We start from the raw sequence: 72,089 nt of genomic DNA, 5'->3' as shown, positions 1-72,089 counted from the left end.
AAAAACATCAGATGTAAGACAGTTCTAAGAAATTATGAAAAAAGATAATGTCATCAGAAGAGTTATTATCAGATAAAATATTGACTAAATATAACTTCAGCTTCGTTCTCACGAGCATATTTTCATATCTAAATAAACTATAAGTTAAGTCAATATCCTGAACCTAGGTTTCAAAAGGACTGCAAAATCCACTGGAGCCAGTACAAAACAAAACAAGGCCATTTAAAAAGTTGGGTTTGTTTATTTGTCAGCTTCAGAAACATACCAGTGAAGGATTTTCCCTGAGTAGTTAGTTAGACAAGGGGAAAGTCCTGGGTTTCAAAGGTTTGGAAGAGGATTTCATGGTGGGCTTTCCGATTAAGGATTGAAAGCAGATGGGGGGAATGCGTCCATAGGTCTGTTCATGATTAGTTAAAACAAATCGCATTGCTCCTTTGTCAGGGAAGAGTCTCCAGTCAGGTCCAATGCCAGGCTAGCGTATGTGGGTCACTCAAAGTTGATGATTCTTTAACAATGCCAGCTGGTTAGAATTTTAGTGAAACAGTTTTCATTTTGATATCTCCTAGGCAAGTGCTGCCGTAAGGGGAAAACTCTTCCTTTTACACAATTATAATTAAAGAAAGCTTTCTAGTAGATTGGTCTTGGAGAAGTAATGGGATATAATATTGTCAAAAATGTTTATTCCCAGCTAAATTACATTGGAGAAAGCCTATTTCAAAAGCCATTCAATCCATGAGTTACATAAACAATGACTAAAAATGACTAAAGGGGATAATCTCAAAGCAGAGTTAACAGCCCTTGCTCAATCTGAATCAGAAATCAGCCATCACAAATTGATCTTTACCAATTATATAGATAGAGACACCATATGTGTACACATGCATATATTTGTATACATTTGCAAAATATATATTATAGGTATATATAAATAAGGTTAATGTATTTGAAGTATAAGAGTAATAAAAGAAAAACCTAGGTACCTCTTATTCAGTTCAAGAAATCACACAGTCCACTCTTTCCATTTGACCCCCCGTTTAATCATTAACTTGCTTTACTTCATAATTTTACATACATGCGTAGATATATAAATTACTTTTAGTTTTATGACCTAAAAATCAGGTTTGATTCTGCAAGCTATATTTAGTTTATAAATTTTATAACATCTCAGAAAAAAATAAAGTATCATACTATTGATAAGGTTTTAGAATCTAGGAAATAGGGTCAACTAGGCATTTTTATGAACTCAAAGAATCAAATATTTAGCATTCTAAGTGGGTAGGGGGAAAAAGAATGTAATATTTATAAAATATTATAGGGGAGGAAGAAGTGTAATATTTATAACAGCAAGCTTTATTCTTGTAGGGGAAGGAACAAAACCTTTCTCCCGCACCCTCCTAAGTTCTCTGGCTGGGGCCCTGCAAAGAGAGAACCACAAGAGAAAAACAGAAGTTTAGTAACATGTGTGTCTCCCATATACAAGGGAGCACTCGGTGAGGAGTAACTCAAAGGGGGTGGTTAGAACTTGGGCTTACTTGGCATCTTAACAAAGAACAATACATTTTTAGAGAAGTGATAAGACAAAGCAAAGGACTTTGAGTTTCCTCAAAGTGGTGGCAAATTGTGGGAACGTAAGTACGTGGGGAAATAATGGAAGATAAGGGAGATTAGTCACCTCTGTTGTAAAGATTCCTCGCCTGCCGTCTCTGGGCTCATCAGGGTCTAGAGTTTAGAGTTGTCCCAGGCGACTAACTTCGGTCCTTCCCGGTAGAGAGGAGACAGGACACCTTTACAAATTTAGGTCCTGCTTTTCGGCAACTGGGGGAACGCAGAGAGCTTTTCTTGTAGCTGCTGCTTCTCAGTTGCCATCAGCTCAAATTAATCCTTATGCCAGAGTGCCCTTTTCAGGTGGTATATTCTGCTACTCTTCAGTATTCGATAAGAATTATAATAAAAACCAGGAGGACGTAGGATACGAAAAATAGGGTATGGACTCTGAAAACTAGAGTAATAATTCACTGTTATTATGCACATTGTTGATCTTTGACACGTGATTAAATAGCCATCACGTACGTTTCCATGAATCTGCGTCGTAGATCGGTTTCATTTCCTTTTTTGTCAGGAGCTGCTGTTCGTTAGTAGACTCTTCAGACCCGAATAGTAAAGGATAATAATAAAGGCTCCAGGAGAAGCAGGAACCTGTGGGAGTAGATTAAAATAACTTTACCTTTACATAGGACTTTAGAAGTTGAAAAAGCAGGGCCCTGGGTAGAAAACCAAAATTACCTTCAGTCCTCTGAAGAGAGAGAAGAATTGCCAGTATCTAGAAAGGAGCAATTTGCATTTTAAGGTGTATCCAATGATCTGAGAGACAGCAACAACACATCAGGTGAATAACAGGCTTGCCGCAGGTGGAGTTTTCTTAACATCTCTATTTAGTGCTTGGATGCATCTTTCTATTTTATTCTCCTGTCTCCTGCTCTCCCCAAGTACTGAGAACTACACAGTATCTCAACTTATCATTTCTAAGGCTAACTACATCTAATTCTTATCATGGGTTGTAGGTGTGTAGACTAACTCTAAGAAAAGCTGTATCTCCACATCGCATTTTTTTTTTTGCTGTATCACAATGAAGATGTAAATTGCAAATCTCTTCACTTCTCAGATTGTGTGCTGGGTCCCCTGCCGTGACAGAAATAATACTCTTATCTCAGAAGGTCAGAGTCTTCTTACCTATCCGGCCACGGAAAGCACAGTTCTTGCTTCCCAAATTGGCTCTTTTCCTTAAAAAGTGGTATCTTCTTTACCTCAGGGCACTCTTCTGATATTCATATATTCTAAAGCCAGCTTCATGACCCAGAAGAGAAAAATGATGAGGGTTTATGCTTCTTTGAAACTATAAAAATTCACAAGAACCTAGTTTATGTCAAGTTATCTGAATTTCCCCCATTAGGTAACTGATTTATTCAATAAAAGTAGTAGAGGAATGTTTCTCAGAAACACTTAGTTTTCAGAAAAACGCTTTCGGAATCCCCATAGAGCCCTTTAGAGCGTTTCTCTGGAGACCAGGCTCACTGCCTGTGAGGATCAATTTCATGTGTCAACTTGGCTCCGTCACGGTACCCAGATATTTGGTTAAATGTCAGTCTAGATGCTGCCATGAAGATAGTTTTTGGATGAGGTGAACCTTTAAATTCAGTGGAATTTGAGTAAAGGAGACCATCCTCCAGGGTGTGAGTGGGCCTCACCCACTCAGTTAAAAGCCTTAAGAAGAAAAGACTGAGGTCCCCCTGAAGAAGAGAGGCTTCTGCCAGCAGACAGCCTTCAGCCCCAAGGTCAACATCAACTCTTCCCTGGGTCTCCAGCCTGCCCTGCAAATTTCAGATTTGCCAGCCCGAACAGCCTCATGAACCAATTAGTGTAAGTCAATCAATCTCCCTGAACGCACATGCGCACGCTCACCCCCCCCCATCAAGTCTACTTTTTCTGTACAATTCTCACTGATGTACACCCGCTCTGTACGACTGCTTTAGTGCTTTTTAAGAAACTTAGATATATAGACCAAGAGGGCCTTAATGTTACCCTCAGCTTCTCCAAACTCTGCACAGGATTCTAGGCACCAGACCTCCCTTTTCTAGAACATGTATGTTAGAAAACTGGTACACTTTTTTTTTCCCTGCCCCTTTGAGATATAAATCTCTTTAAAAGCCTCTTGGCAGTTTTACAGCCCAGCTCTTAGAATGTAAAGGGAGATAGCATCCCTACACTCCCCAGTTCCTGTGAGATTGTAAGAGCCCAGTTTTGATATGTGCTTTGTTTTTAGTTAGAAAACAACCTCCTGTCCCAAAGATAAGAGAGAGTATACTTTTCCTCCGGGGTAACTCCATCCAACAAACACACATCGCCTGTGCTCTCCCTCTCACCCAGCCCTGATCAACCCTCCTGCCCTTGGCTTCAGTGGACTTGAGCTCAGACTGAGTTCTAGTCACCGCTTGCAGCGACTTGACATGCACGAGAACTACAAAGGAGACCGTTTAAACATTCACCCTCTGTAGATCTGAATTGAGGTTCAGAACGTCCTAATTTTCAAGAGCGTATAAAGAATTTTACATGGCTGATGAGTGTGTAAATTGGCACAATCCCTTGAGAAAGATATGTCAATATCCGCTAAACCTGAACACTGGAATACCCCTGATCCAGCAAATCCGCTTCTAGGTAAACACCTGATAAAAGTGGCCACTGTCAGGAAAAACTGTGAGACATTTTGAAATGCACACCCGCCTGCACAAATGATTACTGGGTTTCTGTCTAGCTTCCCCTTCCAGGTTTTCTAATTCAGTATTTTTGAGCTACTTATAACTCTGTAGGTAGTAGGAAATATATAGTACCATAAATTATTCTTCTAGAGAAATGCTAATGAATTTAATCTCGAGGAATGCAATTGATTATTGTGCCATAAATGTTGATTAGTTTAGCATTTACTTGTAAATTCATTTCAGCATTCCTGATTGCCTTTATGTGGGTGTTCGAATTCTCCTTTGAACCAATGGAACATTTTGCTGACTTGCTAATTAATTTGTGAGTTATATAAACATCGGTGGCCTGTGTTCTTTTCATATTTGTATAAAAATTATGATTTTGCCTTTTTTAAAAAATGTATTATTTACCGCCACCCGAAACAAGGGCTAGATAATTCATGGAAGAATTATTTGTTAGTATGCCTGGGTAAGAAAGGGTTAACAGTGGGTCTGTAACTGTTTACTCCTGGTCTGGGGGGACAACTCAGGCAGTTTTGTCCTCCTTTAAACATACTGATGGAATTTACTGGCTGGAAGATAAATGAGGGTCTTCTGGGACTGCCGTACACCGATTTCTTACCTAGGAAATCCTTTCAGTATGCTGCACGTGCTGTGTCTGGATTGTACATTGTAAATAAACCTCTGGTAAGATGTGCAGGGGATGAGGGCTATCACGGCATCCCTCTGAACCCAAAAGGCATCTCGGTATAGAAAACACGGTGAGCTACGGGGCTGCATCTAGAAAGAGACAAAGTGCTGATTACTGTTTTACAATGTCAGAGCATTTTATAAAAATTCTGCTGGACTCTCACCTGAAACGCTTGGAGGTGTAACTTTGTGATCACAGTATATTTGATTAACAACCCACAACCAATAAATGTGCAAGCAGTTTACAGCTCAATAAGGTTAGAGGGAAACCACAAAATACTGATAATGTAATTTATTGGCCTTTAGACAGCAAGTCTTATACATAATTTAGCAATCCTGTTTAGACATTTCTTTCGTGACTAACAAAACAATCTCCCTGTTTCTCAATTGCTTTTTTTTAAACATAATATTTGTCTGTTTATTCAAGGTTTCTTTTCCCGTATTTCATCAAAGTTAAGAAAGTAACATTGTACAATTATTTTACTTACCACTAAAAAAGAAAATATTGTCAAACAATAAGACGTATTTTGATTTCAGAGATATTAAAGTACATTTATAATAAGTGAAATATGGTATATCGCTCAATTTTTTCAAAGTTTTATCCGTATCATTACTATATATATTACATTTTATTCCTATAATGGGATCTTTATATGACGGTAATTTCTTTTTTTTAATTGTACTATAGTTGATGTATATATAATATTAGTTTCAGGTGTACAACAGTGATTCAAAATTTTTATAGATTACACTCCATTTAAAGTTACTATAAAATATCTATATTCCCTGTGCTGTGCAATGTATCCTTGTAAGTTATTTATTTTATACATAGTAGTTTGTACCTCTTAAGCCCCTAATCCTATCTTGGCCCTTCTCTACTACTCTCTCCCCCCTGGAAACCACTAGTTTGTTCCCTGTATCTGTAAGTCTGTTTCTATTTTGTTATTTTCAGATTCCACATATAAGCGATAACATAAGTATTTGTCTTGCTCTGTCTGACTTATTTCACTAAGCATAATACACTCCTGGTCCAGCCATGTTATTGCAAATGGTAGAATTTTATTCTTTTTCTAGGCTAAGTGATATGCACACACACACAGACACACACACACAAACACCACCTCTTCTTTATCCATTCATCTGTGAATGGACACTTAGCTTGCTTCCATATCTTGGTAATTGTAAATAAAACTTCTGCACACATTGGGATGCATGTATCTTTTCAAATTACTGTTTTTTTTTTTTTTTCTGGATATATACCCAGGAGTGGAATTGCTGGATCATAGGGTAGTTCTATTTGTAGTTTTTTGAGGAGCCTTCATATTGTTTTCCATATCGGCTACACCAACTTACATTCCCCCCAACAGTGTACAAGGGTTCCCTTTCCCCACACCCTCTCTTTTATTATTTGTAGACTTTTTGATGATAGCCATCCTGACAGGTGAGAGGTGATACCTCGTGGTTTTCGTGGTTTTGAGTTACATTTCTCTAATAATTAGCAATTTGTGCATCTTTTCATGTGCCTGTTAGCCAACTGTATGTCTTCTTTGGAAAAATGTCTACCCAGGTCTTCTGCCCATTTTTTTTTAACTGAGTCCAAAAAAAGATGGCCACGATTTATGTGTTCTGTCTATATTTTCCTCTATATTTATGTCATAGTGTTCTGTCTATATTTATAGTATCTGCTCTTACATTTAGGTCTTTAATCCATTTTGAGTTTATTTTTATATATCGTATTGGAGAACGTTCTAATTTCATTCTTTTACATGTAGCTGTCCAGTTTTCCCAGCACCACTTATTAAAGAGATTGTCTTTTCTCCACTGTATATTCTTGCCTCCTTTGTCATAGATTAATTGACCATAGGTGTGTGGGTTTATTTCTGGGCTTTCTATCCTGTTCCATTGATGTATGTGTCTGTTTTTGTGCCAGTACCGTACAGCTGTGATTACTCTAGTTTTGTAGTATAGTCTGAAGTCAAGGAAACTGATTCTTCCAGCTCCGTTCTTCTTTCTCACAATTGCTTTGGCTATTTGGGGTCTTTTGTGTCTCCATACAAATTTTTAAGATTTCTTGTTCTAGTTCTGTGAAAAATTGCCATTGGTAGTTTGATAGAGATTGCACTGAATCTGTAGATTGCTTTGGGTAGTATAGTCATTTTCACAATGTTGATTCTTCCAATCCAAGAACAAGGTGTATGTCTCCATCTGTTTGTGTCATCTTTGATTTCTTTCATCAGTGTCTTATAGTTTTCTGAGTACAGGTCTTTTGCCTCCTTATGTAGGTTTATTCCTAGGTATTTTATTCTTTTTGATGTGATGGTAAATGGGATTGTTTCCTTAATTTCTCTTTCTGATCTTTCATTGTTAGTATGTAGAAATGCAACAGACTTTTGTGCATTAATTTTGTATCCTGCTACTTTACCAAATTCATTGATGAGCTCTAGTAGTTTTCTGGTAGCATCTTTAGGATTCTCTATGTATAGTATCATGTCATCTGCAAACAGTGACAGTTTTACTTCTTCTTTTCCAATTTGGGTTCCTTTTATTCTTTCTTCTTCTCTGATTGCTGTAGCTAGGACTTCCAAAACTATGTTGAATAAAAGTGGCAAGAGTGAGCATCCTTGTCTTGTTCCTGATCTTAGAGGGAATGCTTTGAACTTTTCACCACTGACCGTGATTTTAACTGTAGGTTTGTAATATATGGCCTTTATTATGTTGAGGTGTGTTCCCTCGATGTCCACTTTCTAGAGAGTTTTTATCAAAAATGGATGTTGAATTTTGTCAAAAGCTTTTTCTGCATCTACTGAGATGATCGTATGGTTTTTACTCTTCAGTTTGTTAATGTGGTGTATCACGTTGATTGGTTTGTGGATACTGAAAAATCCTTGCATCCCTGGGATAAATCCCATTTGATCATACTGTTGGATTCAGTTTGCTAGTATTTTGTTGAGGATTTTTGCCTCTATGTTCATCAGTGATACTGGCCTGTAATTTTCTTTTTTGTGGTATCTTTGGTGTTGGTAGCAGGGTCCTGGTGGCCTCACTGAATGAGTTCGAAAGTGTTCCTTCCTCTGAAATTTTTGGGAAGAATTTCAGAAGGATAGGTGTTAACTTTTCTCTAAATGTTTGTTAGAATTCACCTGTGAAGCTGCCTGGTCCTGGACTTCTGTTTGTTGGGAGTTTTTAAACTACTGATCCAATTTCAGTACCAGCAATTGGTCTATTCATATTTTCTATTTCTTCCTGGTTCAGTCTTGGGAGGTTGTACCTTTCTAAGAATTTGTCCATTTCTTCTGGGTTGTCCATTTTATCGCCATATAGTTGCTCAAAAACTTTTATTCTAAATTGATCTAAGGAAATAAAAATTTGTTCAAAATAATGATAGCAACAACATACTTGATTATGTATTCTTATATACATATATGCTTATGTATATGAATGAAATGAACGCCAGCAATAACACAAAGGAAAGGGAGAAAGAATTAGGATTATTTTGTCATTATAAGGTACTCGCACTACTCATGAAGTTCATAGTGTTATTTGAACGTGGAATTGGATTTTTGTAAATGTATATTGGAAACTCTAGGGCAACCTCTAAAAAAATAAAAAGTAGTATAACTGAGAAAATGGAATTATATAAAATGCTCAGTTGAAACCATATAAAAAGGAAAAAGGATGGAAGCCAAAAATAGGAACACAGTACAGGACAACAAATAGAAAACAATAACAAATATGGTAGAGGTTATCCAACTATATCATAATCACTTTAAATGTCAACGGTCTAAATACACTCAAGAGACACATTGTCAAAGTGGATCAAAAAACAAGACTCAACTATATGTTGTCTGTAACCTGTTTTAAATATACATTAGATTAGATATAGATTAAAAGTAAATGAATGGAGAAAGATATATCATAAGAATCAAAAGAAAGCAGGAATAATTATATTAATTTCAGAGTAGACTTTAAAGCAAGGAAAGTGATCAGGGATGAAGAGTGGCATTCCATGATAAAGAAGACATAACAATCCTTAATGTTTATGTGCCCACAACAGAAAATCAAACTACGTGAGGCAAAAACTGATAGAACTACGAGGAGCAATAGATGAATCCACTGTTAGAGGTGGAGACTTCCGTATCCCTGTAGCAGAAATGGACAGATCCAGCAGGCAGAAAATTAATAAGGACATACTAAACTCAACACACCATCAATCAAATGGATATAATGTAGCCTACAGACAGCTTCATCCATCAACAGTGGACATCACATTCTTCTCGAGCTCACAGCAGCATTCACAAGACAGACCACATTCTGGGCCATAACACTCCTTAACAACTTTGAAAGAAGCCATACAATGTCTGCTCTCTGACTACGATGGAATTAAACTAGGAATCAGTAACAGATAGACAGCTGAAAAAATCTCCAAACACTTGGAGATTAAAAAAGATACTTCTCGGGCTTCCCTGCTGGCACAGTGTTTAAGAATCTGCCTGCCAATGCAGGGGACACAGGTTCGAGCCCTGGTCAGGGAAGATCCCACATGCTGCGGAGCAACTAAGCCCGTGCACAACTACTGACCCTGCATGCCACAACTACTGAAGCCCGCGCCTGGAGCCTGTGCTCCGCAACGAGAAGCCATTGCAATGAGAAGCCCGTGCCCCGCAAGGAAGAGTAGCCCCTGCTCTCTGCAACTAGAGAAAGCCCACGCCCAGCAACGAAGACCCAGTGCAGCCAAAAATAAAATTTAAAAATTTATTAAAAAAAAAGATACTTCTCAACACATGGGTCAAAGTAGAAATCACAAGAGAAATTAAAATTGAACTAAATGAAAAAGAAAATACAACTTATAAAAATGTGTGGGATGCAGTGATAGCAGTGCTTAGAGGGAATTTGGGTCTTTCTATTCATAGGGCAGCAGCCATACCTGCAGTTGTTCTTCTGCCAGATCCTCTTTCACTTCCTCTGATTTGGGGGCTCGAAGCCTGTTTAGCTCAGAGGGCACCAGCTTCTCCTGAGAGACACCCGCATCATCAAGGCTGAAGACAATGCAAACATACGCAGGTTCCAATCTAGTCTCATAGGTTCCAGCTCATGTTTGTGGGTTCCATTTTGTCCATCATCACCCCATCTTACGTTCAGCTTCCCTCTTTAACTCCCTGCCCTGCTGACTTAACATCTAGCATCAGATACAAAGACAACAGCCTTTTAAAGACACTGCTTGACCAGCTCCCACAACTGCATAAGGTCAAATTCCTATGACTGATGGATAGATAACCTAGAGATTAAGTTCATGCTTAATGATGAATGACTGGCTATTTCCTTCTAACTTCAGGAACAATACAAGATGTTCATTCTTATCATTTCTATTCAGTGTTATTCTGGAGCTTCTAGCCAAGGAACTAACGGCTAGATAAAGAAATAAAATGCATACTGTTAAAAATGAAGAAATAAAATTGTCTTTACACACGGTATGATCATCTATGTAGAACTTTCTAAAGAATTTTCATAAAAAGCTACTGAAAAAAAGTGAGTTTAGCAAGTATACAGGATGTAAACCCAACAGGAAAGAGTACATTAAGTATACATGACTACTCTTTTGAACTCTAGAAAAGAGAGATCTAATATGTCCTGACAGCAGATTAGTGGTATTTGGAAAGGGTCTCAAGGGAACCTCTTGAGGTGACGAAATGTTCTGTATCTTGAGATGTTGGTACTTATATTAGTGTATACATCTTTTAATTCATGAAAATCTGTACTTGAAAGGGATGTATTTGCTTATGTAAATTATACCCCAATGCATTTCAGAAAAATTTTAAAAATCATCAACACATATCTAAATCCAATTTTAAGACTTTTGATAATCCCCAACCACGATAACCACATTCAAGAATATCCACTCACACTTACACAGAGATTCCTTTTAAGTTTAGTGATTTAATTGACATGAGCTTAACTAAGTCATTTGATGTCTCTGGACAAAGAGCTACATGTGAAAAAGGAGAATTTTAACTCTTTGATATCCATATATCTTGGGATCTCATCTAGGAATAATAGAATCTACAGGCCTGTTGAATAGAACTTTCTGTGATGATCTAAATGTTCTTGTATCTATCCTGTCCAATGTAACAGCCACAGGCTACATGTGGCTATTGCACATCGAAAGATGGCTACTGAACTAAGAAACTGAATATTTAGCATTATTTAGTTTTAATGAATAGATACTTAAATAGATATGCGTTGCGAGAGGCCCCTATATTGACAGCCTAAAATAAAGGCCTTTTCCCCTGAATCTACTATTCAATGAGTCAAGCAATAAAAAAAGTCATCTCTTTTTTTTTTTTTTTTGGTACGCGGGCCTCTCACTGTTGTGGCGTCTCCCGTTGCGGAGCACAGGCTCCGGACGCGCAGGCTCAGCGGCCATGGCTCACGGGCGCAGCTGCTCCGCGGCACGTGGGATCTTCCCGGACCGGGGCACGAACCCGCGTCCCCTGCATCGGCAGGCGGACTCTCAACCACTGCGCCACCAGGGAAGCCCAAAAGTCATCTCTTAAAATAAGTAACCCCAAAGTTTTATTATAGGAAGCTGGAGTTAAAAGTCTGATACATTGTAAATTACAGAAGACACAACGCAACTGCAGAGAGAGACTGCAAATATATTCACTATAAATAAGCTTTTTAATTGGTATACAACCTGCTGGTTGGATCAATTTCACCAAGGGTAGCCTGTGAAAGAAGAACTGCTTGGATACATCTGAAATGGTGATCACTGCAAGTAAACAAGAATGATGGTATGAAAATATTCTCAAAGAAACAAAATATAAAATGACTTGAACTGGGAGGACACCATGCATCGAGCTTAGTGGCAGATTTCTGACAGTTCTGCTGAACCTGCTCATTCCTAGAAGTTGGCTCATTAAGATATTTCCCCCCATAAATTTGCTCCTTTCATGAAACGTTTTAAGCTGTGCCTAGTATTCTTAAAAGTAATTGCTTTCTCTGATTTGTTTTACTTAGTATGATAATCTCTAGGTCCATCCATGTTGCTGCAAATGGCATTATTTCATTCTTTTTTATGCCTGAGTAATATTACATTCTGTGTGTGTGTGTGTGTGTATGTATCACATCTTCTTTATCCATTCATTTTGAGACTGCTTCCGCAGCTACGAATATTGGGGTGAATATATCTTTTTGAATTAGACTTCCTGTCTTTTCCAGATATATGCCCAGGAGTAGCACTGCTGGATCATATGGTAGCTTGTATTTTTAGATTTTTAAGGAACCTCCGTACTGTTTTGCATAGTGGCTGCACCAGTTTACATTCTCACCAACAGTGTAGGAGGGTTCCCTTTTCTCCACACTCTCTCCAGCATTTTATTATTCATAGACTTTTTGATGATAGCCAATCTGATCTGGGTGAACTGATACCTCATTGTGGTTTTTGATTTGCATTTCTCTAACAGCGATGTTGAGCATCTTTTCACGTACCTGTTGGCCATCTGTATATCTTCTTTGAAGAAATGTCTATTTAGGTTTACTGCCCATTATTTGATTGGGTTGTTTGTTTTTTCGTTATTGTATATTTTGGAAATTAACCCCTTGTTGGTTGCATCATTTGCACATATTTTTCTCCCATTCCATAGGTTGTCTTTTCGTTTTGTTGATGGTTTCCTTTGCTGTGCAGACGCTTCTGATTAGGTCCCATCTGTTTATCTTTGTTTTTATTCCTTTTATGTGGAATCTAAAAAATAATACAAATGAGTTTATTTACAAAACAGAAAGAGACTCACAGACATAAAAAACAAACTTATGGTTGCCGAAGGGGAAAGGGGGGTGGGGGGAGGGGGGTAAATTGGGAGTTTCGGATTAACATATACACACTACTATATATAAAATAGATAAGTAGCAAGGATTTACTCTTAACACACGGAATATTGAATTTCTTGTAATAACCTATAATGGAAAATCTGAAAAAATATATATAACTGAATCACTTTGCTGTACACCTGAAACTAACACAATATTGTAAATCAACTATACTTCAATTTCAAAGAAAAGGAACTGCTAATTTTCAAATAGACATTCCTATCAGAAACAATCCTGGAAAATAGTATTCTGCTTTTTCTTAAAGTGTGAAATCAAGACCTCAAAATACAAATAATCACTTGACCTACCTTTAATACACCTATAAGTCTTCACTTTGTAGAGAAAACAGTGATAATAAAGGAGTCTCTGGAATAACCTGCAATGTTTTACTCTCATTTATGATCTAAGACATGTCTGCCATGTACACAGAGGGCAAGTTGCAGTTAAATTTTTATCACTTACCTAAGTCTGGATTCAAAGGATTTGTTACTATAGAGGAAAACAAAGGTTCTCTCAAGAAACTATACTTAGCTATATATGTTAATATGGTCCAAGGAACACAATTTCATTGTGGATTACAGTATTCATCTTAGTACTCATTCAAATGTGATTGCTCTAATTTACGTTGCTGACCCTGTTTTCCTAAGTTTCTAGCAGCCCTTACATGTTTCTTCATATATTTAGGCAAAATGGACTCCAATATAATAATCTTGTAAGTATTTTGTCCTTGAAAATTGTATCTTATTCTTTGTACTCATATGAGTTATGTAGTATTTGTGACTTTATAGATGAAAGGATTCTATGCATAGTTAATTGGCTGAAGTTTCCTATTGAGTGAAACGTACAACAGAAGAGACACTGAACAAAAGATCCCGGGCCACAGGGATTTCTCCTAATTTCTGATGGATTGACTACATGCTTGGTCGAGTCAGTTGATCTTTCTCTCATTTTAATATGCAAAAGCGGGAAAAAAGACATTAAATTATTTATATCATCCCATTAAAAAAACCCAGGTGATTTCTATAAATACATATTCTTATATGTATACATATATATTCTTATGAGAATATATCTCTCTTATATATGAGATAAAAAATATAAATGGTTAAAGGGAACATATTAGTACAAAGATAAAAACTAAAGGCAAGGCTGGGTCAGTTAACCCTTAAAAAGGTTTTTAGTTCCAATATTCTACGATTCTATATTTGCAAATGAGTGTATAATTTATTTTACTTGAGTTTTGTAGGCTCTCTGTTTCCATGCTTTTCCATGCTTTTTGCGTTTAGCAACCAGATAAATATGTTGTAAAAATGCGTGTTTCGAAGACATTGTATTCTGAATTTATTTAAATCAAAATATATTTTACAAGAATTGCTTTCGGAACTTGAAATGAAAGTGCAATATTTAGGAATTTACTTTGTATCTTTGACTATTACGTTCATTCTGCACTGGTTATAAATTTATAGGCACATTTCAGTTCTGTATTTGATTAATATGCATTTTACTGAGGCTCTGTTGCTTCAAATTATCCTCTATTGTGGTAAAAATTATTCTTTTAAATCAGATTTTAAAAATCAGCTCACTATCCCCCTTATTTTCCGGTCTTCTTCCTTTGTTATATTGACTATTCATTTTAGGTATATTTTTCTAAATATGTTTTAGTAAACAACAACAAAAAAGTTCATATAACTACTACTTGTTGGTTTTATGCTTTATTGTTTTTATTTGGAGGAAATAGATTCATTAACATTCTCTATGTTTTTATGAGCCCCTCTTATAACATTACATTAGAATGGGGGTGATAAAAATAGGACTCATCCCTTATGCGTTTCTTGTTATGATGGTGGCTGCCTCAACTGTGTGCTGCCAATAAGATCATTCTGCATATCTGAAAAGAGGGACATTATCAATTTTGCCGTGTCTGCTCTGGACGCTGGGCAGGTAAGCTTTAGCTTTTATATTACTCTGTATTTTCTCCCTCTGCTTCAGTGGTCCAGTAAGACCGTGCTATCCGCTCCATGGTGTTTTTTGTATTGATATTATTTTGTTTGTTTAGGTTATATATTCCATGATTAAACAATGAGATCAATTATGCACTTTCATGAATTTTTAAAATTTTTATTAAAAAATATAGGAAGTAGAAATACCTAAACCGTTCCAAGTTATCCTCTTTCAATAATGATAAAATGTATAATGTATGTATGTATATGTATGTGTGTGTATATATATATATATAAAAAATCCAATTTGGCACTGGATGGTAAGGTTTTACTTTCTTGGGCTGACACAGCATACAATTCAATGCTAGCGACCAACTGCAGTCTCCTCCATGCTAGGCATCGTACCAAGTGATTAACATGTAAAACCTATAACATTTAACTCTCAAAGAAGCATTTTAGAGATTCTGCAAAAAAAGAGATAGCTACACAGAGATTAATTACCTTGCCCAAACCATAGCTGCAGAAAGGCAAGGAGCACACGAATACATACACACACACACACACCCCCCACCCAGCCCAAAGATCCAGCTACTTGTACTCTTGGTAATTATCCTATGACTTTCCCTTACCATCTCTACGGTAGCACAACTAAGAGTAATTATAAAATAAATTTAGAAACTTAGCCTTGGGAGTTTTGAACCAGTAGATTGCCATGACTGGGAGAAATCAATCTTGTTTGGGAAAGTAGAGTAGATTGCAAAATAGCCGTTAGAAAACAGAAACCAGAGTTTCCAAAAGCGGTATAAGTTTTTACAGTGATGAAAATGTGCTGCAGTTATAAAATGATTTTGACAATACAAATATCAGATTAAAAGCAGTTAAGTCTACCGAAATGCAGAGAATCTATGGACTTTTCCATCTTTTTTTCTCTTAGCTAAGTGAAGAGTAAATTAGAACTTGGTTTAGGTAATTTTAGGTAAGTTCTACAGATATTTTATGTCTTGTTCACAAAACAGGAGGTTCTATAGGATCCTCTCAGAGATGTTGATGTACGGATTATTCAGTGAGTTTCAGTGTTTTGTCTCAGGATCAAACCTTCTATTAGGTAAAAGACAAAACAAAATATGACTTTTGTCTGTAAACCATGAGCTAAATAAAGCAGGGCAAGCTTCCTTTATCTCCAGCCTAACCTCCATTCCAGGGCCGCCCCACAGAATCTCAGGGCTCCTAACATGCTTTGAAAACCACCAGCCCCTCTCCTGGCCCTCTTGATTGATAAGAAAGTAGTCATCCAAAGAGGTTAATGACATATCGGGGTTTGTAAAACTAGGACGTGGCTGCCGAGCCAGGGCTAGAACTTATGCAGTGTCCCCACTGGGGATGGCCCTGGGGTACACAGACGGGAAATTGTAGAAATTCCACAGATTACTAAAGAAAAAAGGCAGCAACTGACTTTCCTGAAAACCTGCTCCGTTATAGGAATAACAGTCAGGAGAACTTCCCCCACAGTACTGGAAAAGCGATGAAGAAGGTGAACGCTTATGAGGCCAGAAGTTGTAGGTGACTGTATGCCTGAAGCGCTGCAGCATGTTGCAGCAGAATGTTTCCAAAAGGAAGGAATTGGGTAGGTAATGACCATTAACAGAAACAAAAAGAGGAAGAAGAATTAAAATACGGTAAGAATAAGTCTCAAAAAAAGCCCGGTTCTTGTATAGGAAGCCTTAGAATTCTACTAAGATAACTAAGGTACACAGATAAAAGAGATTCTGATAGAGTGGAAAGATATCTCTTTTTCCTGCAAAGGTATATCAAACTATGTCATCTCAAACCAGACCATGCTGCAGAGCAGTACATACTTTCATACTGATTGTTTAATAGGTACATGGCACGCATAAAAACACCTGGAAAGATGCATACCACATATTAATGGCAATTATAGTTAAGAATTAAAACTGGAATCAGGGATATTGTGGAAGATTTGTGAACTAATGCACTCCATGCCCTGCTTGATTTTTTAAAACTATAACATAGAATTGTAAGGTAAGAACAGTATACAGTTAAAGCAAAACCAGAAGATGGGTAAGCTCAAATATAACCAATAGTACCTTTATCCTCTTGTTTTCTCTTTTTCTTCCTGTTTAGATTGACTTCATTGATGACCTGGAAGCTGATTTTGTTTTTCTGATAAGAATGATGGACAGTTAAAAAACAAAAAAAGGACATGAGACTTGCAAATTAATGCTGATAGAATGTGAACAAAATCTCTGCAGAGCAAAGATGAAATCATTCCTCTATGTCCCCCATTTATTTTGCAATCACATGATCAGCTGCTTTCAACACACTCTGTGTGTTTCTCTCAAAAAGAAACAGGCAGGCATTTTGGCAATGCTAACCTACTGGAGACAATTTAGGCAACTCATCTTGGAAAGACTTGCCGAGTAGAATTTCATCCCTGTGTGTTCAAGTGTGTGGGAGTGGGGAGGTATTTTTTCTCTTTGTGTCATTGTATGTTAAATAGTTTCAATCCTTAGCGTTGCATTTCTTTCTTCCTCCCCCATTTTGTTCCTTGGCCTTCAGTGTGGTAAGCGGAATGAAGACCTCCCAAAGCCACCTTAAACTCCCTTTTGACTTGAAAGGTAACACGTTCACAGGATCTGGGAGTTAAATCGCACGTGGCATCAAGATGGCGAGCCAGCTGATTTTATAATGTAGAGATTATTCTGGATTATCCTGGTGGACACAATGTAAATAACAAGGGGTGTCCTTAAATTGCAAGATGGAGCCTGAAAGCAGGTAAAAAGGAAAGCAGTGTGATGTGACGAGGACTCTACCTACCGTTGCTGGCTTTGGAGGTGAGGGGAAGGGGCCATGAACCAAGGAATGTGGGTGGTTTCTAACCTGGAAAACAGAAGGAAATGGACTCTCCCCTCGAGCCTCCGGAAGGAAGGAACCCAACCCTGCCAACGTGGTGATTTCATCTCCATGGAGACCCATGTCAGGTTTCTGACCTCCACAAACCAGACAATACATTTATACTGTTGTAAGCCACCCGTTTGGGGGTAATTTGTTATGACAGATGGAAAACAGCCTGCCCGTCTCCTCATTTAATCTTCCCCGCACATCCCAGCCGACCAGGCTGGTTTGGGTGCCTCCTTTGAGGTCTCACACCCCCACCACCCTGGCTTGGTTTCTCCCAGGGCAGTGGTCAAAGAGGAGTCTGAGGATAAATCCTCGCTTGTCAGAGCCTCCATCCTCTAATCTCCTGAATCTTACTGCACCCCTAGTTCAGGGTTGCTGTAAAAATGCACTGAATGTGACTACTGGTTACTATGTGCAAACAGTCATTCTTACTAATATAATTTTACTACAAGGCACAGATATAGGGTATCTACTGAGAGTACTCTAGGAGCTAAGATGTGTCTACCATATGCTAGATTTTGCCGTGTTATCTTACATAGATTAACTTCATCTATTTGAAACAACCCTGTGCAGTAGGTACTATTATTAGTACTATCATCATCACCCCTAATCTATTTATTAGGAAATCAAACTAAAGCACAGAGAACTTGCTGACAGACTCCGAGGTAGGATGCTTTACCATCTCGTTTGCTACCTTGGCAGTTTGCCTCTTGAGCCCGAGTACTTAATCAACATAATCCGACAGCTCTTCAATATGTCCATATAAAGTCTACCCCCATAAATCACCTGTGATGCCACAAGAAGAGACTTTAGCTAAGAACGTTAAGGTTATCGTACCTAGACTGACGGGTCCAGGCAGGGGAGTGGATGAAAGCTGAAATCATGTCGCTGCAAGGTATGTATACGTCAGCATGGCCTCCAGCCCAGGATTTTATTGGATAGTTTCCTCCTGCAAGAGATGCACAGGATTGAGGACGAATCATCCTACTGTATACGCTCGTTTTCATTTAGTAGGAATCCAAATTCATGGTGTAGGATCTTAGGAGGAGACGAAGATGCCTTGGAGGGATGTTGACGTGCTCTTGGTTTTAATGGCTCCAGAGTCACAGAAATGCCAGGACTCACACCGGGGTCGTGCTGGATCCTGGGTACTGGCTTCACCAGACACTGGCTTTGAGGCTCAGGGGCCCAGACCTCAGCTGTTGCGAATACTGTTTGTGGGCGGCTTACAGCACATGCTTCTATGGAGACTGTCTCCATCTTACTTTCTGTTTTGCTGAACTAGAGCTATTTTGCTCCAGTAAAAGCATGTCATTGACTGTTAGCTCTTTTTCTGGATCACTTTTCACCGTTATATACATGATTATCAAGTGACAAGAAAGAGGGAGGAAAACATTTCTCCAAGCATAATCAAAGTTCTTACTTTCTTGACCCTAGACTTCACAATACTTTCTACCAGTTGCAAACGCTCAGATTTACAATTTCTAGATTCAGATGTTTAACAAAAATAACATTATTTTTATTCAGTGATTGGAAAGAGAACCTTCTAATAGTTTCTAGATGCAATAGCTGAACTATTTGGAAGGCAAAGGGTTACATAACCTAAGTGGCAATGATATTCCAAATAGGCTGTTAAATCAGGGAAGATAATTATGACGTATGTCATATGCCCAAATAAAACTTTCCTGGTGACAAAAATAGTAGCACTATCCACTCTGATTGTGAAATCTATTTAACTTTTCTTTGAAAAGCGAACATATGAAAAATTTTGCCTGGTACCTACTTGAATATTAAAACAAAACCCAACGTAACCATAAAGATTATAAACTTGCCAGATTGGTTTCTTCAGAGAGACATTCAAACAAACATTGAATATGCATTCTCATAAGACAAACTCACAGAAGGAGACTCCAAATGCTGGAGTGAAGGTTGTCTCAGTTCACTGCATGTGAACAGAAAAGAACTGTTATAATATTCATAAGCCAACGTTACACAGAAAAGGAGATTTTTTTTCCCAAAAAAGCAGAGCACAGCATTTTATAATGCATCAAAGTATTCATATAGAATGTATTCATATTCAATAAGCCTAGTTGTATTTTATGATTAAGATAATATAAGACTTTGTATGAATGACATTCTTGAGTTATTTGAAGAAAATAAACGTTTAATGGCATGAAGGCATACAATATAAGGACACATTTTTTAAAAACAGCTTTTTCTTGGAGATTTCAAATTTAATGTTATAAAAAAAAATCTATGCTGGTTACAAATTCCAAATTTTACCTTAAATTTGGCGATTTAATGTCAGTTGTCTGTCTGCTTTCATCTCCCCACTTCTTTCAAGAGGGAAAAGGAAACACTGTATCTGTAATTGCATCATCATCATTATTAAAACATCCTGAAGGGAATGGACGAGGATGTTCTGAGTCCTTCTACAGTCTAGATATTTTCAGCCCCTACAGAGACGAATTATAGGAATAACTATCACAAAGAAGGCAACTTTCAAAGTTTACGTAACAGCTATAGAAACCAGAACAGTTTCAGCTAAAAAAAAAAAAAAAAAGACCCCAACATTCCACTGAACTATGTCTACCCTCCTGAAGGTGTACACGAATGCCTAGCCGTATCCGCATCCATGGCTGTGGCTATTTCCGTCTATATCTACGAAATTTAGTTTTTTGCCTTATAAAGGGAAACTGATTCCTACCTGATTGTTCATATTTAATTTGAAATTTGGGCCTCTTCATGGAAATAAAGTATTTATTAAAATAGTGAAAATATTAAGCAAAAGGTGTAGAAAATGCCTTTAAATTTACTGACACTGATAGTGTCTCTGAACATGCAGAATTTATTAATAATTTATGTAAAAAGAAAACACCAGAAAGTCTAAACAGTAGGGACGTGAGTAAATATGTAGGATGTAGTAAGATTCCATGTTAACTCAGATTTAAAAGGTCTTCCACTCTTTCAGAAGAGCATAAAATATGGCTTCTTACTATTGCTGATAATTGAAAATATAGACTAACAGACAAGTAATTCCTGATGCTCACTTAGCCAGTGGCTTACTTACTGTCTCAGAAACTTTCACAGAGGTGAAGCCAAAGCACAAAAGGGTCTGAGGTAACTTCTACCTGCTTTATTCCTCGTCATTCTTTGATTTGAAACCCAAAGTTCAGCGTGACGGTTTATAGGAAAAGTGTGGCTAATCAAATGCTCTGCACAATAGCAATGCAGAAACATCAGTCTCCGGAAAACCCAAAGGCGGTGTGATATTTTCCACAATTATTATAGAACGCGTTGTCAGAAAGACACAACCCACTGAAAGCTTTTCTTAGTTACAAGCTGATTGATAACATTTAGAACTTGAGGCAACACGTAAGCAGTGATTTGTAAACCGCCACCCGTGGACAGAGACGTCGTAAGTCATCATTTGGGGTGCTGTTCATGGTAAGCCATGAAACTGCACTGGAGACACTTCAAAAAGCCAACACATTTCTTCTCATCCAAAGGTGACAGCAGGTCCTGACGGTATATAGCAGTTTATACTTTGGATCTCAATGAAGGTACTCCCAGGGCACTGTTTCCCAGAGCCAATGTTTAAACAACACCATCAACGTCTTAAGTGTAGGCGTTTAAGCAAGGCACATCACGTAAGCTCAAGCACGGTGGTATTTATGCAATATTACTAAGGTCTTACAGGTCTTAGTAAGTAATGAATACAAAGGTAGCTATGTTCCAAGAAGTTTACAGATAGTTCCTCTCAGAGATAGTACAATTTTGTGCTTGGCAAATGGAAATCAATAATACTGATTCAATTCTTTTTGCTCCTACTGTTAACACTGGCTAGCAAAGGTTTATTGCCCGCCCCTTGGGTGGGTGATATTTCTAGATGAACTGAAATGCCTGATAATTTCTTTTAATATATTTGCAAAGCTGAATTCAGCCCTATGATTCATTGTTAACTGCTTCAGAACACCACGTGAGAATTTTTTAAATGAATAAAAAGTCAGTAGAAAGGAAAATTCAGAGCACGCCATTTGTTAGAATCAATTTTTTTGTGTGCAAGCACAGCACTTCAATCTCAATAGTGTCCCAAAGCCTCCAAGGCTTATAATGATGGTGATACACGTATTTTTCACTAAAAAAAACAGGCCAAGGGATAATGAAACCATAATTTCAAAACACTGCAACAGATACAAAGTAGCCGCATGCGTACTTTCTGTAGAAGAATCATATATTAAACTTGAGTAAGGAAAAAGAATTTTTAAAAAGTGAAGGAGAAGCAAAGAAATACTAAATATTACAGAATAACACTATTGAAATCAGCGTTTCATTAATCCAACTTGAATAAACTTAATTCCTTTCTACAACTTAATCAAGAAAGCCTTGAAATGACACAAATGTAGAGATAGAGTTTGTAAGTCAGTGAATCTAGCAAAGCCAATCTGTTCCTTTATGTAAATAATTACATCAGGATCAAAGGACTTTTCTGACTATCACACAGGTGTGTGATTTAGAACATTTTTAATAGTCGTTAGATGTTTACGGAAACAATTTACACATGCATAAGCCCATTTCACGGTATATTTACTTGCAGTTGGCTTCTATTGGGTGGAAACAGGAAATCTAACACTCTGAAGTTCGTTTTTATTTTTCGGCTCTTAGAGTTAATCTGAGGTTCTAGTGATAGGTAAGGTTGAATACAAAGCTTCATTTTGGCTTCACAGACCCTTTCAGTGTTTTTCTAAACTCTAGAGCGTCTTCCAAACATCGCTTGGAACCAGTGAGATAGTCCTACCTTCCTGTTTTACTAGTGGGAAAGCTAAGGACCAGAGAGACTGTGACTTACTATGTAACTAGTAGATGAGCTTCTGAGGTCCAGCATCACGATCCTTCCACTTTGCCACTGAAAAACGTATTTTGACCCTTATTCTTATTGCACTTCCCTATGACTATGTGCCCTTTCTTAGGATATTTATCTATGTTGTTAAGATTTGTATTTAATTCCAATAGACTTTAATTGCCATAGACTAATGTAAAACAAGAAATGAGAATTTGTACATTTAAAAAATTAATACCTTCGTGGAGCTGGGGCTTTGTTTTGTCTCCTCTTAGTATCTAGAATCATTTCAGAGTGGGACGTTTCAATCTGTAAAACAACAAAAAACTTTACATTACATATTTAGTTTATAAATTTAGACTTGTTCAAAAGGACACAATCTTAGAGAATGTATTAAAAGCCATACTCAGAAGAAAATCAATAAACTTATACAAGATATTTTAAAAACCCAAATTCATGTGTACTTTGTTTTCTATACAGATATATTAAATGACAAACTAAATAATAAATGATAAACCAGGGGAAATTTTGCAACACACAACACAGAAGATTTATTGCCTTGATTTGCAAAGAGCTTAAACAAAACAATAAGAAAAATAAAATTATATAAATGCAGGAAAATAAACGCTAATGGCAATATTATAATGAAAAGATGTGGTAACAGATTCTCTAATTTGAGTGGGTCTGTATACGGCTGAAACAATAATTTGATACCACCTGGTATCAAAGTGTCCATAATATCTATACTACATAATGAATATAAAAACATACATCAGTTGCCTAGTAAATCAAGGTTGGAAATGATCCAGCAGTTTCAACTGAGAGATAGCTACTAGCAGGTTGGAAAATACTAGATGTATGATATACAAAGACTTCACATAAAAATGACTTTTCATAGATATGTAAAGATATGCAATGGCTTTTCCTAGAAACTGCTCTAAAAGGTTTAAGCCATTAAGAAGGAAAACTGAGATGTCTAAAGATCACATGTATTTAGAGAAACAAGTTTAGTAATTCTAAAAATAGAGTGCTTTTACCTGCTAGTGTGTGGATTGCTCTTTCCCAGAATGCATCACCTTTGCAATAAGTCCTACTATGTCCAAAATATTTAGAATTTTAATACAAGTTCATCCCCTACTCTATATTTCCTAAACGCTAATTCTGATTTACTATTCTCATTATTCACAAATTTATCAATGTCTAATATCCCATAAATTGATTGGCTATTTTATCATCTGTCTTGCTCTTTAATACATATTATCATGGTGTAAGGAATCACTAATATATCCTAAACACCTAAACAGTGACACGTATATGATATGTACTCAATAGATACTTGAATAAATGAATCTAAATGAATCTGAGTGACTTTATCTTACTTAATATTTGTAGGAAATTCTACTAGTAACAACATGCTAGATTTCATCATGATAAAACTCAGTAAAGCCAAATCACTTGGAGTGTTAGAAAAATCTTTCTCAACTGAACTTTGATAGAGTAATTATTAAAATACCAACTACCATATTAAGGGCATCTTATAGCTTAAGATCGCTCACACGATGATCAGTCCTTTTCATACTCTGCACGGACTTATACTCCAGTAAAAGATGGAAAGGCTCACCAAATAGAAACATTGATAGTATTATGAAGTTCTCACAAAGACATGGACATGGCCACAGGACAATTTTTAGAGCTTTGGATCAAACTTTAAATTAATATTGAAATTTGTTTATTTAACATTTCCAGAATAGCTGTTAGTTTGTAAAATAACAAATGTGGTTCTTTCAGGCAGGGATTAGATGTTACAGAAAGGTACAAAATGATAATCCTAGGAATCTTCCTAAATTGGCGAGGAATAAAATGAGTGCGCTTAGAAAAGAAATGGTTAGTTTTTTATACACTGTTTCTGCCATGACCAGCAGATTTTCCCTGATGTGTTTGAAAACCATAAACACTGCAATGTTAAGACACAGTTACTAAGGACGGTAACTGAAAAACTAATTCTTAGGTATAATTATACTATAATTTTTTGGTAAATATTTCTGAACCAAATTGATATTAATGAGTATAAATACCATAATTGTAGGATTAATAGACTGAGTATTTTGATACACCTGAGTTAAAATACTTTTAATAGACAAGTATTTGATATTTATTTAAATCAGTCATATATCAGCTGTATTATATGTAATTATATAACATATTAGAGACAAGTCTAATCCCTACATAAAATAATTGTAGATAAAAGTGCAATCATTATTCTACTTGCAGTTCTAAAGATCAGTTAAATTTAGGGGAAAAAGAGATGTCATTCTGAATTGGTTTTGGGTACATTGCCATTTACCTGGGACTAGATATTCATTGCTCATGAGAGAAAAGTTAAAGTATTTACTGTTCATATGGCATGTATGGAATGACAATAGCCTTTGTGATCAAGTCTTTTTCTTTAGAATGTTAGAAAAGTAAAGCACTACATTTCTTTCTAACACTATAGGAATAGTTCCATTTAGTAGAAGTAATCAGTTCTATTGAGAACAGAATTCCCAAAGATAAAACTTTGTATTGAAATTTTCAACATTAAAAACTGGCCTATTTCTAGAGAAGTTATCAAAAACATGATGGAGAACAGTATGGAGGTTCCTTAAAAAACTAAAACTAGAGTTACCATATGATCCTGCAATCCCACTCCTGGGCGTACATCCAGACAGAAGTCTAATTCAAAAAGATGCGTGCACCCCAGTGCTCACAGCAGCACTGTTTACAGCAGCCAAGACATGGAAGCAACCTAAATGTCCACTGGTAGATGAATGAATAAAGAAGATGTGGTATGTATATATATATATATATATATATATATATATATACATACAATGGAATAGTACTCAACCATTAAAAAAGAATGAAATAATGCCATTTGCAGCAACATGGATGGACCTAGAGATTATCACACTAAATGAAGTAAGTCTGACAGAGAGACAAATATCATATGATATCACTTATTTGTGGAATCTACAAAAATGGTACAAATGAACTTACATACAAAACAGACTCACAGACATAGAAAACAAGCTTCTGGTTACCAAAGGGGGAAGGGGGGGAGGGATAAATTAGAAGTTTGGGATTAGCAGATACACACTATTATATACAAAATAGGTAAACAACAAGGACCTACTGTATAGCACAGGGAACTGTACTCAATATTTTGTAATAACCTATAATGGAAAAGAATCTGAAAAAGTATATATATATATATGTATGTATAACTGAACACTGCTGTACACTTGAAACTAATACAACATTGTAAATTAACTATACATACTTCAACTAAAAAAAATTAATAAAAAAGATGGGGTAACACAAAGTAGACAAGTTGCCTAATGGAGATCTGACTACAGTCCTAGGTGTTATCTCTTTATTCTGTGTTTCATTTTGGTTAGTTCCTGCTTTTGTGGGAATTTAAAAGGCATTTAAAAGTAGCCATTAATAGAATCTAGAAGGACATGGGATAGCACTGCTGAATCTATTGGTAGAAAATAAATGAAAGTTTTGATTTTTTTTTTTTTTTTTTTTTGCCTCCAAGAATAAACTCAGCATGTTTGGAATGGGGTGGGAGGAACAAAGCTAAACAATATTCCAGGCATTTTTCTCAAATGAATACATGGTCTTGAGTCTTTTTAGGGAAGTTCTGGTAGCAATGCTGTTATAAAGTAATGGCTCAGGATTGCCTTCTGTAAATAAGGTGTGGCTTTCTGAAGTGGATTTCTGAACTCCACTCAATAGTAATACAGTTGCTAAAATAAGCTTAATTTCAGCCTTGGGACATAGTATTTGTGCAAATTATTTATTCTCCTCCTAAAACTTATTTGGAAAAAAAAAAACAAACTGCTATGCCTTATTCTCTTCCCCAAAACCTCTGATCCAATGTTGTTCCTATATTCATGACTGAAATTATATGAATATTTACTGTAATGCCTCGTTTATCTGCAATTACTAAGGAAGAGTTTCCAATGTAGATGATTCCCTCAGAATCAATTCATCTCAAGGAAGGGGCATGAGGAATAAGGGGAAGGTAGATAAATTGATTCCATTACTCTTGCCATTTGTTTATTGCAGGCTCTGCTGCAGCTGTTCTTTTTCCTCAGATGTAAAGATTAATTTTAATGGACTAGAACATCAACCTATTAATTATATAATTTATTAATGTATGTATATCTTTTCTGTGTCTCTGTGGTTTTGTTGTGACTGTGAATTTTTAAAAATTTCAATGTAATATTTCTCCTATATACCACAACTTCACATTTCTGTCCTTTCCAGTTTGCATTTATTTTATAGCCTCCCTAATTATATGTAATGATAATAGCAAGTATCAACAAGGAATCTTCCCTCACAACATCTATTTTAATCCTCAAATCATCCATTTTAATTAAGCACTATATATATATGTGTGTGTGTGTGTATATATATATATATATATATATATATATATTTTTTTTTTTTTTTTTTCGGTACGCGGGCCTCTCACTGTTGTGGCCTCTCCCGTTGCGGAGCACAGGCTCCGGACGCGCAGGCTCAGCGGCCATGGCTCACGGGCCCAGCCGCTCCGCGGCATGTGGGATCTTCCCGGACCGGGGCATGAACCCGCGTCCCCTGCATCGGCAGGCGGACTCTCAACCACTGCACCACCAGGGAAGCCCTTAAGCACTATGTTTTGATTTGAATATTGAAGGTCACATAAGTTATTTGCCCCAAATCATGCAGGTGATAGTGACAGGTCTGGAATCTAAACTCAGGTTATTTGAATACCGAGTTAGTGATATAGTCAGAAGGGAGAATTAATAGTATTGAGTGGGAGATGAGAGAACCTTCATAAGGAACTATGAGCGCAGGAAGTGTGACTGCAGCAGAGGAGATTTTGGCATTACCGTCCAGGGAAGGATCAGTTGAGCTCATCCGTTTCAAGGTAAACTAACACTCTAAGAGTAAGTCTTTGGACGGGCGAACATGAGTGGTCACAGGGAGTTCAGAGATGGCTTTATTTCTTGTCAAAGGGAACTTTCAGAGCAGATGAGATCGTATTAGGAAGTCATGGTCCTACTGAAATGCTCTCTGGAGAAAAGTTTTCTTTTTAAACATTTCTTTCCCTCTTGTGATAAATGCAGAGAACAGTTGTCTAGGGAAATCCTGCTAACAGTCTTCTAGTAGGGACCTGCTTACAGGGAATACATGCTGAATTAGGTCAGGACAAGGTGCAGGTCGAATTCGTAAAATTTGACGGAAAATTAACTCAGTGTTTCCCCAATAATGGGCCAGTTCTAACTTTGGAGACCGGATCAATTACTCTTCTACAATGTGAAACTTAATAAAGGGAAACCGCACTAAAATGGGGTTGGGAGGCTAGAAAGGGGAGCTCCCACGTGGTGCCACGTGACATCAATTCTAGGAAGAGTCGTCAATTACAGGGCCCAATAAGAAAAGATGTACATTTTGTCTCCTATAAGAAATCCACTACCCCAGCAACTCAGCCAATAAGAAACCATCATCACCCTGACTCTCTTTTCCCCAGTGGACTTTCATTCAAAACAACCCTTCTGGGCTTCCCTGGTGGCGCCGTGGTTGAGAGTCCGCCTGCCGATGCAGGGGACACGGGTTCGTGCCCCGGTCTGCGAAGATCCCACATGCCGTGGAGCGGCTGGGCCCCTGAGCCATGGCCGCTGGGCCTGCACGTCCGGAGCCTGTGCTCCGCAACGGGAGAGGCCGCAACGGTGAGAGGCCCGCGTACCGCAAAAAAAAAACCCCTTCCTAACTTCCTCTTTTTTCTCTATAAAATGTCTTCTCCTTTGTTTGTTGGACTTGCCTATAGTTTTCACTATAGCATGCTTGTCCCCAATTGCAGTTCTCTGCTATTCCCCCCAAAAAACATTTTTTACTGGTAAAATAACTGTTATTTTTAAGGTTGACACCAGTTTAGATAAACTTTATTACCCCTCATGGAGAATGGTGATAAAAACTACATTCGTCTGTGTTAGGTCGTATTTACTTTGTACTCACAGAACTTCCTTAAAGCCTAAATTGTTATATATTTTCCATGCGCTTGTCAGGAAAGTAATTTAGATATAGGGATAATAAAAGTAAACTAAAACATACACTTCAAGTTTCTCCTTAGAAATGTATTTTTTAAAAATCCAACAGCTATGCTCAATGGCGCTTAGAAAATCATGTGTGCACGATGTACCTTAAAATTCAATGAAACTTCAAAGATAAGATGGATCAAAATAGGAAAAATCAGAAGCAAACAAAATACAATCCCATTTTATGGTCAATGTTGGAAAGTATTCATGATCATATTTTAAATATTTAGCATTAATGAGTTTTGGTAGAGACTCTTTCTTTAGTAAGAGCTATATCAGGTTAACTTTACCATTCAATTAATGACATTGACACACAATCATTAGATTTTGCTGCCTGTATCGATTCAGTTTTTGAAACAGTGTGCCTCTAGATATAAAAGAAGTTCAGTGTAAAAACATGATGTCAGAAAGCAAACACAATGGATCCCACTGGATAAGTGGATAAAAAATCTGATCATTTTTGGAAACCATAAAATTTAACAACATTACCATATTGTAAGTGTAACAAAGAATGACACGTGAAATCCTGCACACGGTAGGGATGGTTGGGTGGTAGAGGATGTATAACGTCGACCACGAGAAGTTACCTCTATTTTAGTTTAGTTTCCTTTAAATAACGACAATAATAATACTTATAGGATTAAGGAAAAGATTAAATGACACAATACATGGAAAGCACCTAGAACAGTGCCAAGCAGTGTGTAGGCTCAATAAAGATCACCATCATTATTAAGCTCTCTTAAAACGTGCTTGCTTTTGGAAACATTTTCCAAGACACATTCTAGCTATTTGTGGAAATTTAGTACCAATATTTATTTGAAAATATTAAAGTATACATAGTATTTTCCTTTTTTCCCCACTTGCTTATGAAACATTTATTAATTTTATTTACAGGACATGGCTAACGTTTAAAACCCACAGGATCTATTATTAGTTATACCATGATCCTTCTGGAAGCCCCCATTACCTGCACAGACCACAGGGAGAACTCACCAGCTCCATCTGAGCAACTCTCTTCTCAGTAGTCAATGAGCACTAATTCGTATGTGATGCTATACACTCTTTCTTCTCTTACTCAAAAACAAACAAAACCCAAAACCAAAACCAACCCCTCCCCCTGAAAGAAACCACCCTCTAAGAAACTAAAGAAAAATAAATACATGAAAGCAAGCCTGGGAAATACTCCCTGGGCAGATCCCGTTTACAATAAAACCCTGCCAACTAAGCGATGATAACGAACTAGACCAGTTAGCAACCGAGAGACCCCAAGATTGCCCAGTGACCAGAGTTCATCAGCCTGCGCTTGAGGATGCTGTCAATGACCTGATCTGGGTGCTATACCTCGACTCCTTTATAAAGTAATTATTCCCACCCCAGGTCCCTCGGCTCCCATGTCACTGAAGGTGCATAGGAGTTATAATTTTTGTCCCATTTTCCTACCAAAACTTCTAATTTTTCAACTCTGAATCGGCGCAGCTATCCACCGTTTCTGCTCCATACCCAGACCCCTGCGGACTGTGATTAAATCACACAATTGAGCAGATCGGTGTCATCAGGCTTTCTGGGAACCCAGCAGCAGCTGGACTCCAACTCTGCTCAGTAATATTGTTACGCTCATTGGTCAGCTACCTGGTGCAGCTCATCACAGCAATGATTATGATTCTTCATCATTCCCCTCACAAAACCGACCCTGCCATCAGCCACTTCTCTCTGCTGATCATCTCCCCTCCTTTTTCGGGGAGAAAATTGAGGCTTTTAACCTATACTCAAAACGTTTGCTTTTCTACCGACTTCATACAGCGCCTAAGTATCTTCTCATATCTCCCATTAAGTATATAGATATAGCCTTTTTCTAACCTAATATCCCTCTTTAGCTACTGTTGCATCTTGCGCCTTCCTTTCGTAGCCAAGCTGTTTTGAAATAGGGTTTAACTTCACTAACACACTTAGCTTCCCCCCTTTTTTTTTTTTTTTTTACGGTACGCGGGCCTCTCACTGTTGTGGCCTCTCCCGTTGCGGAGCACAGGCTCCGGACGCGCAGGCTCAGCGGCCATGGCTCACGGGCCCAGCCGCTCCGCGGCGTGTGGGATCTTCCCGGACCGGCGCACGAACCCGTGTCCCCTGCATCGGCAGGCGGACTCTCAACCACTGCACCACCAGGGAAGCCCTAGCTTCCCATTTTTAATTTTAATCTACAGGAAACTGACTTCTACCCCCATCAACTTCACTGAAAATGTTCTAAGTTCTTCTTCAATTACCTTCTAAATGCCAAAGCCAAGGAAACGTCCCCAACTCTCATTTTACTTGAAGTCTCTACAGCACTTGTATTTATTCTTAGAAATATGTGTATTTCTACCATAAAGATTATGCTTTTCCATTATAGAAACTTTCAACTATATAAAAAGGAGGGAAAAAAAGAAAAACATATATGCATAGCCTCACCACTCATGTTAAAGCAGTGTTTAACATTGTCATATCTTTTTTTAAATAATTTTTTGAAATAAATTTATTTGATTGATTGATTTTTGGCTGCGTTGGGTCTTTGTTGCTGCACGCAGGCTTTCTCTAGTTGCAGCGAGTGAGGGCTACTCTTCGTTGGGGTGCGTGGGCTTCTCATTGCGGTGGCTTCTCTTATTGCGGAGCACAGGCTCTAGGTGCGCAGGCTTCAGTAGTTGTGGCATGAGGGCTCGTGGTTGTGGCTCTTGGGCTCTAGAGCACAGGCTCAGTAGTTGTGGTGCACGGGCTTAGTTGCTCCGCGGCATGTGGGATCTTCCCGGACTAGGGCTCAAACCCATGTCCCCTGCTTTGGCAGGCAGATTCTTAACCACTGCACCACCAGGGAAGCCCTGCCATATATTTCTTTCCAGGATTAGTCTGATGTGTGTATAGGCATGATGTACGAGTGAACATTATGCTTTTTTTTTTTAAACACAGTATCATAAACATTCCTCCATGTTAATAACTAATCTTAAGAAACAATATTTTAACTCTATATAATTTTCCATTATATGGAAAAACATTTACTTAATTCTTTCACAGCATGTAAATAATGAGGTATATTCCTATATTATTAAGTATCTTTGAAAAACTTAATTTGAATGGTAGCAGAGGATTTTGTATTATGGTCATATAATAATTTAGTTAATCTCCTTCTGCTAGATCTTTAAGTTGCTACCACCATTTTATTATTATAAATAGTGCTGCAATGAATACCACCGCATCCAAGATCATCTTGAATCTTTTATTTAGGTATTTGCTACCTCTTAGAATGTAGACTTTCCCATTAAAAATTTTTTTGTGTGTAATTACCACATAGAATTTCTCCTTATGTCTCAAAAAAAAAAATCTTATTGGAATTTGTACCTAGCTGACAAGACAGCAGGGAAAAGCATTAGGGTTAAGGGGAACAGCTAAACATTGGGATCTATTATTAAGGAATAAGAGGACTAATGCTGGAGGAAATACTCAGTTTACATACAACCCAAATGTAAAATTATGAAATAATTTATTTAAAAAAGAAACAAACTGGTAAGGATGGTTGTTTTGGGGATGAGAAGAGTTAGAGGGATAGAAAATTAGAGAGGTTTCTGGAAGAATCTTATTTAGGAGATACCTTTTTCTTTGTCTAGGTTTTTTTAGGTTACAGAGGTATTTTATTATATCCAACAGAACTTACACATTTGAAGTACTGTATTTACCTTATGCAGAAGTGAGGACCATTTGTGACAGTACTTTAAGATAAATTAGCTTAGACTGAGGAAAAAATAGGAAAATGGTAAATAAACAGCAAAGCCTTCCCGGGCTTAAGTTATCACAGACAAAACTGGCTTTTTTTTAACGTAATCTTTTAAAGATTCACAAAAGGCTGAAAATGACTATTTTGTTCAGTGTTATTCGTGACTTTTACTAATTAAGTCTGCCTTTGCTACTAAGCAGGAAGGTAGCATGGAGAAGGCTGACTGTCAAGGGTAAACAGAGATTGCAGATCATTTAGTTTCAGTCTTGCTCTGAATCTTACCCAAATAATTAGCAGTCTCCACAGCTGGACCAGAGCACCAGGAGAAAGGACAGCCTCTGTTGGGTGTGTGTGGAGAAATTAGATGAGAGTGGGAGAGACAGCAAGGAGAAAATCGTATTTGGACATAAGTAAAAATTCATACCTGATTTAGCTCCTGAAATCATACTGACTTCAACTGTGAAAAAGCTGTGCAAAAGAACAAGTTTTCATTTTCTACTTACGTATATAAGGAGCTAGTCTAGGAAGATAGATTCTTTGATTAATTGATTGACTGAATGAACTTAACCTAATAACTTTGGCCTCAACTTCTATATTTGTCGCAAGCCCAGTTTTGATCTGCTAGAGCCTATACTTTCTGAGATCTTTACCAACCCAAAGAATATAATTAAGGAGATTTTCTGAATCTGTTATTTTAAGGTCCCCCAAGAGGAAATGTTGTTATACTGAAAGTTTTGATTGAAACCCCCAGATATAAAAGACACTGTATAATAAAGTGTGTTATGAGTCAGATCAAGATGTAGATATCAAAGCAAATGCTAAGAACTGATACTCTTAGTGTGAGGGTAGAAAATGGATTTTAGTTATGTAGAAAGAAGTTTTATGAAGATAAATTCCTCAGAGAAATCTGCATCATTTGTCCCGCCCACCAACACACAAGAGGAAGGGAGTGTAACTTGATAAAAGTTTGTGTTGGGGGGAGATGGGGAGGGACAGCCTCTTCCTCCTTTCTCTTGCGGGTATAAGGCAAGGCTTCAAGGAAACTTGATTCATACTTCCTGGAAGGGGGAATCATGGTGGAATGGGATCTCACTCCTGCCATGAAACCTAGAGGTCTACAAAAAAACCCACAAACAAACCAACAAACAAAAAATCAGATAGAAAGAAAGAGAAACAGAGATCTATTGTAAAGGCAGAACAACAAAAAAAGGTGGCTACGTAAGAATTGCCCTGCACTTCGGTTGAGCAGGAACACAGGACAGGTGACTGTTTTTCATGAACTAGATGCTGCCCTTAAAGTAGGAAGAGTCAGGCTGGATCTATTTGGACACCTGGACCGGTAAACCACCTGGGAAGAAGATGGAACTCGAACAGAGAGTCTGCGTGGCTTGAATTTCCTGAAAACTAGGGGTCCAGAGAGGAGTGGCAACGGATGCCACGGAAAACATCACCCGGATGACAGTTAGATGCAACCAGCAGACTGACAGGTTGCGGGGAGCCTGAAGAAGTTATGAAAACACCCACACAAGAGAGAGAACCTGCTTTAATATCTCCCAGGTCTAGAGAGTGTGAAGCCAACGTACAACAGTGCCAGTTAAGCAGGAACTTGACCATCAGCACTCCCCATCCCCGCCCATCAGATACTGCGGCACGAGAAGCAGCAGCTTGTGGGTGTGTGGGGGGAGGCGCAGGTGAGTGACAGAGAGGAGGGGCTTCTCTTTCTTGCTCCTATCACAGATTTCCATTTCTACCAGCCCGCCTGAAGGAAGCAGTCAATGCCGGCAGACATGTTGATTACTATTTTTCTATTTCCTAGTTTTCAGTGGACGCTTAATTCCTAATTGGAGACTGTTGTTTATAACGTAAGGGAATCAAAGGAATTTCTATTATCTCCGAGTGAGAAGAAAAGTCTGGGGTCAAGATTCACATATACCTAAACTTCTGGATGCCTCAGCTGCACCAGCAGCTTTTAGGGCCCTGGAAATGATCTGAGATAATCATACGCTTCTGTAAAATTTGTAAAAGTAAGGCATTTTAATTACAACTTAAGACTGGTTTCTCTCTCCAGTTCAATTTCTCTCTCTTCTCCTCCTGTCAGGGGACTTTGAGGAGGCTATAGGCATTCTGAAATATTCTTAACATTCAGTGACTATTGGTATTTTCCCAGCATTATCAATCATACCAAAATGCAAAAAGGACCGTAAGGGTAAACCATAGAGAAAGATAAGATTGATACAACACTCTACATGAAGAACAGTTTTTCCCCCCAAATCATATTCCCAGTAATACGAAATACTATTCTCAGTAACATTTATAGAATATCAAAGAGGATATACAATGGATAAAACAGATATTCTCAAGTATTTTGTGAAAGATGTTTTTGTAAAGGCACAGTTACGAGATGCTGAACAGCCTATTTCATGACTAACACTGTCAAGTAATATTTTGTTTGTAAACTGTTTTCAAAAGGACAGAAATCATTTATGTCAACTGGGTCCTAAGACCAGATGCATATGATGAGAACACTCAAAAGTCATGAATATTCCACAAACTAGAAAGACTAGGTTTACTTGGCTTGCACATAAATAAACAAACATACACAGATTGGACCAATGTTTGGAAGTAAAGAGGAAATATTCAGCATTATTTTGAGATACTAAAGGATTCTTTGCAGTGATTCAACTCTCAGAGAAAGAAGTTTTCCCATTAGAGGTCACGGTGACAAGAGGCATTCTTGAGATAACAGAAATGTCATGAAAATTATGGCACTAATTGCAGAATTTGATTCATTTTGCACTAGTGCTTGAGGAAAAAATTAAAGTGAGAAAAGATCAATGAGATTTATTTATCAAAAACATTTTATAAATAATTATTGAAAAAAGAGAAAATCTGGACAAATGGAGATAATACGTCAATTTAAAAAAATATGGAAGATAAACCCTACTCTATTGTAGACTGTTTATGAAATGTGGCAAATACCGAACAGCTGGTGATTATTGGAAGCTACTGCTGAAAGGGAAACATTAGGAATTTATTTTTAAGGTTTTTTCCCACAAACAAAACCATTTGCCACTTCATTCAAAAAAGTGCAAGAGTATGGACAGTTGTAACCTCTGGATGAACAGCAAATAACTGTTAGAATCCTGAACAAAAAGGGCTGCATTCGTGCTTTTAGTAATATCAGGGCTTCCCTGGTGGCGCAGTGGTTAAGTATCTGCCTACCAATGCAGGGGACACGGGTTCGAGCCCTGGTCCGGGAACATCACACGTGCCACGGAGCAACTAAGCCCGTGCACCACAACTACTGAGCCTGTGCTCTAGAGCCCACGAGCCACAGCTACTGAAGCCCGCGTGCCTAGAGCCCGTGCTCCGCAACGAGAAGCCACCACAATGAGAAGCCTGTGCACCACAACTAGAGAAAGCCCGCGCGCAGCAACGAAGACCCAACGCAGCCAAAAATAAATAAATTAAATAAATAAATTTTTAAAAAGTAAATAATATCATTATACGAGCCTAGGTGACATCAGCAGGAATAATGGGATAAATTCATTTAAAAATCTTCTTCTCCATAAAAGAATGAAGACGCTGGCAAGAATCAACAAAATCAAGTTTTTCAAAACTTGGAAATTAACCAAAGCAGTAAATACAGGGGACATTTATTCAAGAAAAACAGCTGAACCTCAGTAAGTACAGTCAGCTTTGTCCCATTTTAATTTTCCCAATTCCCATCCCTCAGATGGAGGTGGAAAGATCACTACGCTGTGGGTAGGGAGACCTCCTCCTCCCTGGCACAGGAGACTCATTAGAATTTAGACGTTCAATGTCCCCAGCTTCATTAGGGTCTTCCTACATGTCCCCTTCCCAACATACAGGACCTCATTCTTTCCTAGTGAATATCCTCACTTTATCAGTACACACCCTCTGAGGCTGGGAGCTCAATTTGCATTGTAATTCCGCCAACTGCAGGATGCGGCTCTGTGTTTGACTTTCAGCAATTTCAGCCCCGCATACAAGGTCTCCTTCAGGGAACACACAGAAGCTTTTAGGTCATTTATGTGGTGTTTGAGCTGGGAATTCGAAGCCCTGAGCTCATCCTTTTCTTTCACCCACTTTGTCCAGTGACATTAGGAGCGACCAAACAACGTCATTATGTTCCTTAGTTTTCTAATAATGTTTGAAAGCATCATATACGGAGTCACTTAACTGCTTGATTAGGAGGGTCCAGTGCAGATACTTTGCATGTTGCTATACAGAGTTCATATCATGGATTATCAGGGCTCTCTTTACGGCTGGAAATAAAGGCATTGGCATCTTTAAATCTAATCAGATTAGGGAGCCAATTCCAGAAAACCCAGAACCAACTCAGAAAATTCATCCTTAAGTTTCCATTCCTCTTCAACACTTCTGGTACCAAAATATGTATTATTCAGGGTTTTCCAGAGAAATCAAACCAATGAGATATCGATCCAATCAGATATAAATAAACAGATAGATATTTATGGTGAGGTATTTGCTCACGTGATTTTGAAGACTGAGAAGCCCCATGATCTGCTGTCTGCAAGCTGGAGGCCCAGGAAAGTCGGTGGTGTGGTTCCAGTCCAAACCCAAAGGCTCTGAGGACCAGGGGATCCAATGGTCTGAGTCTGAAGAACTGAAAACCAGGAGCACTGATGCCTAAGGGCAGAGAAGAAGGATATCCCAGCTCAAGAAGAGAAAACAAATCCACCCTTTCTCCACCTTTTTGTTCCTCTGGGGCCCCCTGTAGATTAGGTGATGCCCATCCGCATTGGTGAGGGCAGTCTTCTTACTCTATGGATTCAAAAGCTAATCCCTTCCAGAAACATTCTCACAGATGCTTCCAGAAATAATGTTGTACCAGCTCCCTGGGCATCCCTTAGCCCAGTCAAGTTGATGCAGAAAATTAACCACCACAATGTCTGTTGTGAAAATTGATGATTCTTTCATACACAGAGGATTGTGTTTTCAAAAAGGAAATAAGCACCTTGTGGTGACATTGTTGCTGTTAATAATAATCACAAGTGAAAGATTTCCTTCCTGAGAGGAGGGTGGATCGGTCTTGAGGAGGCGCACAGGAAGAAGCCCTTGTGGCAAGACCTAGACTCCTCCATCTAAGTTCCCAGGCACTACTGGGATGGTGATTCCTGAGGTAACCATGCAGACAGTGCCTCTGGAAGGCCACAGTAGTAAGCGAACTGCAGGAGGGGCAGGGCTGGGAGGATTTCTCACCTGCTGAGTCATAGGGGCCTGCATGAGCATTGGAGGGCGACAGCAGGACCTTCCCAAGGCATGTGAGTACAGAGTTGACCCTGGTTCTCAGACCTTGCTCCCCATGGGCCCAAACAAATCTTTGCTGGAATTAGTGATGCAAAGCCCCCACCTCCCACCCCAATAAACGCAGAACCCCAGGCCCTCGTCTCTCCACCTTCCCACTCCCTATGACTCTGTCGTGTGGCCCTAGGTGTGCCATGTCATCTCCAGGACCTGTAACTAATGCACCTTCCCCCCACCCCCAGTTTTTCTGATACTTATGGCTGAGGGTGTCTTGTGATCATCATAAGAACCCCAAGGGCTGGTCCAGACCCAACACTGGTTATTGACAGGCTGAGACCAGCACAAAATGTCCCCTCACAGCATAAAGCACGGCCCATGAACTAGGCACAGCCTGCAAACACGTGGCGTTTGGACTTAACTTGCTCGTGAAAGTGTACAGAGTACATAAGAGCCAATGATGCCGTACAGCTAAGCTGATATGATATTTTAGGGGCAACTGGAGCAATTTGAAAGCGATGTGCTTCTAGACTGAATACACAGCTATTACATACGATTTACCCCTCCGTTTGTTATTCATTTGTGTCTTATACTAATACGAGTATATACTTGCTTAGGAATAAAAAAGTGTTTCCTGAAGAATCTTTCTAGGGACCTCCCTGGTGGTCTGGTGGTGAAGACATCGCCTTCCAATGCAGGGGGCGGTGGGTTAGATCCCTGGTCGGGGAGCTAAGATCCCACATGCCTTGTGGCCAAAAAACCAAAACATGAAACAGAAGCCACATTGTACCAAATTCAATAAAGACTTTAAAAATTGTCCACATCAAAAAAAAAAAAAATCTTTCAAAGAATCTTTCTACCCTGCTGCTGATTTCCTATTTGAAAACACAACCCTCTGTATATAAGAAAGTCATCATTTTTCACAGCAATGAATGTTGGAAACATGACCCTCCCACAGATGAGGTCATAAAAGATGATAATTGAGTACAGTAGTGGTGGCTGCCTGGCTGAGGCTCTAAGCACGGCTATTTGGGTTCACAAGGAGAGCTGCCGTATTCCTCACACTGCTTTTAGCATTTGTATGCTTGTCAAGGGCATCACCATCACCTGACTTTTCTTGGGCTCACAGAGTAGTATTCCATCATCGCCCACATCTATTGAAAAGGCTGGCTTAGTGGAATTTGCTTAGGGTTATACAATATATAAACATATATAAATAGCATGTTTGGGGATCAAATCCCCCTGTCTCATTCTTCCAAGTGTTGTAGGTACGAGATCAGTGCTCGCAACAGAAAGTCAATGAGGGATGGAATTACCACTCGACAACAAAAAGAAACGAATCACTGATATATATCACACTTTGGATCAGTCTCAAAAACACCATGCTGAACAAAAGAAGCCCGACACACAAAGACTACAATTTAATTTCTTTGACATTCTAGGAAAGGCAAAACTAGAATGACAGGAAGCTTATCTGCTTCTGCCTATTGCTGGGGGCTGGGGGAATTGACTGCAAATGGGCTGAGGGAACCTCGTGGGATGATAGAAATATTCAATGTCTCAGAAGTCACATGGTGCGTGCATTTGTCTAAACCATGGTCACATGGGTGTATACATTTGTAAAAACTCATTGAACTGGACACTTAAAATGAGTACATTTAATTAGTATGGAAGTATTGGTATGTAAGTATACCTCAACAAAACTGATTGACAAAATCACACTTTTGAGGTGGGTTCAAAGCACAGCATTGCCTCTCATACATATAATTCGACTACATGAGAGTAAGAAAAACTTGGGGAAAAAAAAGACAGAAAGCAAATGAGCAAGATACTTGAATGGATGCCCTCATCCACATTCTAAGAGAAAGTTAATTAGAATCAATTTGACTTGTAATATAAGTGGCACAAGTACAAACAAATAATGTACCATTGAGTCACTGTACTTTTGGGGATCTTCATGATTTGCCAATAAATGGCAAACTGAAAATGAACCGAATTTTTGAAGCCTTGTTCCAACTTCATAATATTTTATCCTCCCAGAAGTTTCAACCTAATAGTAATATTTGAAATTATGTTTATTTTTGTTTTTTAAGCTATGAATCAATATTTTTTTCTGATAGTTTGCACATGTGCCTAAGTACCATCAGATTATCACATGAATAAAACATTAGAAGAAAAAAAGATGCACTGATCTTAAAGAATTGTTACTCTACAGACCACCCAAAAATACCTGAGCATTTTTTTTCAAGAAGCAAAATTAAGAGCAAATCCATCCATCAGGTGCCATTATAACACATGTGTTAAAAGGAAAGCATTCTTGACACATCTTTTAAAAGTCAGTTAGTGAAGAATTGGTCAGAGTCCTTTTCAATCCACGCTGTGGTCTTAACTCCCCCTTTGGACTATGTGAACAGTCAAGCACGTCTCTTTTTTTTCTTTTTTTGCGGTACGCGGGCCTCTCACTGTTGTGGCCTCTCCCGTTGCGGAGCACAGGCTCCGGACGCGCAGGCTCAGCGGCCGTGGCTCACGGGCCCAGCGGCTCCGCGGCACGTGGGATCTTCCCGGACCGGGGCACGAACCCGTGTCCCCTGCATCGGCAGGCGGACTCTCAACCACTACACCACCAGGGAAGCCCGACAGGTCTCATTTTTTTTCCAGCCACTCATAGATAATAAAAATCCTTCCTAAGTCTAGTCACCATCAGTCTAGTTTTAGTAATGAAAATGTCTAGTCCTGGGTGAGAATCAACCTTGAAGCTCAGTTCAAGGTCACAGCTCCTTCCTCCCCTCAGCTCCAGCCTATTACAGACTGGACACCTATTAGGGAGAATGGAGGAGCACAGTCAGCCCCCGGTTTCTTTCCCCACCATAGGCTTGTCCTTCTCCTCTACTCCCTCGCTAGGCCACCAGTGGCTCTTCTGGCTTTGAGTAGAGGAGGGGACTGAACACAGGCACAGCAGAGGTCCCAGCTGACTGATACTGTCGGACATTGGTGGCTGATTGATGCTGACTCTCTTACGGGGGCCGAGGGTCCTTCTGGGAGGATGCTCTAAGTTTAACACCTCCTCTCTGGCTCTCAGTATAAAAGATGCCCCTTGACTTTTGCCTCCTATGGCACCCTCGTGACAGACAGGAGGGGGAGTCATCCCTAGATAAGACACTTAAAATATTTTTCTGGAAAGCTGAAAGCGGATATAAAGATCTGACAAAAAAAAACAGAGTTGAGGACGTTACAACCATGGGGAAGACTAGGGTGGGGTAGAGAATCAACTCGCCCTGCCAGGCAGTGTCTCGGAAATATCCAGAAATGGAGCTGGCAGGGAAGGTGGAGGACAGGAACAAGAGGTAGAGCTTAAAAAAACAAACAAAAAACCCGCAGAATAATCAAAAGTTGATTAAAGTTTTCATCCTTCAGTTCTCACCAGCACTTCTCCAACCTCATGCACTGAAAAGTGAGGCAATCGGGCCAACCGCTAAAGAAGTCTTTACACAAGTGCTAAAATGCATGTTGGAAGAGAGCTGGGGTGCCAGGCTTACCCTGCCGAGTGAGCCTCCGCACCCTGGCAGTGGGCACGTCGGCAGGAAGAACGGCTCTCCGCAGCTTCAGGCTAAAATGAAGCCCTAGAAAACGCAGCATGAAGGGCTTCCGTTAGATTTTCTACTTCATTAAACGTGAAAGGGCAACAAGGGCCCACCAAGCTTTTGAAGAAAACCAACCGTCTAGGTCAATGAGGAAGAATTAAATAAATAGCGTTCATGAATATTTTAGCATTTAGTGAGTTATAAGTGACTGAAAAACCATCTCAAATTGGCTCATGCAACAAATACACAAGCCTACAAACAAACAAGCATCTGTACTACTGTATTAATTCTCTAGGGCTGCCGTAACCAAGTACCACAGACTGAGCGACTTAAGAGAAATTTATTTTCGCAGAGTTCTGGAGGCTACAAGTCTGAGATCAAGGTGTCAACAGGGCTGGTTCCTTCCGGGGCCTCCCTTCTCGGCTTGAAGATGGCTAGATGGCTAACCTCTCTCCCTGTCTTCACTTGGTCTTCTCTCTGTGCGTGTCTGTGTCCTATTCTCCTCTTGTCATGTGGACACCAGTCATGTTGGACTAGGGTCCACCCTCATGACCCCATTTTAACTTAAGCACCTCTTTAAAGACTCTATCTCCAAGTACAGTCATATTCTGAGGTGCTGGAAGCTAAGACTTCAACATATAAATTTTGCAGGGATACAGTTCAGCCCATAACACACATTTGCTCAATTAACTGCAAATACTAGGTCAGCGGGAGCTGGAGGCACAGTTAGATTCGTGACTCCAATGGTGGCCTCAGGAGCATGGACTGAGTGTATCATATCTTAAACTTAGAATAGGCATACGGGTTAGTTTAAAAGTAATCCGTCTCTTCAAAAAATTAACAACTGATAACGTACGTCGAACCTATTCTAAATTTAACCATTTGTTTTTAAAACTCCATCTCATTTGGCCATCACTTCTTATAGCACAGCTTCACCCAGCTGATTTTATCATTCTTCCCACTTGCACTCACTCTTCCTTGGATTGCAGACACAGTGGTTCTCATTCATGAATCTGGCCGCCATGACAGTAGGGCAGATACAATCGTGCTCATGTGATCACCCTGCAGAGGAGCATGCCTTGTTTCTGTTGCCGCTAGGGAGGGTGTGCAGAGTAGGGAGTACGGAGGGGTGGGCAAGGATGTTGGTGCCTATCAGGACCTTTTGAGTCCTAAGTCTCGAGAGTAGAAACAAAGCAAAAGAAAAGAAGTGGATCTTCTTAGAGCTCCTGACCTTGGGCGAGGCCCATCTTAACACACCCCCTTTGGCTGGAAATCACTTCTGGTTTTCCTGATTTGTTCCATACCACCCTATAAAAGAAACCTATGCTTGCAAATTAAGAAGATGCTGTGTTTAAAACCAAATAAAAATAATGAATTATAATGACTGGGACTGACCCAGGAGACGGATACACTTAAGAAATCATGGTATCCCTTATAAGCAGCGCCTGAGGACACATTTTAATACGTTTCTAGGATCCCTTGTTCTCTAAATTTGGTGCCTCTTTAACAGCTCTCATGATGACTGGCTTAGGTCATCTACACACAAGTGAATTCCAAAGTGTTTCAGGAAACTAAGCCATCAAAACCGACCAATTTAAAAGATGTGAAGGGGCACTACTGATTGTTTAAAATGCTATTTTCAAGGGTTTTCTGACAGTTTTAGTGATAGATAGAAGAAGGTGAAGTTTATCCTTTAGCAGAAAAATGGATTATACGCAAGAGGGCAGAGTAAATGTTGTCTTCTTGATTTCCAAACTCATCCTAAACTGTCTTCTTCTCCATTCTTCTTTTAACTAAAGGAGTTTAATTATTTAAGAAGGAAAAAGTGAATCTACGTCACCACATGTTCCTCTATGTTTGCCTTGCTGTAAGTGGCATACAAGGTAAAATAAACTATAATCATACTATTCTAGATCAAGGAGTTTCTGGAATAATTAGTAGACCAGGTTAAGTACTTAAGTATGAAACTCTGACTTCTGCTATGGAGGTTTCTCAATTCAACACTCCAGCTGTCCTACTTTCCACTTTAGGCTTCTGTTAATGAGACGCAATTTACGCTGAATACTAGAACACTGAGAGTAGGAAAAAACAAACTATAAATTCTTATTTTCTAAATAGAATATTATCATTTTATATTGTAATTCTAAATAGAATATTATAATTTTATCATCTTTAAGAAATTCATGGGATCCTCTAATTTCATCCTAGGTTCTACTAAATAGTATTAGTAGGCTCAAAATTACATATACTGTCTTCTAGTTGTCAAACTACATATTACTTATCAGATTCTAAAAATACAAGGAAACTGTCTTTTTCCTTCTACTAGAAATCATATTTTTATCTTGTTCATTATACTGTCCTGTTTCTATGCATCTACATTGACATAATACATATATCTAAAGCGTATCTGGTTGGTATTAATATGTTGTATTATGTGCCTAAGTATAAGGTAGGAGATTGGGCAATATGTAATTCTTACACTGGCTGTATTCTCTGAGTGATTCTAAAATGGCAACATACTCTGTAGCTTCCTGAACTGTATTTATTTCGTATTGTAATGTGTTCAGAGGAAGCCACCTACCATGGTAAAAACATCTCTTTTCATATTCCATGCAGCGCAAATGGGGGAACTCGCCAACATTTAATGGGCTTAGTATACTTTAAGCCTTTTTTTCCCCAGTTAAATTGAAGAATGGCCCTGCTTGCAAAATTCAGAATTTCAGGGAAGAAATATGAAGTACCATCTGTTCTAAATAAAAGAAATGCTGATTGATAACCTGATTCATGTAAAGATAATGGAATCTTGAATCCTCTTATGGTTTCTTTAGATTTGAAGGTCAGAAATATTTCTGCTACCTGTAACTTATACTGTATATTTACAGAAACATAAAGAGTCATTCCAGTTAGTCCGTATTTGTTTCTTGTATGCTGAATACATATCCTTCTTAAGAGATCATTCATTTTATTTTAAATTTAGAAACACCAGTTTTTTTTTTTAAATAAACTTCTTATATTGAAATACTATTAGATACACAGGGAAGCTGCAAAGAGAGTACAGACAGTTCTCACATACCATTCAGCATCCCCCATTAGTATCGAACATGACCATGGTACATCTGTCCAAACTCAGAAACTGACACTGGAACATTAACTGAAGTTCCGACTTCATTCAGACTCTAGCAGTTTTTCCTTTAATGCCCATTTTCTGTTCGAGGATTCAATGCAGGATATCACATTAGATTTGGTTCTCATGTCTCCCCAGTTTCCTCTGATCCGTGACAGTTTCTCGGTCTTTCTCTGTTATTTACGACCTTCACAGTCTTGAGGAATGCTTTCAGGCATCCCGTAGAACGTCCCCCAAGATAGTGTGACGTTTGCTCATGATTACACTGGTGTCGAGGGCCTTGGGGAAGACCACCACGGAGGTGAAATGCCCTTCTTATCACTTCATATCAGGTACATGACGTCAATATGACTTTATTCATGATGCTGGCATTCATCACTTGGTTAAGGTAGGGTTTGCCAGGTTTCTCCACGCTAGAATTATTGTTTTAACCTGGCCCTATTCTATTCTTTGGAAGCAAATCACTAAGTCCAACCCACTTTCAGTGGAGTTGGAAGTGAAGAGGACAGGTCCACCTCCTTGAAGGGGGATTATCTACATATATTACTTGGGTATTTCAGTAAGTAGAAACTTCCTTACATTCATTTATTTATTCAATTATTTATGTGTATTAGTATGACAAATATATATTTATTTTATATCTTGGGTTATAATCCAACACAATGTTATTTATTTTGTTGCTGGAATTATTTCAGTTTTGGACATGGAAGAGTCTTTCTGGTTGACTCTTGCATCGCCTTGACATAACTCCATCCTTTTGTTTTCTGAACGTTTCCTTACTTTCTCATAATACAATATCTTCAGGCTCATTTTGTATTTTCTCTGCCCTATTGTTAGACTCTTATTTCTCTAAGGACCCCAGCTTCCTTGTAAGAGAATGGTCTGAGCAGAGTGACTTCTTCCCAAAGGAAAGAAGAGTAACTTTGAGTGATGAAGCTTGTCAAACACACTCTTAGCCAGGTGATCAACGTCACTATCACCAAATTAAGTCAGACCTGGATTTTATGTGATGCATAATATAATGGCATCTCACCTCTCTGATCTTACCCAAAACACACAATCCCTGTCTAATCATAAGGAAAACATGAGATAAATCCTAATTGAGGAACATTCTATAAAATATTTGACCAGTATCCCTAAAATCTAAAAATGTCACCAAAACCAGGAAAAGCCTAAGAAACTGTCACAGCCAAGAGCAGCCTAAGGAGACATGACTATTAAATGAACACAGTATCCTGGGTGGGATCCCAGAACAGAAAAAGTACATTAAGTAAAACCCAAGTGAATCTGAATAAACTATGGACTTTATTTAATAAAAATGTATCAATGTCAGTTTTTAATTGTAACAAACATACCCTACGACCGTAAGATGTTAACAACAGGGGAAACTGAATGAAGGCTATATGGAGACTTTCTGTACTATCTTCACAACTTGCCTGTATATCTAAAATTGTTTTTAAAAACTAAAGTTTCTTTTTAAAAGGTATACAATGAATGACTGGAGAGCAAACACTGAAGAACTCTCTGACGCTTTATCCATTGAACGATCGACTCAGCAGGTAAATGGATCTGAGTGTCACAGGATGACTTACCATGAATAGGCTACTAAAGGTTCCTCTACCAGTTTGAATTTACCCGAAAGTTTATCCAAACAACTTTTACAAATCTCTTATTAAGAGTAGAATCCATTCTATTCACTTATTCATTTATTTGTCAAATTTTAGAAAGCGTGATATTGAAAGACCTCACATAGGCACAGGCATTGCTGGGTACGAGTGAACTGCAACATTGCGTGCTCTCTCACCTCCCAGAAAAACTCCCTAAAGAGGAAGGGACAAATGTCCCCAGGAGTCAGGTAAGTAGCAGACACAGGAGACTGTCCCATAGCCTAGGGATGTCTAGGAGCAGCAATGAGATGTTGCAGTTAAGAAAATGCTGCGAAGTAGAACTGTATTTCTAAGCGGAGATCACGATTCCCAGTAGGAGTAATTACAATACCATTATTCTTATTAAATGTTTCAGACCTCATGCTGGATATTAAATAGGAACAAGATGGCTATTTCCATGAAGCCACGTTGGCTAAAGCCCAGCTATTCTGAACAGGCAGCATTATATTTATGTCAATATGTTTAACTCCTCTGAAAATTCCAAGAAACACAGTGGCTTTCAGAGTGTCCCATACTTTACCTGTGCACACATTTGAAAAGGGGCTCACTGCCATTTTGTCACCGCAGTCTGGAACTGAGACAGCAGACCCACTGCCCAGGGTGGAGGCACAGGTGGAGAGGGGATGGGCCAGCACGGGAAGACCCACCTTCCCCAGTCGGCTCCTTCTGCACATTTTACTGTTGCTGCCTGTGGCCTGAAGAACATCTGAGGCTCCAAGGCACTGATAACCCTAATTTCTTGTGCCAGATGACAGGTGAGGGACCAGTCTTTCAATGCCTGGAGCAGAGAAGAAAATTCCAGAACTGGCACATCTTACTGTGAGTAGGTCCAACAGTCAGAGCACAGTCCTAGGAGAAGGATGGCAGGACCACAAGTTTCACCAGTCCTCGGGGCCAGGAGCCGGTAAGAATGTTCTCTAACTCCCGCCTACCTGACACGTCCTATGGAAAGGAGACAGAGAAACAGCCCTCATACCCCAAGAGAGCATGGGCTGCCCTGATGCAAGAAAGGGGCACTGGTGACCCCATGCCAAGAGACCCGGTCCCATGGCAACAAGCTTCTATTCAACTCCTTTCTGTTGATCTGGGCTGCCAGCAACCACAGAGACTCTCATCTCCATTCTGATCGCTCTGTTTTATCATGTAAACCACTCTTCTTTTAACCATTTCCTCTGGCACCTAAATGCCAGCTGGTGCATTCCTGCCAGAAAAATTGGCTTAGAGCATAAAACCCAACCTTCACGAATATCTAAAATGCTTCCTCAAACGTGTGCTACTTCCTGAGTAGCAATGACTATCTTGGTCACCCCTCTGGCTCTCTGATCATGAAAGCATGTTTAAATCATCTCCCTGTCCTGGGAATACTAGTTTCCATTCCACATGACATCAACGGGGAAAATTTTCTCTATTTCTACACAGTCACTAAAATACAACAGAACCTCACACACAGCAATTGTGTATTTTGCAGTCTTAATCGAAGAATTAGGATTTGGGAGGAACAGAGAATGGGATACATATAGGAATGAAAACGCAACTTCAAATTGAATACCAGTCACCCACATTCTCAAAATATTCTTCTGTGATGTAAAAAATTAAGAAACAGAAACTTCAATTAAATAGAATTGGGAAACCAGAAGGGGAAGTTCTCATGCCCTGCGAAGACAGCAGAGCCCAACAGGAAGAAGAAAGACTCTTCTTCTTCATTGGCAAGGACTCAGCCAATGAAAAGCCATAGACTCTTCGTTTACTCTGCCCCGCCCCTAACTTCCTATTCCCCTCTATAAGAGCATTTCTTTCCTTGCCATGGGATAAACCCACCTTTGCTGAAGGTGGGTTTATGTGGCAGTCTAGTTTAGGTCAACAATGACTTTTACTAGGAATTTTCCCTGTTTCACCCCCATCTAGTTCCTTAGACTTTAGCCATCTGGGTGGCTTCTCTCAATTCATTTATTCTTCTGTACTTCTCCTCACGCCCTTATGGCCCCTAATAATTTTAAATGATTTGCAGTAGCTGAAGGGCTGCCATGTTGTGTTCCCCAGAGACTACAGCCAAACTGTGATGCAAATGGCTGTAGATATGCCCAGAGCCCCCTGTGCAAGAAAACGGAAAACCCTCTGCCTTTGAGAAGAATGGTCCATGTAATAGGCATTCTCTCCATCCTTTACACTCTCATTACTGTTTTTAGGAGACACATCTCTCAGGGACTACGATACAAAGAGACACTTGAAAGGTTTGGCAACAATAACTTTCTTCCCCAGTTGTCCAGGGAAAGGCTATTTCCCTTCCTGCCTTTCCTGGAGAACTACTGCCCTTTTCACATTAGTACCCACTGAAAGACAACTTTCATTAAGAGACACAAAGAGGAGGTCAAGATTTGCCAAATACCCTCTCTCCATCATCTTTCTAAAATGTAATTGGGATAGTGGTATATAATGATGAGAAGTTCTTCAAAAAAAAAAAAAGAAGGGTTTTGAAACTGTGTTACATGGCTAAATCATAATATTATTTTTCACTCATTAAACATGAATTAGGGAAAATGAAATTAAACACACAGACCATATATTCATTCATAACTGATTGTTAGAGCAAAGTGGAAATCAAACCAACAATCAATGCATTTAAACCTAACTATAAATTTACTCTTTCTGAAAATTATTTTATATTTGGCTATATGGTGACTTTTCAGGTATGTTAGTAATAGAAAATATTTTATGTTTCTACTTAGCTTTTCTAATGAAGCAGACCATTTACAAATACATACTAGAAAATATTTCAACAAAGTATACAAATTCAATGGAAAAATCACCAAGTCATCTGTTTAAAAAGGTATCTGGCATATTTTTCTAACATGGAGAAATACACGTCTGCTAAAATATCAATTTACTTGAGACAGATGATTTTACCTCTTACTGGAATTCTGTATAAAGGATCTTAGAACACACGTTCCATCTTCAGAAAACTAAAGAGCTGGCCCCTGAGTTTTTCTTACTTCCTGTCAGGAGCACCTAGATTTGTAACATCAGTTATGTCATGGTTTTAGGCCAAAATTCCTTGGAATGCCTAATTTGAAACGAAATGATTTTATTTTATGGCACAAAAAGGTTGTTTACCTCCCTTTTTCTGACTGTAGTTCAATTTACATTCTACATAATAGACCAACCATCTTTATTGGAAGGAACTCAGTCAGAAAGATCCCTAATGAAAGTGTTTACCACATAACTGTTGGGCATAAGTGCTGACTTGTAAGGGACAGTCTCTAATGTGTGGGAAGCACTTGCCTCTTTTATTAGTATAACTTTGGCATTTTATAAAAATGCTGTTTTTATTACTGTGAATAAGCCTTTCAGTAACTCATGCAGACAATTTTAAGGGCTGGTGTTGTATGGATTTTCAAGCCATATATGTGTGTGTGTGTATATATATATATATACACATATTTATATTTTCATAAGGATATTTGTATACTTCTGTATTTTGACTAATTCTATATTTTTCTATATATTCTATATTTTTACTCACACCTTAGTTTTCTATCAATACCTGCGTAGAATCAAGTTTAAAATGAAGCTGAAGAGAAGGAGAACATAATTCTGAACACATTCATAAAAATGTCAAGGTCAATGGCTAAATGTTATTTTAAACTATCACGGAATGCCAAATACTACTCTTTTTTTATCTTTCTATCTAAAAATATATGATCCATGTAGTAGCTGCGGATTGAGGGTTTTGAAAAACAGGTGAAGAGGCCAAGTGGTGGGACTTGTCGATAAATCCCCTGATTTATCAAGGGACTACAGTTCTCCATCAAAAGATAGCGAAGCTAAGTATTCACACTGGCAACAAACAGTCCCTAGCTAGTTAGGGAATGGTGATAGAGATAAGTGTTCAAAGAATGAACAGCATTCACTCACAAGGATATTTTATCTCTTAAGCAAAATCTTCACATGCTCCTTTCCTTACACCGTCCTTTCCAACTCTGTGGACTGACCTGAATGAAAAGCAGTGGAATTAAGTGGAGTCTTACTGAGAAAAGGCAAATACAAGAAAGGAGAAGTAGTTGCAGCTACAGGCACAGGATAAGTGAAATACCCATTAACAGAGCTTGCAACACATTCAGCCGTAAGCTGGTAGTTACAGTGTGAAATGGGTTAAAGAGACAAACACTATTGAAGGGCATACAATTCTAACAAAACAGTTTGCACAAATAACAATTGAGATGTGAATACCCAAGTGCCACAGCTCTTTGATTCAGCTGATCCTCTCCCCAATCTGAGCCCTACATCTATGTTCACAGGACCACGGCAGGGCTCATAAGAACCCACTGACAAAATCCACCTTCATGATGACTCGCTCCTCTGGGGTGGCTCAGAAAAACTATTCCCATTGTAGTAGTGATATGCACAGATTTCCATTGGGCACAAGTTGCAGTATCCAGACTTGGACGATTTCAGACAGGGTTTCCTCTCCTATGTGAATGTGAAAATCCCCACCGACTGTCAGAGAACTTTGCTACTTAGAGTATTATCATAGTGTCTTTCATCTTCAAATGTCACTGGAATGCATGTGTAAAAAATTAATAAACAGAAGCCTCAATTAAGTAGACTTGGGAAACCAAAAGGGGGAACTCTCATGCCCTGTGAAGATAGGAGAGCCCAAGAGGAAGAAGAAAGATTCCTCTTTGCTGGCAAAGACTCAGCCTATGAAAAGCCATGGGCTCCTTGTTTACTCTGGCCCTCCCGACTTCCTACCACCCTCTATAAGTGTTCTCCTTCCCTTCCCAGCAGGGACTCTCAGAGCCATGGTTCTTCCATGCTCTCAGTACTGCCTTTTTATTTTCTTTTTTTATCACCTGTTAGCCTGAAATCCTCTCTTGATCCAGAAAAAATCCATCTTTGCTGGAGAAATGCCTGACAATCTATTTGTTTCAGGCCAACAGATAACAAAAAAGGCAGTACTGTCGATGAGAGGGAAATGATTCTAGGTGGAGGAAACAGCTGTGATGAAGCCCTGAGGGCATGGAAGAACTTGGTGTTTTCAAAGGCGTCCAGTATAGACAGGGAGAACTGAGCACTAAGGAAAGTGGAACAATTCCCCTTGGACACTGAAGAATGCTTCCAGTCATATAGATCTCGAATTTCATTATTTACAACCAAGATAAAAATAAATGTTTCATCTCTGTTTTTTTTAAGATGCAATTTTAAAAATGAAAATTAAAAACAAATAAGGGGAGTAAGGTAACGCTAACAAACATGGTAAAACCTTAGAGTTGTTGAAGTGAGTAACTAATTCCTGGTTGTTTTTTTTTTGTTTTTTTTTTTGTGGTACGTGGGCCTCACACTGTTGTGGCCTCTCCCGTTGCGGAGCAGAGGCTCCAGACGCGCAGGCCCAGCGGCCATGGCTCACGGGCCCAGCCGCTCCGCGGCATGTGGGATCTTCCCGGACCGGGGCACGAACCCACGTCCCCTGCATCGGCAGGCGGACTCTCAACCACTGCACCACCAGGGAAGCCCTAATTCCTGGTTTTTAAATGACCAGCCCAGGCTACATGTGATACACATTTCTAACTGGGGCTGGTGATGTTAGGAAGCATACTTTGACTCTATGCTAGGCATTCCCAACATGTGTTCTGTAGAGTGCTGATTTTAAAAAGTTGTTAACTGGAAATTTGGGAAGGAATTCCAAGGCCAAATTTTGCTCAATATAAACAAAAAAAAAATTGCAGATCTTTCAACACGGAAATATACATTATATATGAATCATTATACAATTTGTGTGGCCACTGCCCCCTCTTTTTCCTGAACTACCTTGGAGCACTGAGCTTCAGGGGACAAAATTTGGTCATTGCTGCTACTGGAGACCCTAGACTCTACAATAATAAATCTCCCTTGGTTCTTGTTAGCCTATTATAAAATACTGTTTCCTTTCATGTATTTTCCATTAAAATAATTATGAAAGCCTTAATCTTAAAGAAATAAAATGGGCTATTTATTCTGTTAAGCAAAGGAGATTAATTTGATGGCTTTATTTTGGATGTTATTGCTAGCTGAGGTTTTATACCTGGATGTTGAAGCTGCATAATCTGACCAAAAGCAAATTAGAAACGTAAACTGTCAGGAAAATCTTCTCCCACAACTTTTAGACGTTCTACTGTGATCTGAGGTCCTTTGGATCAACCAAACTGGTATTTACTTGAACAATATCAAATGCCACATTAATTTGGCCTTATTTCATGGAATCAATGATTGTCTAAAACAATCACATAACCTCAAAAGAGAAACTAGATGATTCAAATACTGTAATTCTGAGAGATATGGATGCATTTTTAATAGCTTTTTATTTTGAAATTGTGTAAGACTCACAAGAAAAGTAGTACTTGCAAAAGTAGTTACAAAGAGTTCCGGGGTACCCTTCATCCAGCTTCCCCCAATGATAATATAACATATTGTCAAAAACAGGAACCTGATGGTGCTATAATACTATTTACTCAGGTATAGACTTCATTTGGATTTCAGTAGCTTTTACACATATTTCGTGTGTGTGTGTGTGTGTGTGTGTGTGTGTGTGTGTGTGTGTGTGGTGGGGTGGTGGTGGATATCGTTTAAGGAAGGATTTTTCCCAGGGAGTTTTCAAAAAAGACAGCCGCCTAAGCAAGCTAATTAGATATCCACTGCTAACAATCTTGACCTCAGTTAGGTGAAGGATTCCTAATTAAATCATTACAGGCTTTTGTGTTAAATGGTAATTGGATGCCTAAAAGTTCTTCACAATTATATCGTATTAACAAGAATGTATTTGCATTTTTAATGCTTTATTGACTTCCAATTCAGGACAGGGCTGTTAGTTCCTTCTTACCATGCCATTGAAGGCTTTACAAACTGTTCTTTAGGGTTGACAAGCTTATGGCATGGGTTAAAAAAACAACCAAGTGGGCTTCCCTGGTGGCGCAGCGGTTGAGAGTCCACCTGCCGATGCAGGGGACACGGGTTCGTGCCCCAGTCCGGGAAGATCCCACATGCCGCGGAGCGGCTGGGCCCGTGAGCCATGGCCGCTGAGCCTGCGCGTCCGGAGCCTGTGCTCCGCAACGGGAGAGGCCACAACAGTGTGAGGCCCACGCACCGCAAAAAACAAAACAAAACAAAAAAACAACCAAGTTTGTGACCCACTCAGGGTTTTACCCACTGCCGTATTTTAGCTACTCCTTCCCACAATTACCACCGTCCATTTAAATACAAATTTGTGGGTAGGAAGACAAGAGGACAGAGTAAAACTGAGGACACTCCCTTTCTTTTAAAATGTTTATACCATAGAGCATCGTTTCTCCAGATTCAGGCCTATTTTTCAGAGGCCACTGTTAGTTGGCTTGACTAATTTGGCTGCACACATAAAATCTTTAGGTTTCAATTATGTTTCATATCTATGTGTGTAACATGAATTTGTGATCAATAATGATCACCTGTGTTTATAGGGCTATAGCACATGACCCTTAATATCATTTTGTCCATTGATTTCTCTAAAATATTTACCCAGATCTGTTGACAATACTTGTTTTCATTTATTGATTCACCTCTTGTACTGGCTTTTCCCAACCCACTGAAAAACATTTTTACAATGTGGTAAAAACAAGACTAAAAAAAAAAAACAACTCAATGTCTACCTACTTTACAATCAACCATGGGCCTAATCATTAATATCTCCCAGGAGTTCGTTAAGTTTGTTAAATGATAAAAGCTACATTAAAACCATCATTAGAGGTTTTTTTTAAGGAATATTTTTGCAAACGTGCCATGGAGAAAATATTTTTTTTGAAATCAGCCATCATTCTTACCTAACGTTTCATTTAGCTGAACACACATTTTAATTAATCAAGCACATACCATATGATCCAGCAACCCCACTCCTGGGCATATATCTGGAGAAAAGCGTGATTCAAAAGGATACATGCACACCAATGTTCATTGCAGCACTATTTATAATAGCCAGGACATGGAAGCAACCTAAATGTCCATCAATGGAGGAATGGACAAAGAAGATGTAGTATTTATATACATACAATGGAATACTACTCAGCCATACAAAAGAAAGAAAAAAAATGCCATTTGCAGAGACATGGATCGACCAAGAGATTGTCATACTGAGTGAAGTAGGTCAGACAAATATATGATATCGTTTATATGTAGTATCTAAAAAAAGGGTACAAATGAACCTATTCACAAAACAGAACTTGAGTCACAGATGTAGAAAACAAACTTACGGTTACCAAGGGAGAAAGCGGGGGAGGGATAAATTGGAAGATTGGAATTGACGCATACACACTACTATATATAAAATAGATAACTAATAAGAACCTACTGTATAGCACAGGGAACTCTATTCAATATTCTGTAATGGCCTATATGGGAATAGGATCTACAAAAGAGTGGATATTTGTACACGTATAACTGACTCACTTTGCTGTACCGCAGAAACTAACACACACTGTAAATCAACTATACTCCAATAAACAATTAAAAAGTAAAAAAAAAAAATCAAGCATGAAGGTAATGCTAACTTTTCTGCTGTCATACAATATCAAAGATAGAAATAATGTAACAGCCTAATGAAAAGTCTGCCCCAGGTTATGTATTTCAAGTTTCTAGCATTATTTACGGGAATATACATTTTTTTCGAAGTATTCAGATATGATTAGAAGTGAACAATTATTCAGATATAATTGTAAGTGAACAATAATAAAGACAAACCAACCAGCAAACATATTCCTCCAGAAGCATGTCATGGCACAAGGCCCAGAGAATTCAGCCAACGCACAGAATGATCTTACCTCCTTTCTCCCACTAAAGAACAGAACAGACTGGCTAGAAAAATGTTTAAGTTTTCCCATAGTACTTCATTTCTCTGTTTCATTGTCTAGGTGCACTAAGACTCCTCTACAAATTCAAGTCCTTGGAAAGTACTTTAAAATATCTAGTGCTGGTAGTAAAGTATTAATCTATAAAAAAAAATCAACATTCCTGTTGATATGTTCATGTTTCTCTGGTCTGCTCTTTCTGATCATTTATATAGTCAAATCCCCTTATAAAATCTTGTGTCATGCATTCACCTACATGAGGAATGGTTCACTTAAATAATCCTATGTTTCTCGTAATGAAATGGGAGGACTGAAATACTTCAGACATAATACAGCTGAACCCATAATGGAGTCATAATGCAAACGTTAATTATTTTTCCAAGTTTTATGGTAATAACATGGGCTTCTGTATTTTTTGCAAATAATTTACACTTCACTACTTTTACCAAATGTATGATTGAGCAGTTACTATGAGAAGTTTCACAAAGTAATTTTCCATTGAGTGGTTTTATCCCAGGTCTACCCGAATTGAAGCATCATCAAAGTGTGCCAGGCTCTTTTATGAGTCTCCTCAGATCTGCTCAGCTCACCTGGCCTTGTTTTCTGTTTTTTTTTTTTTTTTTTGTGGTACGCGGGCCTCTCACTGTTGTGGCCTCTCCCATTGCGGAGCACAGGCTCCGGACGCGCAGGCTCAGCGTCCACGGCTCACGGGCCCAGCCGCTCTGCGGCATGTGGGATCTTCCCAGACCGGGGCACGAACCCGCGTCCCTTGCATCGGCAGGCGGACTCTCAACCACTGCGCCACCAGGGAAGCCCACCTGGCCTTGTTTTGCAGCCTAAAGGGCCCCAGGAATGACTTGTACCATCCTTATAGTCTTAAATATCATCACATCCTAAACCACAGGCTGTGTAGTGCTCCCCAGAGATAAAGCCTGGTCTGTGCTATAGCCTGCATACTGTCTGATATCTTTCATGCTTTCCAACTCTCTGAATCTCTATACCACACCTGCACAATTTCTTCAGATTTTTTATACCTAACCGTACTTCTGTTTTCATCTGTCTAATCTTTTTTCTTCAACTCACCCATTTCATTTTTAATTTCACTGATATCTTTTTTCAATATGCTTTTTCCATTTCTAAGAAGCTCATCGTTTTCCCAAATGCACTTTGTCTTTTTAAAAAAATTAGTGGTTTCCCTAGATTTTATAATACACATTTACAACTAATTTAAGCACACTTCAAATAACACTATACTGTCTCACGGATAGTGCAAATACCTCATAAAAGATGATTCCCCATTCCTTCCCCCCATCCCCTAAAACACTGCTGTCATTTACTTCACTTATCCGTATCAATTAGATCAATTAAGAACAGACAAGATTTTATTTTATCTTCATTTCTCCTTTCTCCAGTGCTTTGCCTTTCTTTATGTAGGTCCAAGTTTCTTTTTCCTGAAAAATTTCTTTTACTGTTTCTTGCAGGGCCGGTTTGCTGGCAATGCGTTCTTTGTTGTAGTTTGTCTGAGAAAATCTTTATTTCTCTTTCCTTCTTGAAGGATAACTTCTCTGGATACAGAATTCTATCTGGTGTGTTTTGTTTTGATTTTTTCTTTCAGCACTTCAAACATTGCACGCAGTCTTCTTGCTTGCATGGTTTGCTGAGAAGAAGTCCACAGTAATTCTTACCCTTGTTCCTCTAGAGGTAAGGTGATATCTTTCTGCCTCCAGCTTCTTTTAAGATTTTACCTTTGTCTTAGTTTTTCTGCAGTTTAAACGTGATTTACGTAGGTGTAGATTTTAGTATTCTCTGAGGTTCCTGGAACTGTGGTTTGGTGTCTAATCAATTTTGGAAATGTCTTGACTGTTACTACATTAAATATTTCTGTTTCGTTCTTTTATATCTTTGTGGTATTCTGATTAATCTCATATTATCCTTTTAAAAATTGTCCTGCAGGGACTTCCCTGGTAGTCCAGTGGTTAAGACTTCACCTTCCAATGCAGGGGGTGTGGGTTCGATCCCTGGTAGGGGAGCTAAGATCCCACATGCCTCACGGCCAAAAAACCAAAGCATAAAACAGAAGCAGTATTGTAACAAATGCACTAAAGAAGTTAAAATGGTCCACATAAAAAAAAAATCTTAAAAAAAAATTGTCCTGCAGTTCTTGAGTATCCTGTTGTGATTTTTTTTCATTCTTTTTTTTTTTTTTCCCTTTTGCTTTTCAGTTTAGGAAGTTTCTATTGACATATCTTCAGCTAATTGATTCCTTCCTTGGCCATATCCAGTCAGCTGATGAGCTCATCAAAGACATTCTTCATCTCTCTTACAGAATTTTCATTTTCTAACATTTCTTTTTGATTCGTTCTAACTTTCGATCTCTCTTTTTCCATTACTCATTGTCTTTTCTTGCATGTTGCCTATTTTTTTCCACCAGAGCCTAGTTGCTGCAGAGGCTTCTGCTCCAGTAACCTGATCTCCCTGTGATTCTCTGTATTTGCCTGTATCTCAAGACTCTGGGGTGGACATTGACCCTGTCACCTGAATTCTCTCATGTATCCACATCATTTGTTTTTCCCGATTTTTTTCTTGTTGTAAGCACAGAAGTGACAACTCTTAAGCTCTTGACATTAAGTTAGAGCTATAATCATGAATCCAAATCTAACTCTGCTTTATCTCTACGATAAAGATATTTATCAAATTTTTGTTCTTTCTCTGATGTTTTGATCCACTCTCAAACATTTATAAATACTTTGTTTCCAATAATTCCATAATCTCCAATTCTTGGGTTCTGATTATATATATATTTTTTTTTCCTGACAACTCTTGCTAATCTTTTTCCCTAGTATGTCTTGTAATTCTGACTTACGAGCTCATCCTTGGTGGATCTCTGGGAAAATCAACCTCTTGGGTTGATGGAGTGTCTTCTTTTCTCAATGGTATTAACTTCTGCGAGGTAGCAGGTGTGATATCAACTGTGGACAACTTTAAATGTATTTCTCAGCCCGAGTTTACCCCAATTACAACAGTACTGTGAATTCAAACCCCAAAGACATATGAGGGCATATCTATATTTACTAATCTTTAGGAAATTTAAAAATATTTACAGCCCGGGCTGAAATAGGTAAAGTCCCTTGATTATTCCTATATTAAGAGAGTGATAATTGGAAATATCTGTTAGGACGTTTCAAATTCAGCCTCTTTAAATGTGAACTCTTTATCCTCACAGATTTTCAGTACTACAAAAGAATTATTGTAATCATTAAGAAGGTACAATGTGGTGATACCCTCAGCAAATATCACCTAGTGATAATAAAACAACATAGTCAAGAGTTAATGAATTAGACATTATGTTCGCTACAGTCACTTAAAACCATAGGCTTTAAACCATCGAGAGAAATTCGTATCAGGCCCTGTACTGGCCTTAAAAGGTAACTCTTTAAAGAAAAAAAAGACTTAAAAATTAATTAGCACTATATAAATATTTTATAATTCCTTCACAGCATAATGTTAATATTTCAACGTAGAATCCCCTGAGCATGATTTCTGGTTCATGAGTTTCTTATGCTCTAAGTGATTTGTTATGTGGAGGTACTTTCACCCATGGAGAAAACTGAGTTCTCTCGCCAAACCCACCCTCCAAACCTGCACCACACCCCCTCCTTGGCTTCCATCTCTCAGGGGAGGGTAGTTCTCCTACAGTTGCTGAGACTAAAATCTTGGGGTCATCTGGATACCCCTCTCTTTCACCCAATCCCATCTTCTCCTCCAGCAAATCCTGAAAGCTCTACCTTCCAAAGATCCAGAATCCAGACATCTCTCTTCTGCATGATTGGAGTAATCTGATCACTAATCTACATGTTTTGCCTTTTCCGTGATAAAGTCTATACTCCACGGAGCAACCAGAGGGAATCTTTATTATATATTCAGAACACATCACTTTATTTACCGAGTCAGACCACATCACAGCCTGCTCATCACCCTCCGATGACTTCTCATCTCACTCAGAATAAAATTCCAAGTTCAAAAGTAACATGCCTGCGAGACTCTGTGTGATGTGACCGGAAAGCAGAATGTCTCAGGTCATTTAACTCCTTCTCCAGTGTCAGCTTCTCAGAGAGACTGTCTTTGACCAGGGGATATCCCCCTGTCACTCTATCCCCTGCTAGGTTTTAATATGTTTTTTCCTTATCTGTAGAACATAGTATTTCTACACGCTTCCTGACATTTGTTTATCATCTCTTAACAATTCGTCCCCAAAGAATTTGCTGTTATTTCTGCAGGAGCCAGATCACTGCCAGGAACAAAGGAGGTGATTTATAAGTATTTTTTCATTCATCAAAAAATACTTGCTTCACTCTATTTAGTGTTCAGAATAAGATGTTGAGCCAAATGTCCATTGGTAGATTATTAAACACAGAGCAGTAAAAAATGTGCCCTGATATTGTAAAGAAAGAGTGTATGAACAGGGCCCAGGGAACCATGAGTTGTTTCTCTGAAGAACTGACACCTGTACAGATGTGGACGTGTGACAAGTGTTTTGAGCAACATGGACATTTCAGGCCAAGGATCAGCTTGTGCAAAGGCCCTGTGGCAGGATTTACAAGCATGTAAATGAGAGAAGGCCAATGTGTCTGTTGAACAAAGAAAAGGAAGAGACAGAGCGTAAAAATGAAATTATGGGCAAATCATGAAGTCTATACAGACTTTGATAAAAAGTGGTCTTTATCCTTGGGCCATTGAGCAGTTAGTTTAGTTTTAAGCAGGTGATCAGGTTTTCAATGTAAGAAGGCAATTAATGCCTCCAGAACAGGAAATTCAGATACTTTTGCAGTAATCTAGGGACGAGAAGGTGAAAATATGAGATAGGAGACTGATTACAGTCTAATTACCTGTGGTTAGTTTTCTATAGATATTTGGATGTTAAAACGGGTATGGCTGGGTGACTAACTAAACTGAGAAAACAGGGAGGTATCAAAAATACATCCTAGATTAATGGTTTGCTCAAACGTAGGGAAACTGATGTTATTTCCCTCCCTGATTTGGGAGGGAAAGGAAGGTGTGAATTAATGAATCTGGACTCACGCATTTTTCTCTTGCTTTGGCACTGATGTTTAGAGACTATGTTATTGTTTCTAACGAAACTCTGCCCTCCAAACTATGCAAAATACCTTGGTAAGAATGCAGCTCATTTTAAGACCATCCTCATAATGTGTGAACGCATCTTAACTTCGGCATAGTTCAGAACTGTCCTAGCAAATAACCTTCATGTGTCCCTATGACTTTTATTTTCTCTTTGCTTTGCTGCTGAGGAGTGATTTACTCACGCTTTTGGGCAGGACAAGGTGAGTTCTTTGAACTCAAAGAACATTTTTAGAAGTAATCCTTGGCTCTAAACAATTTAAAGTCTGGAAATATGCAATAAATAATATCTAAAGTAATACATCTTCTAGAACAATTCTTTATAAGAAGCAGGTCTCATGTATTATCTTCACTGCCAATAACCACACTCTTAAATCAGAGGCAAAGTATTAGCCATCAAAATATTAGTGTCAGTAGAAATATATGCAGATGCCTCATCATTTAATTTCAGTACCGGCTACGTGAGTGTTTTTAAATAAATGAGGCAAGCTCAACAGAACCTCATTAAATTAAAAAATGGTAGTTAGTGGACCTGAAATGATAATTCTATTTTACTCAAAAATGATGAACATATAGGTCTTTAAGGCAACAATCTGGGTTTAATCATGAAATGTTTAATCATGAAATGTTTAATCATGAAATGTTTAATCATTCCTTAGATGCTCTGATTTAATAAAACCAAAATATTGTAATAATAATATATAAATTTTCACTTTTTAAATAAATGGCTGCTACTCTATAAACACAATCACAATTGTAAATATTATATCATTATTAAAAACCTAAGTGCAATACATTAATTTTGCGTCTTGGTTCAGAGTATAATATTGAGGAAACAAAATACAACACCTGATCTAATTCAGGAGGAAATAAATAAAAATAACACACAACGATGCATCTAACCATTTTTCGTTAGTGCAAAGAGTTTTTCTGATGTAGAGAGTCAGCCAAATGTCCCCACAGGAAAAAAAAATCACAAGCAGCCTCCTTTGAAGTAAGTCTGAGTTGAACTACCTAGAGCTTAAAATCACGTGGGGAAAGGAATCTTACTTTTGGTGATTTGGAGAAAGTCATCTCACTGTTCCTGAGCATGGCTGGATAATTAGAATCGGAGTGGAAATCTATAAGGGGAAATGATTTAAAAATAGATTGGTTACCCTTGAACAGATATGAATAAATGATAGTACGGCTATCATAAAACATGGGGTTATCATCTTTGTCTTTATATAACATCTTGATATTCTGGAGATAATACATACAGCAGAATTACTAGAAAAATATGTAATCATCATTTTATTACTGAACACAATTTGTTTATAAAAAACTTCTTACTAATTTACAGGGTTGGGATCTCATGAATAAGGCTGCTACGAATCCTTGCGTGCAAGTCTTTGCGTAGACATATATCTTTATTTCTTTTGAGTAAATAGCTAGGAGTTTAATTGCTGGGTCATAGGGAAAGTATATGTTTAAATTTTTAAGAAACCCTCAAACTGTTTTCCTAAATGGTTTTATAAGCTTGCACCCTGACCAGCAATCTGGAGGAGTTCCAGTTGCAACAAACACTCACCCTGCCTCGATGTTGTCAGGTGCAGTGGTATTTCACTGTGGTATTAATGTGCACATCCTTGATGACTAATGAGCATCTCTTCGTGTGCTTAATAGCAATTTGTGTATTTAATTTTGTATTCACGTATGTGTTCAGATATTTTGCCAATTTATTTATTTTAAATCAACATTTTATTTTAGAAAACAATTTGGATTTACAGAAAAATTGTGAACACAGTATACATTGTTGTTCCCGTAAACCTACACCCAGTTCCCCTATGATTAACCTTTTATATTTGCTTGGCACCTTTGTTAATTTTATTGAACTAATATTGATACATTACTATTAACGAAAGTCAATACTTTAGTTAGATTTTCTTATTTTTCACCTTATGTGCTCTTTCTGTCCCTGGATTCCATTCATGATAACACAGTACATTGAGTTGTCGTGTCTCCTTTAGCTCCTCTTACCTGTGACTTCCCTTGTTTTTGATGACTTTGACCGTTTTGAGTAGTGGCCAGGGATTCTGTAAAATGTCCCTCTATAGGGAATTTTCTGAAATTTTTCTCATGACTAGAGTAGGTTACAGGTTTGGGCAGGAATAACACGGGTAAAGTATCATTTTTATCACATCGTATCAAGGGCACATAAATGAATGTGACTCATCACTACTGGTGTTAACTTTGACCACTGGGCTGAGGTCTTGTTAGGTTTCTCCACCATGAAGTTACTTATTCTAATCTTTTCCACACTGTGTCCTTTGGAAAGAAGTCACTATGTGTAACCCACACTTAGGGAGGGCGGTTTATGCCTCACTTCCCTAGGGGCAGAGTATCTACATAAAATACTCGGAATTCTTCTGCAGGGCAGATTCGTCCCTCCTCCATTCATTTATGTACTCAATTATTTGCTAATATCAATATGGACCCATGGATATTTATTTTATGCTTTGTGTTATAATCCAATCCTACTTTATTTTTTGTTCAAATCATCCCATCTTTAGCCATTGGGAGCTCTTTCACTTGGATCCTGTGTTCCTTTGACATATTCTCTCAACATAGTTTTTTGTTTGTTGTTTTTAGCACTTACTTTGGGACACTAAAGATCGACCAGGCGCACCTCGTGTTCTTTTTCTGTCTTGATCCTATAATTAGCATTTCTCCAAAGATCCCTGAATCCTTTGGAAATGTGGATGCCCGGGAGAAATCATTTTCCTTATAAAGTTTTAAGTGAACAGAGAAGGTTTCTCATGATAATTTGGGAAAGCAGGATAATCCAAATAATCTCTCTTTATCAAATGACTGCTTTATATTTGGATATAGATTTTGGAGTCTATGCGATGACTCATTAAAACTTACAAAAGCGATTGCACTTTCTAGATGTTTTAAATATCTTTTAAAAAACCTGTCTGTCACGACAGGATTTTAAGACAAGTGTGAAATTTACTGAAGTGGCCTTTTCCAGCTACTGTTTCCAACTCTAACATACTCTAGGCATACAAGAATCAGACTAAAGCATTCATTATGTACCTGCTTATGTGCAGTTTTATTCCAGAGGCCTTCCAATCTGGTTGGGAAGACACGTGAACACTGCATTTTAAAGATGGCAAATTCCTGGATTAGACATCAATAAGTTTCAAGTCTAGTTTCAATTCTGCTGCCCATGAGGTACGTGATACAGATATTGTAAAAAAATCACGATCTGGGGGGCGTTTTGTTAGATAAGGAGGTTAGATCAGAGGATTAGCAAGATGCTTTCAAGTGCTAGCATTCTGTTCTGCAAAGGCGACGCAGCCCATAATTAAGAGCTGACCTACTGAGTGTAATTACTGGGCGAGTTCAGAGAACAGAAAGGATGGTGTGAGGTAAAGCTCCGGCGGGAGGAAATGATGAAAGATGTGTGACCAAGGATTTCAGGTGACTGCAAAATGTCTACTGCTTGGATCTATAACCAAAGTGAAACATTTATGACCTGGTCGTCACCTCTCTGTTTTATTTCATGTGACAACAGCGATGTTAATCCACTTTCAATCAAATCGATCAGCTGCTTTATTAAATGACTTACGGCTTATCATCGGACTGAGGTTTCACAGACATGTAGGATGTGTGTTTCATTTCAGAATAAAACACAGAAGTTATTTTAAGCTTAACTTATGTTGAAGAGTAAAATTCCTAATACTTCAGTTGTCTCTTATAATGACCTGTTTCTAGTGCCAAGAGCATCCCTTCTAGCTGGTGAGATGGCTTTTTCAAAGGTTCCCAGATGTTGAAGAATTCTGGTTAGGTATTTTATTTGCGTTCTTGTTTCTGACCCCGAGATGTGTGCGAATCCCCACCTGAGATCAGAGAGCAGCCTGTATAAGGACCTACCAAGTGTGTCAAACAATGTTTGCTACCAACCACTGTGCGTTACTTTCTTTGACAGTTTCAGCTCAGGATTAGAGACCAACATAACATTCCCCACGGTGCTGAGATGCAAATTCATGAAAACAGCTGCCGCTGGTAAACATTTTAAGTGTTGAAACAGCCATCTACTTCCAGTCCCAGGGAAAAATATGCTAAGTTTAGTGATATTAATAAAAGGAATACAAATAATTCCATTTCATTTCTTTTTATGGCTGAGTAACAGCCCATTGTATATATGTGCCACATCTTGTCTGTCATACGAGTGAAGTAAGTCAGAAAGAGAAAAACAAATGCTGTATGCTAACACATATATATGGAATCTAAAGGAAAAAAAAAACGGTTCTGAAGAACCTAGGGGCAGGACAGGAATAAAGACACAGATGTAGAGAATGGACTTGAGGACATGGGGAGGGGGAAGGGTAAGCTGGGACGAAGTGAGAGAGTGGCATGGACATATATACACTACCAAATGTAAAATAGATAGCTAGTGGGAAGCAGCTGCATAGCACAGGGAGATCAGCTCGGTGCTTTGTGACCACCTAGAGGGGTGGGATAGGGAGGGTGGGAGGGAGGGAGATGCAAGAGGGAGGGGATATGGGGATATATGTTTATGTAGAGCTGATTCACTTTGTTATAAAGCAGAAACTAACACAGCATTGTAAAGCAATTATACTCCAATAAAGATGTAAGAAGAATTAATAAAACGAATATATGTGTTTTCTGGGTTTAGAGCTATAGCACAGGGGGATTCATGTGGTTGGAAAGAGAAGATGAAAGAAAATTTTTTTGCCTCTTGGATTCCCTACAAGCAAAATGCCCCAAATTAAAGATTGAGAAGTATGATTTGGCTATGTTAAGAACGTTTCAAAATGACATGAATGGTATTTAAAGTTCAGATGCTAAAAACGTTTTTGTTAATGAGAATCTGCTCCTGGTGATGGCTGAATTATTGTTTTAAATAAACTTTCACCAATTATAACTGTACTGCAGTCTCACATGTGTTTTACTCCTTCCGCTAGGTTGGTGATTGTTATTTGAAGGATACTATGTCTGTTCATGTAGTGAAAAATAAAAGCAGATGACAGAAAGAAGACAAGAAGATGCGAATTAAATGCTAACTAAGAAATGTTGCTCTCTTGATCTGGCACCATGGAGGAGTAGAAAGAACTCTCTTTGCAGCAAATCAGAAAAGCAAGAATCTTGGCTTTACCAGCAATTCCATGTAGAAACTTAAACAATTCGTGTTACGTGTCAGTATCTCAGTTCTTATGTAAAAATGAGTAAATAGGAAAGGACCATCTGTAAGATTTCTTCCAGACCTAAATAACTGATCTTTATGTTAGCAAGAACACTATTGCTGGGCAGAATCTTCAGTTAAAAGAAAGACTCTATAGTAGTAAAGGAAAAAAGGAGAAAAAGGAAGTAACGCTAAGAAGATTGCCAGTCTTACACATAAAATCCTGACAAGAATCGTATTTGTAAGGAGGTATATTATACCAAAAATGATAGAATATTTGCATGTTAAAGCTGGATCTTTTAAAGTTTGATTTGATAATACAATGAGGAAATCAAGGCTCAGATGAGTGAGTGTAAAGGATGCATGACTGGAATCCAGGTTCCCTAATGCCAGGAAGATGTTTCCACTGCGTCAGCTGCCTAGACGGCCAAGCATCACGCTTAATTTAGTGTCATCATGATTTTAACGTTATTATATCTTCTGCCTCATTCTTTCATCTGCTACGGGAGCTCAGATGTTCCTCTCTCATCATTCATTTACTGGACATCATCCTACCTGTCAGGGACTATTCTAAACAAGGGCTACTATTGTAGACGGTGGGGCAATTTTTTGTCATTAGAAGCACCCAAAACAAACGTTGTACAAAAATGTTTACCGACAAGAAGGTCCTACTGTATAGCACAGGGAACTATATTTAATATCTTGAAATAACCTATGATGGAAAAGAATCTGAAAAAGAGTATGTTAGATACGTTATGTATATATATTCTGTTACATGTTTTATATATATATATGTGTATATATAAAACAGTGCTGTACACCATTGTAAATCAACTATACTTCAATGTAAAAATAAAATAATTTTAAAAATGTGTACCTACAGATAAAATTTCAGGCTTCTCTAGCACTTCTATGATATGACTAAAACATGAGCTCAAGGGTAATCTGCTTTATGTCAGCAAACAACCACCATATGTGGACAACATGAATACTGACATGATTTAAATGTATCCCTTCAAATAGATACAAGCTTGAAAAGGAAATCGTCGTCAAGGCAAAACTTTTTTGTTCCTTAAAAACATTCAGAAATGTTATTGATCTTAAATAAATGTAATGAGTGTGTACAGAGTGAAAGTCATCCACTTAAGCATGAATCCGTCATTCTCAGAAGCACTAACTTGTTCTCAGGGAAATAAAACACAAATGTATTTTTTGGTAAGATTTTGAAACATACTTAGCTTATCTATTTACGTATTTTATTATAATTATATTTATTTTTTCAAATTTTAAAGGCTATTAATTATAGAGCTATAATTATAGAGATTAATTATTGAGATCATGGTACCACAGAGTTCAGTTCTCTAATATACTTGTATAACATATAGAATACCTATGTGTAACAGATAAATAAAAATAATAAAAATCCTAAAAAGGATGATTTTGAAGATTTACGTTATTTATTCTTCCCCATTCTTAGCCTATGTTGATATTTTTACCCATCTTTGAGAGAGAACTTGGCTTCTGTAATACTTATGTAAAAGTGCTGACTGAACATGAAATAAAAATTGAGTCTGCATTTTCTTTAAAATTCCTCTAGCCCTAAACAATATTATGGGTAATTCTGGTGTTACTTAGGATAATTTTACACAGAAGCAAATGAAGGATTTCTTGAGAAGATGCATTTAGATGCCCCAACAATTTAAATCAGGTAGTATATAGGCAAAATACAAATAAGCAAGCAAAGCACAAGAAAAACACTACGTGATGAACTTTGTAAAACAAATAAGAAAACCAATCTATTAAATAAATTGATATATTGTTAAAATAAGTTTCCAAACCAAAGCATAAAGAGTGACAAATGTGTATGAAATTTTAAAAAGCAATTCAAGTAAACTTGGCTGCTTTTATGAATAATTATCACAAGATTAGAGTGAAAAATGAAATCATTTCTCAAACTCACAGTGGTCAGCCACAGGTGATGAGATGCTGTGCGTTTAGGTACATTGTTTCCATTTTCTACTAATCACGAGCGACAATTTTGTCCATAAACGATGGGTCATCATTTTTTTCAACATCCAATAAAATTTTTCTCACCACTTCCCAAGTCTTTGACAACCAATCTCCTCGTCATTTTTTTGGGTCAACTTAGCTCAGTGGTTTCCTTCTTCCCAAGGCCACATATTTTAGCTTTTTGTTATGGCAACATCCCACTTCTAGGTACTACTTTCTATACCATGTTTCTGCTCCTGCACAGCAAACCACCTCAAAACTTCGTGATTTAAAATAAAAATTGTTGCTTTCCAACCCCGGCCTGGCAGGATGGCCCCCGCAAAGAAGGGCGCCGAGGAGGCCCAGTCCGCCATCAACGAGGTGGTGACCAGAGAGTATACTGTCAACGTTCACAATATCCACCCCCATGGAGTGGGTTTCAAGAAGCATGCCCCTCAGGCACTCAAAGAAATCCAGAAATTTTCCACGAAGGAGATAGGAACTCCAGACGTACGCACTGACACCAGGCTCAACAGAGCTGTCTGGGCCAAAGGAATGAGGAATGTTCCATACCGTAACCGTGTACGGTTGTCCAGAAAACATAATGAAGACAAAGACACGAGCCCATGTCCCCTGCATTGTCAGGGGGATTCCTAACCACTGCTCCACGACGGAAGTCCCGGATCATCTTTCTTGATAATGGGTTATTGTTAGGTTATGTGGGCTAAGTAGCCACATGACAAAGATATAAAGGCATTGTAATGATAGGATGTGCTTTGCATACAAATTGCTTCAACCAATCGTATTTTGAGAACATAATTAGCAGCCTTGGCAAAAATAAACAAAGATAGCTGTAGGTTCTAATGCAGCATCTTCAGGCCTTAATCTCTCTAGTATGGGAAATCTAAGTAAACATATGCTCCTTTGGGATTAGCCAAATGGGATAGTGGCATATATTGTCATTCAGCACCTTTGATGAGTTATATTAATTAAATGTTACAAGTAAAGGACATTCTATGCAAATGAGGATAATTTTATAATGAGATTTTTAATCTGACCATCTAGGTAATAAACAGGAAGTGACTTTTGTTGGTTTCCATATAGGTCAATAAATCTACATTTTTCCATAAAGTAGAACAACCTACGCCCACACATCGCTGAAACATGCATGTATACTGATGCATGATATTTAATTCAACAAATTTATATTGAGCTCCTATACTGTTGGACACTATGAGCTCATATAATGTGTGGACCAAAAAGCTCGTAATACTAATCTCCTATCTTTGATGCCGTTGATTACAAGGTGAACATTTCTTACATGTGGCACTAAGAGAAAAAGTTGCTGGTTAAAGCAGTTGCCATTGCTAAAAAATGTCTTAGAATTAGTTAAAAAAAATAAAGCAGTAAAATTTATTGAACACTAACTATGCATGAGGCATTGTACCAAACCCTAAACCTCACAACAACCATATGAGGTACCGTTATAACTTCTAACCTACAGATGGGAGAAAGTAGGTTCACAGAAATTAAATCACTTCCCTAAAGCCACGTAATAAGTTACCAAGATTAAGGGTCCCCTCTTTCAACAGCATAGCACTCTACTATTTGAAGTCTAGTAGAGAAAGAACACACTTTATTTTCTAAATAATATACTATGCAAAGTGTTGCATAGGGTTTCTTGGTACCTCATAAGAAAAATATTTCAGGCAATCTCTGAATTCTTAGATACATCCAGATGTGATTTTTTAAAATACTTTAATCAACAGGTGTTGCCTGAACATAGTGCAAAATGTGTAAAGACAGTGTTTGCCAATTCGCATGGGTAACAGAATTGTATAAAGAATCTGAGAATTTTGGAGAGAGAAAAATAGTATAAATCATTTAGCCTAGCTTTCGGAATGAAGAACTTGGAATCCAGGGAGGTCTAATCACCTGCTGAAGGTCAAAGTAGCAACTCATGGCAGAGACAGTAAGTACAATGCAGATATTTCAGATCCTGCTTTCGACAACGCCATTATTTACAGCGCACGTCATAAATGCTGTAGACATGGTGACCCAGTGAAAGGTATTTAGGCAAGTTAGAGACACAACTGGAATTTGTCTTATTATTATTGACAGTAAGGTTTTATTATTTTGTCAATGTGACTGATTTTGGTCAGAGGAAGGTATGTATTGGATTATTAAGTAAGTCTCAAGGGAGCAATTTTGATACCCAAGACCATGTTTGGTAACATCTAGAGACATTTTTGATTGGCAGGACTCAGGGAGGTGCTACTGGTATGTAGTGGAGAGAAGCCATGCAGGCTGCTGAACATCTTACCATGAACGGAACAGCCCCCGCCCAGTAACATGCGCACGCACACACACACAGACACAGACACACACACACACACCCCAAATAATTACCTGACCCAAATGTTAATAGTGCTGAGACTGGGACTTCCCTGGTGGCACAGTGCTTAAGAATCCGCCTGCCAGTGCAGGGGACACGGGTTCGAGCCCTGGTCTGGGAAGATCCCACATGCCCCGGAGCAACTAAGCCCGTGAGCCATAACTACTGAGCCCACATGCCACAACTACTGAAGCCCACACACCTAGAGCCCGTGCTCCACAACAAGAGAAGCCACCTCAATGAGAAGTCCATGCTCCTCAACGAAGAGTAGCCCCTGCTTGCCGCAACTCGAGAAAGCCCGTGCACAGCAATGAAGAAACAACACAGCCAAAAATAAATTTATGGGAAAAAAAAATAGTGCTGAGGCTGGGAGATCTTTCAGTGGTCCAGTACACCCTGAAGAGGAGCTGAACTAGGCAGTTACAGTGAGTTAAGTTCAAGTTTGTTTCATTCATTCACTAAATACTCCTTGTGGGTCTACTTTTGTGCCAATGACTGTGATACTCTCCACATAAAAAGATGAAGATATGGTTAGGATAGGGCAGCCCTGTCTTGACATGGCTCATGGCACAGTGGGGGATATCGATGAGTACTGAGCTACTAAAACATGACATTAAGAGGACAGTGGCGGTGGAAACGCTTGTAGTGACTGGAGCGCATGGAGGAGGAGGATATTACACTTTTCATTAGTTACAATTGATCTGTGTGTAAGGAAAGATTCTACATGGTGCTACAAGAGCACGTAATAGGGTGACACCTAACTGCTTGGTTTATGTAATGCTCCACGGAGAAAGTAACATTTAAGGGACAAAGACAAAGAAGAGGAGGGGGAGACTCCTCCAAGTTGACAGAACACCATGTGCAAAAAAACGGAGTCAGAAGTAGGAGGAGGGCTTCCCTGGTGGCACAGTGGTTAAGAATCCATCTGCGAATGCAAGGTGCACGGGTTCAAGCCCTGGTCTGGGAAGATCCCACATGCCGCGGAGCAACTAAGCCCTCGTGCCACAACTACTGAAGCCTGCGCGCCTAGAGCCTATGCTCCACAACAAGGGAAGCCACCGCAGTGAGAAGCCTGCGCACAGCAACAAAGACCCAACACAGCAAAAATAAATAAATAAGTAAGTTAAAAAAAAAAAAAAGAAGTAGGAGGAAAGGAAACAGTGGTGACCAGACCACAGAAAATTTTGTGAGTGGGAAAGAGAGGCTGATGGGGGTCACCGGGGCAGGATCATGCAGGCCAATCGATGTTCTTAATCCAGCAATGGAAATAAATTGCCCTGAAGTGCAGTTCCAAAACCGAGTAATATCCACTGATCCTAGTGGAAACTCTTGATTATATAAAAATGAAAACAGCAACACTAAATGTGGCCATGCTCTCTGAACGGTACAGGGTGTGATTAGAGTTTTGTTTCATTTACCTCCTCTCAGGTATTTGGGAAGGTGATTATCTAGAACGGTCTTGTGAACTTCTGAAAGTGATTTCAGTACCCCCCCCCCCCCCCCAAAACACACACTCAGGTATATTATTTATTTAAGTCTCTACACATTCTTAGAGAAACGGTTGCAGTGGCTGTGAATTTACTTATTAAAAGCCATCAGAATGAAAGAAATAAAGCATCTCTGAATGTGGCATTTCAGTGAATGGTGGCCTTTCAGAAAGACATTTTAAATTGCAAATGATACTTTGTAGCTTTCTTTTTCTAAAAGATGACAACTGAAAGCAGAAGAAGTTTTTTGGGGTTAGTCTATCTTCTACTTAATGAAAATTGGTTTGAGAGAGAAATGGCATTCCTCTGATTACATAGTATTTATTATATGAAAGACTGTGCCTTTCCCAGGGGTAGAAATTAAATAACTGGAAAATATTTAAGATGATAGGGAATTAGCGGTGCACAAAGAATATAGCTATTTCTCTTCCTTTAAAATACATTTGTGAGGTTTAGTACAGCCACTACGTGGTAAATGGCGAATCTGTGTAGTGCTTAAAATATTTAATGCACAATTTACCTGGAACACGGTTAAACTAAACAGTGAATTAACAATTTGTATATAGAAGCAAAATGGCAAGGAGGAACAGGCACAGACACAATCTAACCGACTGGATTTTGAATCTTTGTCTCTGGCCTCTTACTTGCCCTCTGGCCATGGAGGTTTGTGGGAAAGTTGGATTTAATTGCTGTAGTGTCTAGGACCTGCTACTCAAAAACTGAATACTGGTGGAAAAATGATATATAAAAAATAGAAAGCAAGGCACTATATGATATTACCATTAGCAGGAGAATGTTTTCTCCCATTTGGGGTAACTCTGGTATCAAATTAATAGTAAGGGCCAGGTATTTCACCTGTCTTTAATTATCCTTGAGAATATTTGCCCAAATCCAGTGCAAAAGAAAAGGCAATACTAGAATGTAGAAAAATTGGGCATGACCTCAAACTGATGAATTATTTCTTGCCTTTAACATTCCGATAATTTGAAGTTATTTGGACACTGAGTTGACATAC

This window comes from Aethalodelphis obliquidens, unplaced genomic scaffold, assembly GCF_003676395.1.
Source record: "Aethalodelphis obliquidens isolate GAN/ISIS:26980383/991018 unplaced genomic scaffold, ASM367639v1 scaffold20, whole genome shotgun sequence".
Taxonomy (NCBI): domain Eukaryota; kingdom Metazoa; phylum Chordata; class Mammalia; order Artiodactyla; family Delphinidae; genus Aethalodelphis; species Aethalodelphis obliquidens.
The sequence above is the reverse complement of the archived record's forward strand: the minus strand, read 5'-3'. Positions refer to the sequence as shown.